The 72,089-nt window shown below is 41.4% G+C and overlaps 1 protein-coding gene across 1 annotated transcript; it reads right to left on the reverse strand.

Annotated features, from left to right (window-relative positions):
• Nucleotides 1-21,929: 21,929 nt before the first annotated feature.
• GRPR (gastrin releasing peptide receptor) lies at nucleotides 21,930-55,505 on the reverse strand. Its single transcript, XM_069464061.1, has 3 exons — nucleotides 54,706-55,505; nucleotides 24,782-25,133; nucleotides 21,930-23,186 (listed from the first exon to the last, which is right to left on the reverse strand). The coding sequence occupies exons 1-3, from the start codon at nucleotides 55,116-55,118 to the stop codon at nucleotides 22,797-22,799; spliced, it is 1,155 nt and encodes a 384-aa protein (XP_069320162.1). The 5' UTR covers nucleotides 55,119-55,505; the 3' UTR covers nucleotides 21,930-22,796.
• Between the last annotated feature and the right edge of the window lie 16,584 nt (nucleotides 55,506-72,089).

The raw sequence follows: 72,089 nt of genomic DNA on the forward strand, positions 1-72,089 counted from the left end.
TTCTATAACAAAGACATCTGCATGCAAATGTTTGTAACAGCACAATTCACAATTGCAAAGATGTGGAAACAACCCAAGTGCCCATCAATACAGGCCTGGATTAATAAAATGTGGTATATGTACACCACGGAGTACTACTCAGCTATAAGAAATAACGGTGATATAACATCTCTTGTATTTTCCTGGATAGAGCTTGAAATTATTCTACCAAGTGAAATATCCCAAGAAAGGAAAAATAAGTACCACATGTATCACCATCAAATTGGTTTCACTGATCATCACCTAAGAGCACATTTAGGAATACCATTAATCTGGTGTCAGGCAGATGTGGGGAGGGACGGGTGGGTGTATAGATACATAATGAGTGTGATGCACACCGTCTAGGAGATGGACACGCTTGAAGCTCTGACTCAGGAGGGAAGGAAGGACAGTATACAAACATAAATTTTGACCCCATAATATGCGCAAATTAAAAAAAAAGGAAAAGCATGAGTCGTCTCAACCCATCCCTGTTCATGGCCTCCCTGGATTGGTGCAGGGTGGAGACATTCTGTGTTGGCACCACGGTTCAGTTATGGGGTGAATGAGGATCCCCTCAGTCCTCAGAATCCTAACTGTGACTCCTGGCAAGAGCTTAAAAACCTCCACCAGCTGACTTAAGGCTGCTTCGTCATCTGCCTGAGATGCCCTGGGACGAAAGGGGTGCCATTCGTCATGTCAAGGTGCCCTGGTCTCCCAGGTGTGACAGTAGGGGTGGGCTCTATGTGGACCACACACTTCTCATTCAGTGTTCTCACCTTGATCCCCATTAGGAACTAAGCCTCTTCCCTCTGACGAATGGGGCTTCACCCATTAGTGCAAGGGATCCAATTCTCTGAGACAACACTGTCCTGTCAGGAAATGAGAGGCCACCTCGGCTCTGCCCACAGCTTCCCAGGGCTAACAGTCTCACCAGGTGAGACTTTATGCAGCCTCCTCTGTTCTGGAGTGGTTGTTTTCCTCATGCAGGATTTTTACTTTGACTCCCAACAGAGCCTGGGACTCCTCTCTCTGCTGACCTGGAGCAAACAGCCCTGAAACCAAAGCCCTTATCTATTGAAACGCTGCAGGCTGAAGTCAGGGTCACCTGAGCCTGTCAGCTCTGACCTGGGCCTCCCTGGAGTGAGGCTTGGTGCAGCCCTCTCCACTGGGGGCTGAGTGGTCTCCATTTCCTAACTCAGGATCTTCACCTTGATACCTGAGCAGTCCTGGGACTCCATCCTCAACTGACCTGAGACTACGTCCTTCACAACACGGTCCTTGCTGAAACGGGACCTGAAGAGCTGGAAGTTGGCCGGAGCGGTGGCTCACGCCTGTAATCCCAGCACTCTGGGAGGCTGAGGCGGGAGGATCGCTTCAGCTGAGGAGCTGGAGACCAGCCTGAGTAGGAGCGAGACCCCGTCTCTACTAAACATAGAAAAATGAGCCGGGCGTGGTGGCCTCCGCCTGTAGTTCCCGCTACTGGGGAGGCTGAGGCAGGAGGATCGCTTCAGCCCAGGAGTTTGCGGTGGCTGTGAGCTAAGCTGATGCCACGGCACTCGACTCAAGCCAACAGAGTGTGACTCTCTCTCAGAAAACAAACAAACAAACAAACAAACAAAAACAAAGAATTGGAAGTTCAGGGTAAGCCACATCCCGTCAAGGCTGTCTAGGGTCCAAAAGGCATGACAGAAGACGTGGGACTCTATGGGACCCCACTGTTCTCCACCAGAGTTCTCAATTCGACTCAGGGTAGGACTTCCGACTCCTCACGCCACTGACCTGAGTCACTCTGGCCCAGACCAGTGCCCTCACTTGTCCAAGCTGCCAGAGGGAGTCAGGGCACGGCACGTGTAGGCAGGCAGGAGCGCCACCACTAACTACGCCTGCCCAGGGCCTCCCAGTCCTAACAGCAGGGGCCCGGCTCTCGGTGGCCCCCTCTTCTGGGGACAGGTCCCCTTGTTAGCATTCAGCATTCCTCACTTCTATTAGGGCCTAGGTCTCGCTCTCTCTCCCTCTGCAGAACTGCAGCCACACTTTGATTGCAAGCCCTCCGGTCCCCAGAACCCGGAACCCTCCGGGCAGAAGTCAGCATCACAACTCCGCCGACTCCTTGGGGGGGGGGGGGGACGGGGGTGTGTGAAGGGAGCGCGGGGTGCCGGACGATCCCCTTGGTTATCTCCATGTCGTCCCTTCAGTCCACATTCAGGGTTCTTACCTTGATACCGGGTCAGTCCTGGAATTCTAGCAGCCTGAGCTCGCACGCTCCTCCGACCCAGCTCCTCCACCAAGCTCCTGGCCTTCCAGAAACCTCCAAGGCGGAAGTCAGGGTATGCCACTTCCGGCCAGTGTGGGGGGGCAGAGGGCGGGGATTGGGGGCAGGGGACGGGGATTGGAGGGCGTAGAGGCCTCCTAGGGCTGACAGTAGAGGTGCAGGGGCGGGGCTCTGGTGCCCTGTCTTTTGGGAAGTGATCCTCTTATTGGTACTCAGGGTCCTGACCTGAACTCCAGGTCCCCCCCCCCCCAGCCTCTGTCCCGAGAACTGTGGCTGTTCCCTTTAAACCGACTCACTCTCCCTCCCCTCTGTAGACCTTCCAGGCAGAAAGAAGGGGATCCTGAGCTGAGAGCTCTGCTTGCCTTCATAGGAACAAGAACAGAGCGCTGGGAGTGTGTGGCCCCTTCTGCTGCTGGCGGTTCCCTCATCTCACTCGGAGCCCTCACCTTGACTCCTGTTGGTTCTTGGGTCTCCAGTTTCTACAGAACTGGGGCCACCCCGCTAGACCAAGGCACTCCCCTCCTTGAGACCCTCCAGGCAGAAATGAGGGGCACCTCAACCTGACAACTCTGCCGGGGCCTCCCAGGTCATAGGACCGGGAGCTTGGGGCTCTGTGGTGCTTCCTCCGTTCTCCTGTGGTTGGTTCTCTCATTCCTCCCTGAAATTGCTCACCTTGATACCTGACTAGTCCTGGGACTCTACCTCAGCGGACCTGAGGCTGTTTCCCTCAAATCAAGGTCCTCGCTTTCTTGGCACCACAGAGTTGGGTTTAGGCTGAGCCAAATGCAGCCATGACTGTTCCACATCTCCAAGGGCTGTCAGCCAGGGCAGGACTCTATGGGACCACACTGTTCTGGCTGCGTCCTTCCCTCATTCTTCCTCCAGGGTCATCACCTTGATACATATCAGAAGCTCACAGTCCTTTCTCTGCTCACCTGAAGTTGCCCTCTTTACATCGAGTCTCTCGTGCTCATGAGAACCCCGAAGGATAATTGTGGGGTTGCTCAGCCTCACATCCCTGCCTCTGGCCGTCTAAGTCTGACAGCAGCCACCGGCTGGTCTCGTGGGACCCCCTACATTCTAGGATATTGGTCCCCTAAGCCCTTCTGCATGGGGCTCCACAGCTTGCTTCCTGCCTCTTTCATTCAAGGCTTCCTGGGAAATGCCACATGCCTGCGATCTCTTGAGCAGGTTCCCTACAGCATACCTCGCAGACAGTAGTTCCTTGCCTCACGAGTGATGGGCGAGGAGGGAGTTACAGCTCAAGGCAGAGTCCCAGGGCGGGCGGTGGGCTGTCAAAGACAAAGCCAGCTGGTCTGTTCCTTCTCTTCACCAGGCAGACTTGGCCTCTGACGGAACTTCGGTTCTAATATTAATTGATTCACTTTCTACAGGGAAGAGCGGAGCCATATGGTTTTGTGCCCCTGATGTTTTCAGGTGATCTGACATGGCATTTGTAGGTGATCCTGTGGTTACCGAGTATTGCCTCTTTCTTTTCCATATTGACATCTCTCATTTCTTTTGATATTCTAATTGCTCTGGCTATGTATTGCAAAGCAGTAGTTTGTGCACAGAGTCCTCTTTTTATTGCCTGAGATACCTCTTGGAGTAATGAAAAGAAATGTGAATTATAACGCATCAGATCTGCCTCAGGCCATCAGAAATGGGGAAGTGTGGGCTTTAGACAGACTCAGACCCCAGGGCTAACACCGGCCCTGCCACAAGCCAGCAGTATAAACACAGGCACGTGGGTAAATTCTGCAAGCCTCAGGGTCTTCATCTGGTGAAGCAGATTTGATAAGCCCTGTCTTCTAGGACTGAAGCGTGTATGGAATATAGGCTGTGAACTCAGTGCAGTGAGGGGCAAGAAGAGACATTTTTTATGTGTCAGTTATTTAGTATGATTATTTTCACCCCACACAATACCATCCACCACACTGGGATTTTTTTTTTTTTCTTTATCCAGGAGATGTTAGAGAATATGCAATGTCCTAGGACAAAGACAGCCAAATCATGAAAAATAGTGCTTAGCAAATCAAACTAAGTAAAAATTCCCCACTAGATGATCATTCATTTGATGTGGGGGTGTGAAGTGGACTTCCCCAGTTGGATGCACCATGAAGTTCCTAGAAGGTGTGCAAAGGACCAACACTTTTCCTCCCCGCCAGCTGCCCTTGCATTTAACCCATCCCTATTTTCATTCATTTTACCACCACCAAAAACCTAGACCTTGTTTAGAGTTTGCCGTATTATGTAGAATACCTAATTTGGGTTCATTTGGATTCCCTTTTAATGGAGTGCTCTAGCTCCGCCAGGCCAGGGAGAAGAGGGCCAGCCCAGTGGCTGCTGAACACTCATCCTCAAGAATACTCCCTCGAGTATTCTTATTCATGTCAGGGAGCTTCTTATTCTCAGAAACTCCCTGACACAAAGTGTACACACCGCTTATTTAGTGCACTGTGTTCACCTGCGGGGGGAGGGGGGAGTAGAGCACAGGGGTCCTTGCAATCCTGCCCCAGGGAGGGATTTCTCCCTGGTCTACCACATCCCTAAGGAACTGTTAGGAGCAGTTTGCCCTTGTAGGTGGAGTCTCTCCACTCTGACAGCCACCATCTGAGGGCCTGGGCGCCCCCCTCACCATTTCAACATCCTCATCTAGCCCCAGATGCAGGCTAATTTAAAATTCCCTGCCACTGAGGGGCTGACTAGCAGCAACCCAAGTTCCCGCCTCCCTTGTCCCAGCACATTTACACTGGGCCGCCTCTATCTGCAATCTCCTCCCTCCTCACCCCTTTCTTTTAGTGTCCTTTACGTCTTACGGTGTATCTCCCCATGTTTTTGGTATGATAGCTGCTCTTGGATTCTAAAATGTTATTGGCAGGGGCTGGATCTTCTTTGTCCACACATTCCCAGAACAACCATGAAGCCTTTCAAAGAGCAGATGCTCAATTCATGTTTGGGGAACAAAGGAACCAGTGGACAAGAGTTGTCGTCGGTGACGATTTCATTTCTCCTACATTCCTGAATAAGCTAAGCAAATACTGGTATACGTTATCTTTTTATTTAAACAAAGGACAAGGCCAAAAGGAATAAGAGAAAACAAGAATTGGCTACCATTTATTCTTTTTTTTGTCACAATCTCATGCCTCCGGCTATTTCACTTGGGTTTCTTTCACATTGTAAAGGAAATCCCTCTACAAATGCAATTTTTTCTTGTCCTAGATTACAATACAAGTACGGATTTTCAATTTGTTTCATGAAACACAAAACTATTACAAAAACTTTATAAACAGCAATAATTGTGTGATCCATGCCATTCATAAACTTAGATTGTGGATCTCAACCTCCTCAAAGGGAACACACTGGAAAAATAGGAAGAATAGATAAATCTACAAGTTGCATATGAATAACAGGAAGGCAAAAAAAGACATACATTGTGCTGTCTCCAGCTCTATCTCACCCCCTACTAGCTATTCTGTTGACAACCCTTTTCAACTTCACGATGAGGGCTGCCACAGACTTCTCTAAGGCTGGGACGAACTCCTAGATGTGGCCCTGTAGTGGGCGCTGGCCTGGGCAGTGGCGCCAGCCCTGGCTGCAACTCCGGTTTGGGATTGCTCTTCCACATCTTTCAAAGCCTCCTCATACTGGGACTGCAAGGTACTGGGTACGGTTTTAGTGACCTTGGCCAGAAACTCTAGGACCTTCCTCGTGTTGGTTTCAGCACGGGCCTTAGAACCCCACAGGAACTCATAGCATGGAGGATCACTGTTGGGCACCCGTCGGTACTCCAGATACTTCTCCTGCACCAAATCTTTGGTGATGAGCTTCCTAGGCTCCCCATAAATGAAGTGATCCCTCCCTTCATACAGCCCCAACACTTTCAGGAACTCCCACATCTCCTCCTCGGAGACACGGTTGCCCCTCATGAAGATCATGCTCAGAAGAGGCATCAGGATCCCGTTCTTGGGTAAGTCGTCTTCGCTCAGGCCACTGTCGCTGGAAAGGTCCAGCTTGCTGACTAGCTCATAGCAGTGACCTCTGGAGTCGACTTCCTTCAGGTCAAGGCCGAACACCCGCTCCATGCGCTCAGTGGTTTTCTGGAGGATCTCGGGGAAGTGCCCCCTGGACCTTTTGCCGACAATCTTCAGCATCTCTGCCTTCATAATGGGCTCTTTCATTCTATACTTTTTCAGCAGAAATGAAAGCAACATGCTCACCCTCATGGCCAGGGGGTCTTGCCTTGAGCTCTCAGAGGAGTGCGGGCTGCCTGAGGAGCTTGGACGATCCCCCTCTTGGCCCTCGGCACCTTTGTCAGCACGGGTGCCTGAAACAGCTGAGGCAGAAGAGCGGGTGGCTCGGGCTCTCCCAGACTTCCGAGGAATGCCTGCAGCAGGGGTGCTCTGGGAAGTGCCCTCAATAACAACAGAGGAGGAGGATGGGGCCTCTTCTCCCCCTGCTGCAATGGCTTCAGCAGCCCCGAGAACTGGGGGTTCACCTCGAGCCTGGCGGCGTTTCTCACGGGCACGGAGCTTACTCTTGTGACCACGAGGCATGATGACAGCAGGCGAGAGGGCACAGGATATGGGCACCTGGAAGAAAAGGACAAGAGTGACAGCCCCTTCAGCAAGGAGATACCACCTTGGCATTAAGAAGGCCCGTGCGGGTGTCCTTGAGAACACTACTCCAGGACGCTGCAGGACTCCCCTTCTCCTGGTCAGCTTGTGCTCTGAGGACTCTGTGCAGGAAGCTGGAGTGTGCCCTAGGCTGCAGCCAGCCGGCCCTGCCTGTCACTACCCTTCTCCCACCAAGATCCTCACTTCTCTGTTTCCTCTACAGGGGGATTGAGGGGGCCTCCGCCTGACATCGAAGGCTGGGGCCTCCCGGGGTTGAAACTGGAAGAGACTCTGAGGTGTTCCTGCTAATTTGGGGTGGGTGGTATCCACACTCTTCTCAGGGTCCTCACTGTGACTCCAGGCCCAACCTGTAAATCACCCTCTGCACAAAAGCGGCCCCTCCCATCAGGTCAGGGTCCTCACCTTCCTGAGACCCGCCCCGAAAGCAAAAGCAAGCATGAGTCACCTCCAGCCATCCCTGTTCATGGCCTCCCTGGATTGGTGCAGGGTGGAGACATTCTGTGTTGGCACCACGGTTCAGTTATGGGGTGAATGAGGATCCCCTCAGTCCTCAGAATCCTAACTGTGACTCCTGGCAAGAGCTTAAAAACCTCCACCAGCTGACTTAAGGCTGCTTCGTCATCTGCCTGAGATGCCCTTGGACGAAAGGGGTGCCACTCGTCATGTCAAGGTGCCCTGGTCTCCCAGGTGTGACAGTAGGGGTGGGCTCTATGTGGACCACACACTTCTCATTCAGTGTTCTCACCTTGATCCCCATTAGGAACTAAGCCTCTTCCCTCTGACGAATGGGGCTTCACCCATTAGTGCAAGGGATCCAATTCTCTGAGACAACACTGTCCTGTCAGGAAATGAGAGGCCACCTCGGCTCTGCCCACGGCTTCCCAGGGCTAACAGCAGAGGTGAGACTTTATGCAGCCTCCTCTGTTCTGGAGTGGTTGTTTTCCTCATGCAGGATTTTTACTTTGACTCCCAACAGAGCCTGGGACTCCTCTCTCTGCTGACCTGGAGCAAACAGCCCTGAAACCAAAGCCCTTATCTATTGAAACGCTGCAGGCTGAAGTCAGGGTCACCTGAGCCTGTCAGCTCTGACCTGGGCCTCCCTGGAGTGAGGCTTGGTGCAGCCCTCTCCACTGGGGGCTGAGTGGTCTCCATTTCCTAACTCAGGATCTTCACCTTGATACCTGAGCAGTCCTGGGACTCCATCCTCAACTGACCTGAGACTACGTCCTTCACAACACGGTCCTTGCTGAAACGGGACCTGAAGAGCTGGAAGTTGGCCGGAGCGGTGGCTCACGCCTGTAATCCCAGCACTCTGGGAGGCTGAGGCGGGAGGATCGCTTCAGCTGAGGAGCTGGAGACCAGCCTGAGTAGGAGCGAGACCCCGTCTCTACTAAACATAGAAAAATGAGCCGGGCGTGGTGGCCTCCGCCTGTAGTTCCCGCTACTGGGGAGGCTGAGGCAGGAGGATCGCTTCAGCCCAGGAGTTTGCGGTGGCTGTGAGCTAAGCTGATGCCACGGCACTCGACTCAAGCCAACAGAGTGTGACTCTCTCTCAGAAAACAAACAAACAAACAAACAAACAAACAAAAACAAAGAATTGGAAGTTCAGGGTAAGCCACATCCCGTCAAGGCTGTCTAGGGTCCAAAAGGCATGACAGAAGACGTGGGACTCTATGGGACCCCACTGTTCTCCACCAGAGTTCTCAATTCGACTCAGGGTAGGACTTCCGACTCCTCACGCCACTGACCTGAGTCACTCTGGCCCAGACCAGTGCCCTCACTTGTCCAAGCTGCCAGAGGGAGTCAGGGCACGGCACGTGTAGGCAGGCAGGAGCGCCACCACTAACTACGCCTGCCCAGGGCCTCCCAGTCCTAACAGCAGGGGCCCGGCTCTCGGTGGCCCCCTCTTCTGGGGACAGGTCCCCTTGTTAGCATTCAGCGTTCCTCACTTCTATTAGGGCCTAGGTCTCGCTCTCTCTCCCTCTGCAGAACTGCAGCCACACTTTGATTGCAAGCCCTCCGGTCCCCAGAACCCGGAACCCTCCGGGCAGAAGTCAGCATCACAACTCCGCCGACTCCTTGGGGGGGGGGGGGACGGGGGTGTGTGAAGGGAGCGCGGGGTGCCGGACGATCCCCTTGGTTATCTCCATGTCGTCCCTTCAGTCCACATTCAGGGTTCTTACCTCGATACCGGATCAGTCCTGGAATTCTAGCAGCCTGAGCTCGCACGCTCCTCCGACCCAGCTCCTCCACCAAGCTCCTGGCCTTCCAGAAACCTCCAAGGCGGAAGTCAGGGTATGCCACTTCCGGCCAGTGTGGGGGGGCAGAGGGCGGGGATTGGGGGCAGGGGACGGGGATTGGAGGGCGTAGAGGCCTCTTAGGGCTGACAGTAGAGGTGCAGGGGCGGGGCTCTGGTGCCCTGTCTTTTGGGAAGTGATCCTCTTATTGGTACTCAGGGTCCTGACCTGAACTCCAGGTCCCCCCCCCCCCAGCCTCTGTCCCGAGAACTGTGGCTGTTCCCTTTAAACCGACTCACTCTCCCTCCCCTCTGTAGACCTTCCAGGCAGAAAGAAGGGGATCCTGAGCTGAGAGCTCTGCTTGCCTTCATAGGAACAAGAACAGAGCGCTGGGAGTGTGTGGCCCCTTCTGCTGCTGGCGGTTCCCTCATCTCACTCGGAGCCCTCACCTTGACTCCTGTTGGTTCTTGGGTCTCCAGTTTCTACAGAACTGGGGCCACCCCGCTAGACCAAGGCACTCCCCTCCTTGAGACCCTCCAGGCAGAAATGAGGGGCACCTCAACCTGACAACTCTGCCGGGGCCTCCCAGGTCATAGGACCGGGAGCTTGGGGCTCTGTGGTGCTTCCTCCGTTCTCCTGTGGTTGGTTCTCTCATTCCTCCCTGAAATTGCTCACCTTGATACCTGACTAGTCCTGGGACTCTACCTCAGCGGACCTGAGGCTGTTTCCCTCAAATCAAGGTCCTCGCTTTCTTGGCACCACAGAGTTGGGTTTAGGCTGAGCCAAATGCAGCCATGACTGTTCCACATCTCCAAGGGCTGTCAGCCAGGGCAGGACTCTATGGGACCACACTGTTCTGGCTGCGTCCTTCCCTCATTCTTCCTCCAGGGTCATCACCTTGATACATATCAGAGGCTCACCGTCCTTTGTCTGCTCACCTGAAGTTGCCCTCTTTACATCGAGTCTCTCGTGCTCATGAGAACCCCGAAGGATAATTGTGGGGTTGCTCAGCCTCACATCCCTGCCTCTGGCCGTCTAAGTCTGACAGCAGCCACCGGCTGGTCTCGTGGGACCCCCTACATTCTAGGATATTGGTCCCCTAAGCCCTTCTGCATAGGGCTCCACAGCTTGCTTCCTGCCTCTTTCATTCAAGGCTTCCTGGGAAATGCCACATGCCTGCGATCTCTTGAGCAGGTTCCCTACAGCATACCTCGCAGACAATGGTTCCTTGCCTCACGAGTGATGGGCGAGGAGGGAGTTACAGCTCAAGGCAGAGTCCCAGGGCAGGCGGTGGGCTGTCAAAGACAAAGCCAGCTGGTCTGTTCCTTCTCTTCACCAGGCAGACTTGGCCTCTGACGGACCTTCGGTTCTAATATTAATTGATTGACTTTCTACAGGGAAGAGCGGAGCCATATGGTTTTGTGCCCCTGATGTTTTCAGGTGATCTGACATGGCATTTGTAGGTGATCGTGTGGTTACCGAGTATTGTCTCTTTCTTTTCCATATTCACATCTCTCATTTCTTTTGATATTCTAATTGCTCTGGCTATGTATTGCAAACCAGTAGTTTGTGCAGTGACTGTCTTCTTATCACCTGAGATATAATTTGGAGTAAGGTGAATTAAAGTCGGTGAAGAGACACAGGTCTGTCTCAGGCTGGGGTGAGTGATAAAGTGTGGGAGTAGTTTTATTTTAAATAAGAAGTACTTGGGGCCTGTTGATGGGAAAGTTTATTTTGTCTTTCCATGGTTTTCCCTAACATATTTCCCAATAAAAATGAGTCCCTATGACAAGTTTGGCTGCTCTCAGTCTCAGAGTCAGGAGCTCTGGGTAGGTTTGCCTGTGTTTCGTTACAAGCTAGAGAGCCATGGTTTCTTTCCCTCTTGTCTGTAATGGGCATAATTTTTTAATAATGGTCAGTTATGTCAGCTAATATTGTTGCTGCTTATTTGTGCACTGGAAATCATGGTTGTTTGTTCGACAGTTCCATTGGGCATGGTAAGCAAGGTAAATATTAATATTTGCCTAAAAGGCAGAATTTATGAACCCTGACTCTTCCTGCATCATTTTGGCTACCCATGCTCTAGGCTGTGGTTGTCAGAAACTGACCACATAGAGTTCCAAAAAGGGAATATTGTGGTGTTCTCCCATTCGTTCAGGAACTGTAAGATACACAAGGAAAGAACGAAAGAAAGAAAGAAAGAAGAAAGGATGGAAAGAAGAAAGAAAGGAAGGAAGGAATGAACGAAGGAATGAAGGTTGGTTTTTAAATAAGAAAAGGTCCCTGGCACTAAGAAGCTTTATTAGTGTCATGCAGGGGACAGCAAATGATGGCTTTCAGGCCAAATCTAGCCTACCACTTTTTTTTTTTTCAAATACAGATTTATTATAACACAGCCACAATAATTCACTTACATATTGTCTATGGCAGCTTTCATGTTACAACAGCAGAGTCAAGTCACGTGACAGAGACCGTATGTCCTGCAATGCCTAAAATATTTACTCTCTGGCCCTTTATAGAAAAAGTTTGCCAATCCCTGATCTAGTGGGAGAGATCAGCATTTACAAATGTAAATATAATTCAAAGCATGATAGGATAAAAGACAGGACACATGTAGAAGGTGCTGTGTGAGCATGGGAGAACGGGAGGGCTTCATGGACAAAGAACATTGGAGCTGGGCTTTGAGGAATGGGTTGGATTCAGGCCAGCTGAGAGAATAGGACATTTCAGGTGAAGTGGCCCTTAACTCTGTCTGCTCATTACAATCATGTGGGGAGCTTTGAAATAGGGATGCCTGGGTTTTGCCTCCTAGAGATTCTGACTCAGCTGTTCAGGGGCAGCACCTGGGCACCAAGATTTTTTAAAAGGTTCACAGATGATTCTCAGGGCAGCCCAGGTTGAGAAATGTTGGGCCAAGGAAGTGTCAGGGAACAATTAGGAACAAGGGGTGAATGGCAGGAATCCCTGGGTGCCAGGCAAAGGGATAGTTCAGGGGGAGATGAGCTTGGGAAGTGGGGAGTCAACAGCCAGGCCAGAGAAATTGGATTTTGTCTCAGGAAATGGGACCAATACTAGAATGTGGACATGACAGCAACATGCTCAGAGGTGTATATAAGAGAGCATAATCTAGAAAAAATGTGCAAAATAAAAATAAAAGCCTGTTAGGGGTTATTTGCAAGAGCTTAAACAAAACAAGGAGCATATCTGCTCTAGGATGGTGACATGTGACTAGGCAGATTCAGGAGGGAGGAGAGGGTTAAAATGATAACAACTTGGGCAAGGCATGGGCAGAAGTCCATCAGAATGGTCTCCACTATCCAGTCCTGGAGGCTCCTGCTCTGGGGGCATGACCCTTCAGTTTCTGAGTCAGGAGAAGTGCGAGGTCCTGGAGGAGAAGTCGAGAATACAGTGAGGCACTTGGGCACTTGGACCAGTGCTGTTTGCTGAATGTAGCCCTTGAGAGGTAGACTCTTAAAGCTGAGACATTCTGGAGGGACTTTTACAGACCTTGGGCACTAGTTGGGTGGGAGTGATCTGAGTGGAAGGAGCCAGAGACGATAGTCAGGTTTTGACTTTAGATGGTTGGGGAACCTTGGACAGCCATTAGAAGGCAAGGGAGACACAAAAAGAGGTGAAAGATCTTGAGAGACATTTGGTCTCCTCCTGATGAATAGGGCCTCACCCATTAGTGCAGGGAATCCAGCTCTCTGAGACACCAGCCTCCCTTCAGGAAATGACTTCAGCTTTGGGAAGAGTAGTGTGCTTTTAAAAATTCATTTTTTTTAAAATATTCAGCATGATTCAGTCCATATTCAAGTGACATAAGTTTCTACTTTGGTGTCATTTTCTTGACAAGATGTTATCCTATCTCTCTTATAATAGAAGCCATTGCTTATCAATGTTGAGCCCAGGAACAGGAAGGGTTTCTGACTGGTGTGCTAGAACATAGTCCTGCATGGATTTCCCTTCTGTCTGGCAGAAGGGACTGATGAATCTCTGCTCACTTTATCCACATCCTCTCTAAGCCACTTAGTTTTCATTTTCCCAAACTCTGATGACTGTGTGGAGCTACAAATCATGACACTTTCCTTTAACTTCCTCATTTGTGAAATGAGGGTGTGTATCTGGGCATTCTCTGGGGTGTCTTCCATCTCTAATAATATATACTTCTAAGAGAATATTAAATTCACTATATGACAGTCTGTGCATTATAAAGCTTTCTTTTCTGACACAGTAGGCAACATGCTTACAAAGAGGGGATCCAGATTTTCTAACAGGAAAAATCATCTGGGCTTTGGGTGGAGCTCTGAGCAATTAGCATGGACCAACCTTAAATGTCAATTTGGCCTTTTATGAGTTGAATAGCTCAAAGATTTGAGTCTGCCTATCTTCCCATGTAATCTAGGAAAACTAGAGATACAAAGTCTACTTCAGGCACAATTGTGAATGATCACATTTAGGTATTTAAAGTGTTGACACTTTTAGAAAGCATGTACAATTTAATCATGGATTGTACATGTCACACATAGAGAGGGTAGAGTGTATGACAGGGGAAGTGGCAAGGTATCTGGAGAATGGAAGGGTTTCTCCCAACATGACTTCATGGTGATGGCTGCACACAGCCCTGCACTCAGGGGCTCCCCTGATGTGGTTGTCACAGGGTCCCTAGTATTACGTGGGGTGCAGGGAGCTTGGACAGCCTCTATTAGTATCCACTGTAGCTGTGTCATTTCTTTGTTGTCAGCCTCCTTTTATTCATACCTTTGTGATTGTGATATTTCTCTTGTTCCTTGTGTTTGCTGTTGAACACTTCAAATATTCCCAAAGACTTGATCACTGGCTAAGTCATTGTGTAGACTTCATATAAGTGGAGTTGGTGACAAAGGGAGAAAGAATTTGCCTCCCAACAATTGACCCTGCAGGAATGGATAAAACAGTTCATGAACTAAATGCCAACTGTCTTCACTGTCTTTGGAAATCCAACCTTAGAATCAATTACTCTTTCTTTGCAATAAGCAATCTGTCAGATGGAATGAAAGAAAAGTAGACTTCAGGTAGGCAGGAGGCTAAACATCTGGAACTTTTAGCTAGATTTTCTCACTTTGATTCATAATTTTTAAGAGTTTTCCTGCTCTCCGATGCCTAGGATTGTGCCAGAAAGCAGGAGCTCTCAAATTTTAGTATTCAAGTCCTAAAGAGGGAAATTTAAAATAACTGTCAAATTTATAAAAGCATATACTCTTTGTTTCTGCAATTCCACATTTAGGACTTTTTCCTACAGCAACACTTGGTCATGCATGAGATTGTATATATTATTCATTGCAACATGGTTGGCAATAGCAAAATATTGGAAACAAACTAAATTTTCATCAGTGGGGGACTGGGTGAATAAGTTAGGGGATGCCATGTAGATATAAAAAAGAATGAAGAAGCACTTCATACAATCAATGGTCCCCCCTTACCTGTGGAGGATACATTCCAAAAACCCCAGTAGATGTCTGAAACCATGGATTGTACCGAACCCAATAGATACGTTTTTTCCTATACCTACACACTGTGATAAAGTTCAATTTATAAATTAGGCACAATAAGAGATTAATGATAAAAATGAATAAAATAGAACAATTATAACAATGTACTGGAATAAAAGTTATGTGAATGTGATCTCTCTTTCTCAAAATATCTTATTGTACTGTAATTTCTTATTTTTTGGATCATGGTTGTCCTTGGGTAACTGACACAGCAGAAACAAAACTTCACATAAGGGGGGCTACTGTATATTGATACGGAAAGATCTCCAAGATATGGTATCCAGTGAAGTAAACAAGGAGCAAACAATGTACATGCTACCCTTTCTGTAACATGGTGCTAGGATGCAGGAAGACACCGATTTGTACTTACTTGCGTATGTGTAAAAAATGTCTAGTAGTATACACTGCTAGACTAATAAATAGTCTAGTAAGAAACTAATAACATCACAATGGTCACCCATTGGAGGAGGCAGTGGGTGCGGAGAACTATGAAGACAGGTGCTATAGTTTGGATGTTTGTCCCCTTCAAATATCATGTTGAAATTTGGTCCCCAATGTTGGAGGTACAGGCCCAGGGAGGTGTTTGGGTCATGGGGGCAGATTCCTCATGAATTTAGATTAATGCCCTCCATAGGGGGAGAGTGAGTGAGTTCTCTGCTCTGTTAGTTCCCTCAAGAGCTGGTTGTTAAAAAGAGCCTGGCATTTCCCCCCTCTCTCTCTTGCCTCCTCTCTAGCCATGTGATCTCTGCACACACCAGCTCCCCTTCATGTTCTGCCATGAGTGGAAGCAGCCTGAGGCCCTCACTAGAAGCAGATGCTGTTGCCATGCTTCTTATACAGCCTGCAGAACCATGAGCCATATAAACCTCTTTTCTTTATAAATTGCCCAGCCTTAGGTATTTTATAGCAACACAGATGGACTAAGAGGACAGGGGACAGCAGTAGCTGAGTAACTTTTTACTGGCTACCATTCTATGCTTTTGATTTGGAACCATGAGAATGGCTTACTTATTCAAAGGATAGATACATATTTTTTAAATTTAATAAATAAAAGCTCTAGTTCTGAAGAATCACCTGGGGTGCTTATTTTAAAATGCAGATTTTTAGGCCACATCCCAGATGTTCCAAGCCAACAGGGGATTGGAGAATCTGCATTTTGCAACAAGCAGCCTGGCTGATTCTGATGTAGATGGTCCAAGGAACCAAGGAAGTGTGGGGCATACAGCCACAGACTGCATTCATGCAACAACTAGTTTTTTATTGAGCATTGGATACATGCATCTGTCCATTTCATAAATTATGCTTTATTATATTAAGGAATAAAACCCATTTCTTATCTTCTACAACTTGAATATTCAGCCTACTGCACTGGATTTGACTTAATGTCATACAGACCATGTACAATGTGATAGAAGCATTGGAAGCATTTCTTAAAAAATAACAATTCAATCAAAGAGCACACTTTATAGATAGAGTTTTACATGGTCACACAGTTAAGTCTGCACATTTAAAAGGATCTGAATCATTCATATTAATATTGTGAATTTCTTATAAATAATTCATTTGTCCAAAGGATCTAGGCAAAGCCAAACCATGACATTATTTACACTAAGTACCACACCTGGAACTTGTTCTGAGTTATTTAACACAGAGTACATTTTTTCAATGCAATAAATATTTACAGTTAATAATAACAAGTACAATTATAACTTCTTACAAAATATTAGTCAATATTTAAAACAAAATACAAAATGACATTAAAGAAGTTTCTGCCATGTATTTTTACAAATCACTGAATTACTGTTTCAACAAATTTTATTACCCCAAACCCTACTGACTTGAATGTAAGAAAAGTCATGTTTGAAACAGGAAAGACCAGATTACAGAAAAAATTTTTTAAAGAAAATCAGTTTTATTTTCTTAATGTTGTACATGTATTATTAATGTCAATAGCTAAAATTGAAGCAAAATGATGAAAAATTTGGATTCACAATGGCCTAAATTATATAATGTACCTTAAACATTGAAGTTTTGACTTATACTAGTATTTTTAAGTTTACCATAAAATTATGTGAGTCGTTTCATGTCATTATATGACTCTGGGAGTAAATTTAAATTTGGGGAAAAAAGGAAAACAATATTATCTTCTAGAAACATGAGCTCAGAGAGGGCAGAAAGACAGTAGTGTCTGGGTTTATAACAGGGTACCTAGGGCTAGGCACTCAGATACCTAAGTCTATACCTGAGTTCCTTACCTGGTCCTTTAGTTCAGGAGATATTTTTCTATTAGAGGTTATTGATGTAGCCTGGGGATCCAGGCTCCAGGAAACCATCCACTGCCATATCTTACTCTATTTGTGGGGAGGAGTGGAGGGTGGGTGGTTCCACCTCTTCCTGACACTTTTTCTCCAACTAATCCTGATTCAAAGAAGGATGCCTGGATTGACTATTCTCACTTGGGTGCTCTCTCTAACATGATCCTTCACCAAGTTTTTCCTCTCCTCAGTTAGTCACAGAACCAGGTGGGAAGTTCTTCTCAGCATTTCCAGTTGTAGCTGAATTGTGTCTCAGTGGGGGCAGGGTGCAAGCAACTGATCTAAGGTACTTTCCTGCTCACTCACTTTGGGCTGCATTTCAGCCTCTGCCCTGAGTGAGTCCTTAACCTATGTGCTTCCATGGTCTTTGTATATATTCTTTGAATCTATTGCTAGTTCAGGCCTTTGGACAAAATCTAAAGTAGAGAATGGAGTATTCTATTAGGTACTGTGAACCTAATTTTTCATGCAGGTTGGATCTGGGAAGCAAGGCTAAGCAGTGGAATGGAGATGGACTTAAGAGAGATCAGGTCCACATTTAAAGTTGAATCGGGTCTGCCATTTAACTGCCCCATGTGACCTTAGAATCATTAAGTAATTTCCCTGAACCATGGCTTCATGTGCCCAGCTCTGCACTTGGCACATCATAAGTGCTTGGCGAAGCTGAGTTCCTTCCTTTCCAGCACTTCCAGAACCACAGGACTCCTTTCAGGTTTGGGACAAATACGATGTGTTTTCTGGCCTGCGTTTTTGCTCCCAAAGATCCCACCCTTCTTTGTCTTAGCCTTCTACTTCATTGTGACATGGAATGTTGTTCCCACTAATATGCCTTTCTTGGGGCAGCCAATAATGACCCTGTTCACTTTCTTGTGGCAAGTTAAACAGAGTCACTTTGGGAGTGACAGAATAGCCTGTAAACTGGAGAAGTGATGATCAGCACTGTTCGTCAATTATCACAGAATAGGCCATGAGAATGAAGCATGGTTAGTTCATGTCAAAACAAAATGAAATCAGATTGAGTTGAACCAGATGAAATCGCCTTTTTGTAGGTCAAAAATGATACAATATCAACAGTTTCATGTTCTGGCCTCATAGTTCCATGGGCTTTTTAATTTAAAGGCAGATGGTCACTGGTAAGTGAATCTAATATTTATAAATTTCCATAGTAAAAGATGTAAAGCAGCTCTTTGGCCAGAAGGAAAGGCCTGGATTAGATGAGGTAATGAGTATTAAAGTGCTTTATAGACCATGAATACTAGGTAAATGCAAAGTATTTTTAAAATTAATCATGGACATGATTCCATGGTAATATTCTAACTCAAAGGCTCTTCTAGCTGGAGTTAATGCTGTCCTCCCCGCCCTCCATCTAACAAAGGGTGTCTTTGACAGTCAAAGTCAAGAGATTGGGGGATATTAAAGTTGTTCTGTGTTTGTGTTTGTGGGGAAGTGTCCAGGAGGGGGCTGGGAGGAGTGACTATCCAGTTACAGAATAAAGTAAAGCTCGTTACTGCTTGGTTTCACATACAAAGCCTGGTCCCATGAGAGTGAAGAATTCCTTTGTTTTCAGATGTCAATCCATTTCATGAATATGTGGCCCAAAATTAGACATATGTGTCAAAATGTGCTCCATCTCTCTCAGAAATCCAGGGCTAATTCTAAGCTACTCTCTAACAACAGCTCCCTCCTGGAGCAGATGTGAAGGGCAACAGTGGCATAAAGTCAGCTTCCTAGGGCAATGGTTTCTAACTGGTTTCTGGGAAAAAGTGACTTAGCTATCTTTTAGTGCACAGAAAAGGATGCCATTCAATGTGTACTTCCCAAACAAAGCTAATCTCTATTACCAGAAACCATTTGATGTGTGAAGAGACAAACCAATAACCAACTGCTACTTTTAGCATAAATGAAGACCTTATGACTCAAGTATGCTTGTGTGCTACAGTCAAGTTCATTTGCTTCTGTTCAATGTGCATTTTCATTACAAGATGAGCTTGGTTCATTTGCAGCAGTCTCGAAACAGTTTATTTACCTAAGCGTTCTCCATCCTCCAAGACGAAGCCGAATTGTTTGTGAGGCAAGGAGGGAAACCTAAGGCTTGTTAATGAGGCAGAAGGCAGGTTCAGTGGGGGAGTGAGAGCAGCCAGAAGAACGGGGTTTAGCCATCCACATTTATGGGGAATCATCAAATGAACAATAGGGAGGGGCCTTGTCTGCACTAAGCAGGGAGGATCATCTCACTTAAGAATATCACTCCCAGTAGGAGCTGCACCTTCTCTGCCAGCAGCGCCTTTGGTGGGAAGACTGTTTTGTTTATTGCTTAATCTATCACTGCTGAGCTGCCTGCCTCAGGGAGGCTCAATTTAAGATAGATTGAAAGGTGGTGTCTGTCAATTGAATAAACACAGATGGTTTTCCAGGGCAAAAATTGATTTTTTTTCTCGCCAAAGACATAAGCACTAAACATGATTCTCTTTGGAAGCCAGGTGTGAAATGTCTCAGCTCTAGTCCCTGCCACACTCTGTCCTGGTATAGAGGAGATACCACGTGGGGGCTTGGGTCTCTCTCATGTGATTTTAGGTTCTTGAGGTGGAATAAAAATTTGACTACCCTAGAGAAGGGCCCAGCTAAGTCCTTTCCAGTAAGAAGGTCTGAGTCAACCCTTTAGTTGATTGACTGAATAGTTTAACCTGTTCTTGGTCACTGGCCAGCAAAGGCTTTCTCCCAACCTTTCATTCAAGAGTTTCAAAGAAGTAATAAGATTTGCTTAACGAGACACAGCTACACCTAGACCTTTGTCTCCTCACTCTTTGTCCAGAAGGTAGGAAGGAGACCACATACAATCTATGCTGTGATGTTAACTGACATAAAGATGAGTCCTGCTCCTAAAATGTCTTTGGAAGCAGGTGGATCAAGGGTGCTTGAACGAGTCATGCAGGTACCCAGAATGCTATACATGTTAGCAACTAACTTGGCATGGAGTCATTTATATTTAAGGGTTTTGAAGAAAGCCAAGGGCAAAATTGTGGAATAGTAGTTCAAGATAACAGGTGCGTGGAGTTTGAAGAAGGATGAATAGGAAGAGTATAATGAGGAGATTGAGCAATATGTTTTCTTATGTCTCTTTCAGCTCTAACTCTAAAACATAGCAAATTCATGGAACATCATTCATGCAAACTATTCCAAGAAACCTCTGGAAGCAATAGAATGGACTGTACCCTTTCATACGGCAAATGTGAACATAAGTATAGAATAGTGGTTGAAGGATTTCCAAGGGGTTGTTGTTGCAAGGGTAGCAGAAGTGGGGTAGGGGTGAGCAAGTGGGCTACAGGAATGCTGTAGAGAGAATGGGAAACAATGAAGAGACTCAGGGAATTCTAGTGATAAACGGGACCTTAGCTCCATCTTCTCAGTCTAGAGATGAAAAAATGAATCTAGAGAAGGGAAATTGATAACCAAAGTCACATAGCTAGAGGCAGAGTTGGGTTGTCGAGCTAGAAATTTTGGTTCTTTCCGCTACACTATCTGTCTTGCTTTTTAACACATTAACTGCCATATGAGTTGTGTTTAACTCACACTAATTTTGAGCCCCAGGGCCTTGTGAAGCATATGTAACTCACATGTCTCTTTATGTTGGGAGCCACGTGAACTATTTTTCAAGTTGCATATAGCTCATGCACAGGAAACAATAAAAAATAAATTTTTCAATAAATTAGAAAGGATCGTTTTGTTTTGAAAGTTTTTTATTCTATTTTTGTAATAAAACATGGCGGCCCCAAGGAAAAAAATTTTTTTTCTAATGTGGCAGTCAATGTGTTAAACTGGGCAATGTTGGCTGGGAGCAGTGGCTCACACCTGCAATCCTAGCACTCTGGGAGGCCCAGGTGGGAAGATCGCTTGAGGTCAGGAGTTTGAGACCAGCCTGAGCCAGAGGATACCCCCGTCTCTACCAAAAATATAAAGAATTAGCCAGGTGTGGTAGTGTATGCCTGTAGTCCCAGCTACTCGGGAGGCTGAGGCAGGAGGATCACTTAAGCCCAGGAGTTTGAGGTTGCAGTGAGTTATGATGATGCCACTGCACTCTAGCCAGGGTGACAGAGCGAGACTCCATCTTAAAAAAATAAAATAGAAAATAAAATAAACTGTGCAATGTAATTACAGACTACCAGGAAAGCAGGTGCATCCAGTACATAAGAGCATGAAGCAAGCAGAAGAGGTTTCCCTCCAGCTAAAACAATTATAAACACAGATCTTTACAATTGTCTTGGTTCTAACTGCTAAAGCTCTGCACAGTGAACATTCCTCATACCAAGAGACAAAAAGCTTTTCATATGTGTCATGCGGATAAAAAGAGCCAACTGTTTCTGTCTCACCTGGCTAGAGAAAACTTGAGCTAAAATTGCCTTAGGATGTAAGCAATGCACATTAGGGCACATTTACAGAATTTGGATTTATCTGAAAGTGGTTTAACATGTTTGCAACTGGCCTATCTTTGAGTCAACAAAAAACTGGATTCAGGGTTTCTAAAGGAAGGTAGTCAAATCTTTTTAGAGCCAATTATACTCTCTTGGAAAAAGAAAAAGATTTCAGTCCAGTCTTTTTCTGCATATGGGCTCTTTCATAAATACTGTTCTCAAGTAGAAATAAATCTGTAGTTGTTTTTCAATCAGTTCTTAAAGTTAAGACCCCTGCAACTTTCTTATATATATTAAGACAGAAATACGTACTACTGAAATTTTGTTCATTTCCTTCCACAAACTTTAGGAGAAACATACATTAAATATAAACATATTTCTATTTCCTCTCAGATATTATCCCTTCTTTTTTATGTTGAAATTACTGCTTCAATGTAGCGAAGACAGTTAAATCTAAGTAAATATACTTGGCTCAAAACCTGCATACCAAGAATAAATAACATACTTTATGCATGTATAAATATCTGATAAATTGACAGCATGATCCTTTTTTCCTCCCAGTGGATTTCTCTTCTATGGTGGAAGAGCAACCTGGGTGGTTTAAATCGAGTAAATAAGACTTCCATTGAGCGAGAATTCAGAGCATAAGATATTCCTCCACAGCCACACATGGATCTTTATATATGTGTCAATGCGTTTGGTTGTAGTTTTGCCTTAAAGTTATGTATTGAGTGTTTCTCCTATGTCCTCAGTAACATCTTTTTTTTTTTTTAAATCAATGTTTAGGGAATTGTTTTATATTAAACTGGCTTCTAGTGTTACCAGTTTGGAGACTGTCCCTCATGCATGGAGCTTTTTCATACGGTTGACTTTTCATTTTAGGAATGTAAATAAAAGCTGTTCCTTGGTTCTTGTATTACAGATATTCCTGAAAAGGGTTTTTTTTTAAGTCATATTTTTAAAGCACTAGCATCTGCTTAAAGAAAGGACAAGGCGAAGCCTTTCACAAAGTCCACATTCAATGTATGATTTCTCTGTTATGTAAATCTGGTTGTTCATATAGTTTTTATGACTTAATTGGCCACAACTGTGTATCAGGGCTTGATGCTTAAAATAATAATTTCCTACTTGTTCCCTTTTCTAAAAGCTGTACATCAGAAAAAGCATTCACAAGTTGAAATGGAAAACATTAGCCTGGTGGCTGACTTTGAAACATAGTAGTGATCCATTTGGGTCTCTCCCCACCCACCTACACCACTCTCACGAATTCTGAAGGGTCTTTGGAGGGCACAGAGAAGACAACAGATGTTAGGGTTCCTGACCAACCATAAAGCAAAACCAAGAGTCTCTAGGGGGACAAAGTCAAGGGTCAGTCTAGACATACCCCTCATTACAGATATTCCCATTGATGAGGCTAAAGGTGGCCACTGACGGGTTGGTACTCTTGAAGGAGGTCATGCAGGTGGTACTTCTTCCAGTGCTGTGAGACCGGGTGATCAGGCCAGGCCGGCAACAGAGGAGCTGGGTATTGAACTGTTTCCTGAAACTCTTGCTCAGCAGGTAGAGGGCAAAGGGATTCACACAGGAGTTGGTGAAGGCCAGGAGGCGGGCACAGATGCTGGTGACAAAGTGGAGCATGGAGGTGTCTACCTCGGAGTAGTGGTAGGAGCGGTACAGGTAGATGACGTGGTTGGGGAGCCAGCAGAAGGCAAAGAGGCCCACAAACACCAGCACTGTCTTGGCAAGTCGCTTCCGGGATTCAATCTAAGGAGAGAGTCACATGGAGAGAGACAGAGAGACCAAGGGACAGTGTCAGAGGAACGCAGAGACACAAAGATTCAGTCAGACAGACAGACAGACAGACAGAGGAAAACAATTAGGGAAACAGATGGGCTCACAAAGCCACAGAAAAAGAGTTCAATGGAAGAGGCCAAGAGAGAATCAGATAAAATGAGAAAAAAGCAATAGAGACAGACAAAGAAAAAACAAGTCAGAAACACAGAGATGGACAAGTCAGGAAGCAGAAACACAAGAGGTAGGATAGAGTTAGAACACACCACTGAGAACAGATCTTTAAACACAGTTGATTACATGTTTGAATGGATTGCACAGTGACATTCTAGTAGGTGCCCTCTTTTTCCTCAGGAGAACATTGGTGCAGTCTATTAGCCATACAACTTCATGTCTTTCTTTGCTCCACAGTTAATACTTTCTTATTCTTATTCCTTCTGATGCTCAAAAAAAGCAGCCAGCTTTATTCTTCCTCATTGATCAAACCAAGATAACCCTTTATGATTATGATTATGATTATGATTTTTAATCTCAACTTATTTCTGGGCTATACTATACAGGAACGGTCTTAAACAAAAAGGTCTGAGCATCTCCTTTTGCTCCCAACTCCCTCTGCTACCTCAAGGGGAAACAGGTTTTTCATTAAAGAGTTTGGAGTGTAATGGATGTTTGCTACTGAGAGGTCTTTCAAGTAGGGAGATGGTTTCAACTGAGAACTGCCACTTTTCCCCATAAAGGGTGAGGCCTCCAAGTGGGTCAGCTATACATTTCAACAGGATAGGGAATCTTTCTGCTTTTCCGTCATAAATGCCACATAATCTACATCTGGGCTAGAAGGCAAGAAGATCTGACAAGAAAGAGCAAGCCAGAGCCCTTGGTTTCCACCATTCACACCTCAAGGATGAAATTATGGGAGGCTATAGAGGATGTGGGAGGAGTCTGACCATATGGGGGGCATCCTACATGCTGGGCACTATGGAGCCTACGTATGCTCTCTCTCTTATAATCCTCCAATGAGTAGCCTTACAATATAAGGATTATTAGTCTATATCACAGATAAGGAAATTGAGACTCAGAGAAAACAAGTAAGTCATGAAGCCTGGATTTGAGCCCAAATCAGTGTAAGCCTATACTAATCAAACTACTTCTTTTTCTTCAGTTGACCTAATTTTCCTGCCTTCTTTGCTTTGTCTCTACATGGTAACCCTAGCCAAACAATGTGACTGGAGTTTAAAGAAGTTACATCCCATGAGCCTCAACATTTAATTATTTTTTAAAAAACCTTTTCAGATATTTCTCAAAAAGAAACACACTTCGAATCTCTCTGGTTCTCAACACCTCCCTAACTTAGGTCTTTAACAAGAGAGCAAGATTATAAAGAACACCCAAATTCCTGGGCTTCTGTGGCTAGGAGTTTCCATTTAGCATCTGGCCACAGATCACTCACCTCCTCTAATTGCAGAATCAAATGACATGGCCACATAAATACTGTACTTGTCAGTGGAGTCCCAAAGAAATGCAAGGGACCAAATCCTCAAGGAGGAAATGAATCAGTCCTGAGCACCCACCTGCTTCTTGACATGTATGTTCCCTTCCACAGGAAGATTGTAAGCACTTTGGATCAGATTTTTGGCAATGAAATAATAGTAGACGGATATGATTGACAGTGGGATGATGTAGAAGACCAGAAAAGAAGCCATGGAGTGGATTTTGGGGTGCAGCTCATTAGAGTGTGGGTATGGAGCACAGCTAACGAAGGTCCGGTTGGTGCTTTCCTCGTGGAAGGGATGGAGGTCAGAAAATACGGCCTCTGGGATGGCCAGCAACATGGAGATGATCCAGATCAAGGCGGCTTTAAGGCAGATCTTCATCAGAGCATGAGAGGCCTGGATATCCATTGGCCGGACAATGGCTTTGTACCTGGGACAGGAAAGAGGGAGCCCCATCAGTTTCCTAATATTATTCTGAATGCCAGGGCCAGGACTAGGGTGAGGCAAGTAAGGCACCTGGGGTGCAATATTTAAGGAGGTACTCACTCTCAGGCTCATGGTGGTGTCAACATTGAGCTCAAACGACCCTGACAGTGAGTGACTCCTTAACTTTGCACCCTAAGCCACCCTGCTTCCCTCACCCTAACTCAGCCCTGAAGAATGCCTTCCCCTGTCTCCAGAAGTATCATTCTGCCCATGTTCTCTTCATTTACTCTTAATTTAGAGCTGATTTTTAAAAAAAAAAGTTGTTATTTTTTAAATTGACAAATAAAAATGGGGTATATTGTGTACAACATGATGTTTTGAAATATGTATACACTGTGGAATGGGTAGATCAAGCTAATTAGCATATGCATTAGCTCACATACTTAACATTTTTTGTGGTAAGAACACTTAAAATCAACTCTTCTATTGATTTTCAAGAATACAATATGCTGTTATTAACTATAGTCACCATGTTGTACAATTCACACTCTCTTGATTTTAAAAATACCTCTCAGAAAAGCTGAAGCTCCTTTCATTTTTCTTCTTAAATCATAGAAATTAATAACAAAGCATGTTGTTTAAACAAGGACACAGGGACAAGGAGGTGGGCATTTTTTTTTTTTTTTTTGGCAAGCCCTTCATTTTGAGTATTCAAATACAGTTCAGGGAACTTTAAGTCATTGAGTGTTTTAAATATTCCTCTTCTCCCTTTCAAAGGATACAAAATGAATGGTCCACTGAGAAAGTTATACCTGGGAGGGTCCCTGCAATTGTCAAATTGATCTTTTCCCTTGCCCTCCCATTCTCTTTCAGCCTTATCTTTTCTTGAAGTATTTAGGTCCTTCCTGGTTTGTGAGCTATTTGTTCCCCTGTCTTGGGTTGAGTGCTCTGGGAGGCAGAACCTGAGACAAAGTAAGGCGTATAAAAGTTTCAGTGCAGAGAGTAATACCTGTGAAAGGAAAAACGGGAGGAAGCCGTATTGGGCAGAGGGAGCTGTCAGATCTTAATGTAGACCTGACAAGGTCTACACCAGCAAGGATAGCTAACCATCCTGCTATGCCTGGAACTTTTCCAGTTTTAGAACTGCAAGTCTTACATCCTGGGAAAACCCTCAGTCCTAGCAAACTGGGACACCTACACCAGCCCAGTGGGAAGCTCATGAGCAAAGACTGCCCAGTGGAGGAATTTTGTTTTGGTTCAAAATGGCCAGGGCTTTGTATAATCACCTTACTTAGTCATTGGCTGGGGCCACCCCAAGAAGAGTGCGATCTCAGTCGTTACCTGGCTCAGTCACTGGGTAGGAACTAGCCAAGAGAGCATGACCACAGCTTGAAAGCTGAAGTGGACCCTAAAGGAGCTGATGGCTGGAGGCTTCAGCTAACCACACTCTCTGCAACTAGGAGAGTCTCTTCTTCAACGGAGGTCTGAGCAGCACATCTCCATGTCTGCCACACTCTCCATACAATGCCTAGCACAGTAGGCCACAAGACAAGGGCAAGATCATCTTGTGTGCACTTGTCTGAGAATCCGCTAGAGAGTGAGCCTCTGGTGGGCAAAGACTATCTTTTTTTACGTCTTGGCATCTGCCAGTACTGTGATTTGCACACATTCCACAAAGGTTTGTTCAATTGAATATGAGCTGCTATAGTGTGGAAGTTGATATGAGTTGGGACCAACTACATGTGATAGTGTTCATTGCTGAAAATTCTGTGTTTTAACTGGCTTATACCTATGATACTCTTTTATATCACGACTTCAGTGAGAGGGAAAGCTTATTTCTACTTGTTTTCATGTTGATTAGACCTCTATTGAGTTACTGCTCTAAGCTGCACCCTGACTCCTCACTCACTTTCCTCCTCCCACCAGGTAAAAGGGAGCAAGTTATTAAGTGGTGAGTTTGGGAAAAAGAACCTGGCTTGTGCGTTGGGCTCTGGAAAGCCTATGGTTGTCCAACTGTCCCTGTCTGGAGGAATGGCATGTCTAATACAGGAGATGAGAGAGTGTCTGCAAGTTCATTATTGCTGTAGACCTAAGTCATATCCCCCAAACAGCTTTATCAGACATAGAAGCAATAATTTTTATCATCGTCTGTCTGATTTCTTTATCTAGCTCTCTGTTCCCAGCTCAGGTAGGGAAGGGAGGGCTATTATTTATTGGACACCCTCACACCCCAACACTCTAGAACAGTCCTGCTCCAGTGGATCTGGGTTTGCTTTCATTTTAAACAATTACAAAAACATACAAAAATTTGAAAGAAAGTTGTATTTTCCTGTGGTATCTTCTTTATTCAGTAGCCACTTCAAACATTTTTATTCCTAGTTTCTAATGTAGGCAAGAAATTCATGTCTTCAATTAAAAGTATGTGAATATCTTTAGCCAAATATATAAATGACTAAAGATATCTCTAATAAACTTTTTAGAGATGAAATGATAACTATGACTTCTATCTCCATTTTCTAACAGATAGCAGTGATAATTACCATTAACTCTCTAAGTAATGGTGATGCGCTCAGTCAGATACCAGGGTGAATGGCTCACCTCCTTCTCTCTTGGAAATCTTGTGTTCCTAGGTACAAAATGCTATGGGAACTATTGAGCTGCTATTTCAAATTCACAACTTTTGAAACAAAATGTTGTATAAAAACATTTCTTTTATAGTTTTGCCAGAAAAATAATGTGAATCTAAATCTAATTAAGCCTCTAAATTTATGTACCAGTTTTCAGGAAAAATGGGGATACAAGAATCTGCTAAATCATACTATAAGAATACAATCAAATTCCAAATTGGAAAATTCTACAAGAATGATGACCCCATTTTTTCAACAAACACATGGCATAGAAAAGCAGGGAGGGGCTGGGTGTGGGGGATCACACCTGTAATTCCAGCACTTTGGGAGGATCACTTGAGGCCAGGAGTTCAAGACCAGTCTGGACAACATAACAAGACCCCACCTCTGCAAAAAATTTTGAAAATAAGCTGGTGTGGTCATGCGTGCCTATAGTCCCAGCTACTCAGGAGGCTGAGAGGCAGGAGTATCACTTGAGCTCAGGAGTTCAAAGCTGCAGTGAGCTATGATTGTGCCATGCCACTGCATTCCAGCTGGGTAATAACAGAGTGATACTCTGTCTCTAAAAACAACAACAAAAAAAGGCAAGGAGACACATTACAGATTTACTGAAATGTGTAAGACATGTCAACCAAATGCAATGTGTGGACTCCTTTTGGATTTTGATTCAAACCAAACAACTGTAAGAAGATATTTTTGAGACTATTGAAGAAAATCAAACATAAATGTAGCACTGGTGATATCAAGGAATTGTTTTCAGTGTATTGAATATGATAATGGTATTGTGGTTATGTGTTTCCTAAAAGACCTTGTTTATTAAAGATACATGCTAAAATATTTACCAGTGAAATCACATAATATCTAGATTTGCTTTAAAATATTGACATTTTCATATATCACTTATACAATTAAATATAAATAAAATGCATTGCAAACAATTTTCTGTTATGGAATATTCATAACATATCAAGGAAATGAAAGAAATCCCATTTACTAAGCTCTTGCCTTGTGCCAAGCAGAGAAGGGCGTCTACACATTCTCATTTATGTTCTAGACAACCCCAAAAAGTAGTTGTTATTATCCCGTTTCTACAGGTGAGAAATTGAAGCTCAGATAGTTTAAGAGGTTGTGCAGTCAACATTCAATTTAGAACCAGTGATTTTCAGAACACCATGGTTCTTTCAGAAGAAAGCTTTGAGTAAATCCTTCCTAGAGGCAGAAAACAGACCAAACATTTCTCAAATGTACATAGAGAATACCAAATATTCCCTGCAAGTCTGATGGTTCTGTATAACATAAAATGTATCAGTCTATTTCCTCTTCTAGCTTAGAGTGTTCTGCCCAGAGCTCTCAGTTCAGGGAGACACCAATGAGTGGTTCCTGTTTAGGAGTGATGGCTGGTTGAACTGGAGTGGATACCTGATCTACACCAGCCAATGACCTGCCTGGCTAGATACTAAACAATCTCTTTTTCTCTTAAACATTTAACCTGAAAAATAGAGAGAATGTAGGTAGTCAATGATAGATGCTGGAAATAAAAATTTTGATGTCAAGGAAAAGATCAGGGCAGCTATGTTTTAACCATGTACAAGATGAATAAGAAAAGTAGATGGGATTGAGAGAAAAAGAATGAATGAGACAGACATAAGAGGAGAAGTTGAGATGATGTGGCCAAGAACTACTTTTGAATGTACAAGAAATCTCCCATTATAATCTTGCAATACTCCCATTCTCTTTTCACTTGAGTTAGAGTGGCTTCTGTTCTTTGCCAACAAAAGAGCCTTATCTAGAACAATTAAGATATGATGGCCATTTAAAGTCATCACCAGATTTATTTCCAGGATCATTTTGCATAGATCCCCCACTTGCATAGATCATGCCCTCTGAAAGAATGAGCTGTCAACTTTAATAGTACTCAAGAGACAGAGTAGTCTACATCCCATTCCTAAACTCTGCATTTCTTTCCTGCTTCCATCCTTTCTTCATGCCCAATCTCAGAGTCTACATTCATCTAAATTCAGTCCTTCCAAATTTCAGTGTAAATATCATCTTGAAGCTTTTGCTGACCAATCCAGGCCTTAATGATTTCCATCCTTTCTCCCTACCTGTCTGACTTTTATGACAGGATTATCAACTCCTCTCATTTTCTGCTTACTATGCACTATTTTGGATTGTTTGCTAGCTTTCTATGGGTAGGAAAGTCTTTTCTACCTGACTTTTCCTTGAATTTCCTGAGGTCAGAAGCTTACATCTTCTCCTCTTCTCTTCTTTCTGTATCACTAAATATGCTCCAGGTCCCTTGCTCTGCAAATCACTTATTTCAAAGTAGGGACTCAGCAAATACTTGCCAATTAATTGATGATTAATATGTGACTTGCAGATATGTCCCTTATTTCCAACTTCCCACAAATGAGAGAGAGAAGATTCACTTTTATACACTAGTCAGTAAGAATCATTTTTCTATAGACTGACAAATTCACTCCTCTGATAATAAGGGGCTCAAGACAATTGTTTCTCACTTCAGAAAACAGCTGTGCTTCATTTTTCTTATGCAAACATTGGAAAGGTCAAGAAACTTTCTCTGTAATAAGATTAATGTGTTAAATAGATTCTTGGCAAGTAGAAGTAGCTGGCTCCCACACTCAGGGTTGGAAACCTTTACCCATGGAAAGGTATGTCTTTTATTTAAATATGGGCAGTTTATTTATTTTTAAGGATCCAGCATTTCAGTCCTTATTTGTCCATAATTACCTACTGAAGTACGTAGTAATTGTTGAACTACAATATTTTTAAAACTCTATTATAATCCAAATGTATACTATGTGGGGAAGACTGAGGTAAAGAAAACTAAATGAAGTGAATGGTCTCTGGGGTAACTGACACATTGCCTGATTTAAATTAGAATCCTGCCTAATAAGATTTGACAAAACTATTGAACATCAGTTTTATTTTCTCCTGAGAATAGCACCAAGAATTTCTCTAAAGAAATGTAAGGCAATTATTAGCTGGCTTGTAAAATGACTATAACCCAGAGCAATGGATCTTTTCTCTCTTCGAGCTACTACTCTGCAAATGGAGAACTTACTGGTCCTTGGTGCCCATCCAACTATTATCTTTAAGTATGTAACTGATTGCAGTCCTACTTTTCTGTTTTCTTTTGGCTAAATAATTCCAATGTTCCTTTTCACCTCCTCTTAATATACTCTAGTTTCCTCTGGGCTCCAACATGGATCTGGGATCAGAAAGATCTGGTTCCTAATGGTGAGTCTATCGATTAGTCTATGGTCTTGGATAAATCATGGACTCCACATTTCAGTATTCTTATCCCTGAACAAGACACAATTCTTTCTTGACAAGGAGCTAGTGAGGATCTGCCAACAAAATTGCTAGAAAGAACCCTATAGGTACTAGGTATTACATTTTCCATGACTTTAAGAACTGAGGCACTAGACTGAGTGAATACACAGAACTCACATCCCACTTCACTATTCCACCCTCCACAGGGGACTTGTAACTCCTAATCTCGAACTCCTGACCTTGAGTGATCCCCCCGCCTCGGCCTCCCAGAGTGCTAGGATTACAGGCGTGAGCCACCGCGCCCGGCCTGTAACTCCTAATCTCAAGCTTTTGGGGACACTATGAAAGAAAGGAGTGGGTGTATGTATGTGTCTGTGCACGCACGTGTGTGTATTTTTCTTTATCCAATCATCCATTGTTGGACACTTAGGTTGATTCCATATCTTTGCTATTGTGAATAGAGCTGCAATAAACTTACAAGTGCAGATATATCTTTTTGATATAGTGATTTCTTTTCCTTTGGGTAGATACCCAGTAGTGGGATTGCTGGATCAAATGGTAGTTTTACTTTTAGTTCTTTGAGAAATCTCCTTACTGTTTTCCATAGAGGTTGTACTAATTTATATTTCCATCAACAGTGTATAAGCATTCTCTTTTGTCCACATCCTCACCAACATCTGTCATTTTTTGGCCTTTTAATGATAGCTATTCTGACTGGTGTAAGATGGTATTTCATTGTGGTTTCATTTTGCATTTCTCTGATGATTAGTGATGTTGAGCATTTTTCATATACTTGGCCATCTGTATGTTTTCTTTTGAAAAATGTCTGTTCATGTCCTTTGCCTAATTTTTAATGGGGTTATTTGGATTTCTGTTGTTGTTGTTGTTGAATTCTTTGCGTTCCTTGTAGATTCTGGATATTAGTCCTTTGTCAGGTGCATAGTTTACAAACATTTCCTCTCATTCTGTATGTTGTCTGTTCACTCTGTTGATTATTTCTTTTGCTGTGCAGAAGATCCTTAGTTTAATTAAGTCTCATTTGTCTATTTTTGCTTTTGGTGCATTTACTTTTAAAGTCTTAGTCATGAATTCTTTGCCTAGGTCAATATCCAGAAGAGTTTTTCCTAGGTTTTCTTCTAGAATGTTTATAGTTTCAGGTTTTACATGTAAGTCTATAATCCATCTTGAGTTAATTTTTGTATATGGTGAGAGATAGTGGTACAGTTTCATTCTTTTGCATATGGCTATCTATTTTCTCCAGTACCATTTTTTGAAGAGGGTGTCCTTTCCCCAGTGTATACTTTTTTTTTTTTTTTGGTCTGCTTTGTAGAAGATCAGTTGGTGGTAGGTATGTGGCTTTATTTCTAGGTTCTCTATTCTGCTTTATTGGTCTGTGTGTCTATTTTTACACCACTACCATGTTGTTGTGGTTACTATAGCCTGGTAGAATAATTTGAAGTCAGGTAATATGATGCCTCCAGCTTTGTTCTTTTTGTGTAGGATTGCTTTGGCTATTTGGGCTCTTCTTTGGTTCCACATGAATTTTAGGATAATATTTGCTAATTCTGTGAAAAATGACATTGATATTTTGATAGGAATTGCACTGAATCTGTGGATCACTTTGGGCAGTATGGTCATTTTAACAATATTGATTCTTCCAATCCATGAGCATGGAGCAGCGCATTGGTGGTTCAGTGGCAGAATTCTTGCCTCCCAATCCATGAGCATGGGATGTTTTCCCATTTGTTTGTGTCATCTACAATTTCTTTCTTCAGTGTTTTATAGTTTTCCTTGTAGAGCTCTTTCACCTCTTTGGTTAAAGGTATTCCTAAGTATCTTTTTTTTGTAGCTATTGTAAATGGGATTGACTTCTTGATTTTGTTCACAGTTTGATAATTATTGGTGTATAGAAATGCTAATAATTTTTGTATGTTGATTTAGTATCCTGAAACTTTACTGAATTCATTTATCAAATCTAGGAGTCTTTTGGCAGAGTCTTTAGAGTTTTCTAGGTATAAGATCATATTATCAGCAAACAGAGATGATTTGACTTCCTCTTTTCCAGTTTGGATACCTTTTATTTCTTTCTTTTACCTGATCACTCTGGCTAGGACTTCTAGTACTATGCTGAATGGGAGTGCTAAAAGTGGGCATCCTTGTCTTGTTCGAGTTCTTAGGAGGAATAATTTCAATTTTTCCTCATTCATTATGATGTTGGCTGTGGGTTTGTCAAATTATTTTGAGGTTTGTTCCTTCTATGCCTAGTTTATTGAGAGTTTTTATCATGAAGTATGCTGAATTTTATCAAAAGCTTTTTATGCATCTATTGAGATGATCATATGGTTTTTGTTTTTAATTCTGTTTATGTGAGGAATCATGTTTATTGATTTGCATATGTTGAACCATCCTTGCATTCCTGGAATAAAACCCACTTGATTGTGGTTTATTATCTTTTTGATGTGCTGCTGGATTCAATTTGCTAGTATTTTTGTTGAGGATTTTTGCATGTGTTCCTAAGGGATATTGGTTTGTAGTTTTCTTCTTTTGTTGTATCCTTTCCTGGCTTTAGTATTAGGATGATCCTGGCTTATAGAATGAATTAGAGAGAAGTGCCTCCTCCTCGGTTTTTTGGAACAGTTCCAGTAAGATTGGTACCAGTTCTTTGCACATCTGGTAGAATTCAGCTGTGAATCCATCTAGTCCTGGGCCTTTTCTTCGTGGGATATTTTTTACTGATTTGAACCACTGATTCAATCCCATTATTCATTATTGGTTTGTTCAAGATTTCTATTTCTTCCTGGTTTCATCTGGGGAGGTTGTATGTTTCCAGGAATTTATCCACTTTCTCTAGGTTTTCCAGTTTGTGAGCATATAGTTGCTCATAGTAGTCTCTGATGATCTTTTGTATTTCTGTGGTATCAGTTATAACATCTCCATTTTCATTTTTGATTGTGTTTATTTGAATCTTCTGTGTCCTTTTCTTGGATACTTTAGCTAGCAGTCTATTGATTTTTCTTTCAAAGAACAAACATTTCATTTTGTTGATCCTGTGTATTTTTTTGGTATCAATTCATTTAGTTCTGCTTTGATTTTTGTTATTTCTTTTCTTCTGCTAGTTTTGGGTTTGGTTTTTTCTTGTTTTTCTAGTTCCTTCAGGTACATAATTAGGAGCTTCCTATGAGCCTCAAATCCAGGGCAAGGACATCCTTCATTGCATGTCTATAGTACACGTTGAATTAAATTGGTGTTCCTCCTTTACTGAGGGCATACCACTCAGTAAAAAGAAATTGAATATACACCTACATTGCGTGTATGTTAATGTATAAATTACATATATATACTACTGTACTAATTAGGGACAATGATATTAAGGAATTATTGTTAATTTCATTTGATGTGATTATGGCATTGGATTATGTAGGAGAACATTCTTGTTCTTACTAACTATATACTGAAATACTTAGGGTGAAAGGTGAGAATGTTTGTGCCTTACTTTCCGAAGCTCAACAAAACGAAACATAACAAACATACATACACACACACACACACACACACACACAGAAAGAGAGAGAGAAAAAAATCCAGCAAATGATAATTGTTGAATGTGGGTGAGTATTATATGGGAGTTTATAAACAAGTTGGGGAGAAAACATACACTAAAATATAGAATTTTAAAACATGAGCTAACAGTGAAATAAAAATTCTAAAATACTATGTTATATATTTTATTCTGCTTTATTAACAGTAAGTTCTTTGCCATCAGAAAAACTTTATAAAAACACATTATAATTATAATATGTTGAATGTATCATATCTGATTAGAGCCTATACCAGGAACCAGGGAAGTACTTCCTTCATTATATTCATATTATACTTTGGGGCTTGCAATTTTAATATCATCTACAATCTGTGGAGTTTTGGTCTGTTTTGTCTCAGCAGGGATATTTGTAAGCCACTTGCCCATTTGAGGAGGTTAGTTGAATTAAAACTCAACCATACACAAGCACACATAAATCTGTAATGCCTTGCCATAAGCTGCAAGTGCAGAGAAGAGTAAAGGTGCTCTTGTTGAGCCTTCTACATGATAAGATGCCCACTCCTGCTGCCTGAGCTACACATGATAAGGAATCCTCTGATGTGGAGTCAGTGAGGGAGTGAGCCTCAATTTGGATACTACTACATATTACTAATGTTTAATTCATCCTTATATTTAAATAAGAATCAATATAAATAGAGGTTTTGGTACTTTTCTCCCTTACTTGTTAGAGCAGGTCGCACCTCTCCAGGAGCATGTGAATTCTACTTCGGAGTTCATTGTCCCAGAGGACACTTTGCAGAAAATTTGACTAAGGCTTCAGGGAGTTTTCTAGTGGTATGCAGCAGAGATCTTCCTGCCTCAGAAGGAAGCAAGCTTTAAACTCAGGCAAAGGAATTAGATCATGATCCATGTCACAAAGTGTAATAACACTTTTCTTTTTATTTTTCTCATTTTCTTCAGAGAGATCAAGAAAGAGATCACGGATACAGGAAGGACCGCCCCTCAGTAAAAATTTGAAGTTATCTCTTTGGGAGTGACAATTTCCTCTCCATCATGTCCTCTGCATATAGGCACCCACTGTCCTCCTGAGAGCAAACCCTGCTTTGTGGAGGGGAGCAGATATCAGTCATTGCTCTGTAGTGTGGATTGAAGTCAGTGTGATCACCTTCATGTATATAAAGTGCTACCTTTGATCATGGAAGGAAGGCTCTGTTTCCTGACAAAGGAATTTTTTTTTATTCCTCCCCCAAGTGGAGAACACATTTGTGGGACAAGGGCTGCAAGCAGCCACACTTCTACATATTCACATTTTTCCAAAGTCTCACTTTGCAGATATCATGTGGGAATTTCTTTCTTACATAGATTACAGGGGAATATGACCATTCTGTACCTGGGTTTCAACTAGATAGATCCTATTAACAATAACAGCCACCACCACCATAATAGTTAAAACTTATTGGATACTTACTATGGATCATGTAACTATGCTATGAGCTTTGTTTAAATTATCACTTTTTATCCTTGCAACAATCCTATGTAGCAGGTACTAATATTATTGCATCAGAGACAGAAATTGAGCCCATGCAGGCTGTCCCATAAGCCTATCACCAGGCCATACAGCTTTCTATCATGATGGTCCTGTGGTTGACCAGGCAACCTGGGCTTTCTGATATTTGGAATTAAGGGAGAAAACCAATAAAATCATCAGGTTTTTAGTTTTGTTTTCTATCTACTCTAGCTATGGTGAAAGCAGTGTTCCTAGACATAAAATTCCTGTTCTTCCCTGAGTCTGCTATACTGAATCTGCTACATTTTTCACCCCCATATACACACCCTGCAGTTCCCTGGTGGCCTGAGGCCTAGAGTAGGCTCTGGGATCTTTTATATATTTAGAAGGCTCAGGGGGCCAAAAAGGGCCATCTGAGTGAGACTTGGGAGCCAAGGTGAAAAATGGCATCATTGAAGGACTAGAAACCACAGGCTGAAATGAGACTAGAGCCACTGACATTGGGAAGGTTTCAAAAGTAAAGGTCTTGATCCTGGGACATGAGGGATGTAGAAGCTTAGGGATAAAATGGAAAGAGAGATGCAGTCAGTTGCTGGACATCTTATGGTACTTTCACATAAGGAATTGGGCAACTACTGATCCTTGGGCCAAAAATGAGTTTCAGCAGGGTGATCCAATTTCCAAGCTCAATGCTAATTCCGTAAGGGAGCCTGTCAAAAGGGTATACACAAGATGAAATATTACAGTTGCCAGTGGATATGTTTAAAATGACAAAGGAAAGTAGTAACCCAGTTAAATTTCAGTAGGTGCACAAACATCCTGGCACAAGTTGTTCATAGGCCGTTCCCAAAAAATGTTATGGAGGGAAGAACATATATTTAAAACTCGTTAGACTTTTTCAGCAATTTATGAGCCAAAAAGTTTGAAGAATATTTATAAATCCCATTTGCAAACTAGTTAGACACGACCTGCAATTATTCTACTGCATAGCATAGAAGATACACAGAGAAGTGGGGAAAATCACAAAGACAAATGGAAGGTATAATAGACTCTGGGTTGTAAATTGTCTTCATAAATTGTCATTCACACCCAAACAGACTCTGAGGCAAGGATTTAGGTGCAAGTAGTTCATCTGAGAGGTGATTCCAAGAAGCACAGGAAGGGAGTGGAGAAGTGAGACAGGAAAGGAATGGAAGCCAATAAAGGACACCACTGTGGGCAACTGGAGCACATTATTGCTGGGGACCCCTGGGAGACCACAATGAGTCCATTCCAGAGCTGTGCCACCAAAGGATGAGAAGGTTGTGGTGTTTACCTACCAACTCTCCTCCCTCTTTGGCTGAGAATTGTTCTGTGGTGTTAATTCTGGGGCATTGTATCCTACCTTAAACCTTCCCTTGGCCAGAGATCACCCTTGGACAGAGAAACACAGGAAGCCCAGGTCCATAAGTGACCTCCAGGATGCACCAGGGGATATGGATGCCACCACTGTGTACATTCTTCTGATCCAGTCAGTTTATCAAATATATGTATGTATATGTAATGAAATATCAGAGACAATTTCCAGTTTTTAAAGATATTTCAAATTGACGATAAAAATAGAATTTCCAAATTATCTCAATAAAATGCATTTTTTTTCCCAGAATAAGAGCGATTAAAGCTCAAAAGTACTGTCATGGCATATGAGTCATTGTGTCTAATTATAGAAATTTAACAGCACGTTTATATAAATGTTTATTTATATTTAAATAAACATTTGTGAGAGGTTTCATAAATGGTGAAATGATGACTCAACTTTGTAGCTTCTTGGGTCCCCTGGCGCAGGAGGTTGACCCCAGTAGTGTTGGGGAGGCATCGCCATGTGGAGAAGGGGCCCAAGACAGGGAGAGAGGGCCTGGATGAAGACTGGGAGCCCTGTGTTCTACTCCCACTTCCATAATTAGCTATTTTTGTGAAAGCATGTTGTCTCAGTTTCTTTTTATTTTTTGTTATTTAACAAAAACTTACCTACCACTTAACTGTGTGCCTGGCATAGTTCTCAACACTTTTCAAGAATTAGAGGAAACTTTCCCTCCAGTCCTCCCTAATAGTACTAGAAGGTAGGTGTTACTACTGCCATCCTTCTTTTTTCCCCATAGATGAAGAAACTAAGTAAGGCACAGAGAGGTTAGATAACTTGTGCAAGGTCACACACCTAGCAAGTGGCCGAGCTGGGATTTGAACAGGGGTCATTTGGCTCCTGAGTCCAGGCTTTAAACCATGAGATTTTTTTTTTTTAAATTTTATTTGAGACAGAGTCTCACTCTGTTGCCCGGGCTAGAGTGCTGTGGCATCAGCCTAACTCACAGCAACCTCAAACTCCTGGGCTCAAGTGATACTCCTGCTGCAGCCTCTCGAGTAGCTGGGACTACAGACATGCGCCACCATACCCGGCTCATTTTTCTATATATATATTTTTAGCTGTCCATATGATTTCTTTCTATTTTTGGTAGAGACGGGGTCTCGCTCTTGCTCAGGTTGGTCTCAAACTCCTGAGCTGAAACAGTCCAACCTCCTTGGCCTCCCAGAGTGCTAGGATTACAGGCGTGAGCCACCGCGCCCGGCCAAAACCATGAGATTTTAATGCCTCCATTTTCTTCATCTGTGAAACAGAACTAATGATACCAACCTTACTTACTATGATGAGGAGCTAAATGAGATGTTTCAAAAGCACTTTGAAAAATAGAAAGCACTATTTAAATAAAAAGTTATTGTTACGTTTCCTGAAAAGGAAAGACAGTCCTCTAGAATCTCAACTTGTCAAGATTTCCACAACAACCTCTCTGCTCCATTATGAACATAAGTAGCAGTCATGCTAATGGTACACTCACTCTTTTGACTAGGAATTCTAACACTTTATAAAGCAGTCAACATTTCATCATACAAAAATTACAACAGTCCTCTGATATATTAAAAGTAGATACTCTATCCCTGTTTTAAATATTAGGAAACTGAAGCTTATAGAGTAATTTGCTAAAAGTCACATAGCTGGCAATTGGAAGGACCAGGGCTCAAACTCAGATGTCTCTTCAAATTCAATGCTTTTGAATTTATCCCCACTATGAATAGTGCTCAATTAAATGTGACCCCCCAAAATTAAAAACAAAACAAAAGAAATCAAACAAAGAAAAATGAAATAAAAAAAGAAAGAAGGGAGTTGGTGTTTAATGGGCATAGAGCTTCAGTTTGGGAAGATGAAAAAAGTTCTGGAGATGGACGGTGGTGATGGTTGCACAACACTGTGAATATACTTAATGCCACTGAACTGTACACTTAAAAATGGTTAAAATGGTAAATTTTGTTATGTATATTTTACCACAATAAAATTTTAAAAAGAAAGAAAAAAGAGCAAGGAAGGAAGGGAAGAAAGAAGAAATAGCTTGTAAGCAAGCTTGTCATCATACAACTTTAGGGGTATCTAAAGAACCAACTGAAATAGTTGCTTTGAGTCAGCAAAAATATCAACAAGGAAGATGGATGAGAGGCAGTTAGCTAATTTGAAGGACTTTTTCAGTTAAAAAAAGTTATTATAAAAGGACAAAGAGCTCATTGTAAAAATTTAGACAGTAAAGAATTCTAAAAACAAGAAAAAAATCATCTGTAAGTCTTGCGTGTGATATTTTGACATATTTCTTTCAAATTTTTCCTTTGTCTTTTTTGTACAGAATTGAGAGCATACAATTCTATATCTGTTTATGATCTATAGCATAAGCATCTCCCAGTCTCACACAGATGCCCATGACCTCTCGGGCCAGCAGGCAGTGCTCTGCAGATGGCAGCAAGCCCCTCTGGGCACCATGACCTTTCAGGGAATCCTGGTAGTCACTAGAGGGCAATGTGCCTGCTTTCACAGGTTCTTCCTACAGTCAGCTCCAGTGCAACAAACACGTCATGCTTAAATGAAACAAAGCACACCCCACTCTCCCCAAAGTAACACATCTGGCAATACAAAGCATACCTTAAGCACCTACTTTTGCATGGTCCCATACTATGTACAAAAGAGTTTAAAGAAATATAAGCCCTGAACACTCAGTGACATTTTCACTCATTCCAGCCTGGAAATTAAGAGGGTCAATAGAGCCTGGGTCACAGGACTGTCAATCTCTTAAGAGTAGGGTCTATGGTTTGTAAATTTCCTGCCTACTTTATCGATTGAATACATAAATGACTAAAACTAAAAATCTACAACTATCCATCCAATTTGTCTGGCCCGTAATGGCTTACTTTCAGATAAGGAAATGGGTTCTAGATGCTCCAGATGACCCATCCCTCTCCTGCCATGCTCCTGACCGAACATTCCTCTTAAGCCCTCTTACCTCAAATCACTCTGGACACCATCTTACCAGCCTTTTCCCAAGAGACCTCCTATAGCCAAAACGCTTTCTATTTCTCTAACCATTTCAAGTCTAGAAGGATCGCTGGGGGTAATTGAGGAAGTGATTCTCCCAGAGCCCAATTCCCTTTTTTAACAATTTTAAAGCAACTGGCTCACATGAGCCTGTGACCTTAGAGGCAGCAGCACCGTACATGAGGGTGAAGCATTTAAAGGAAGTGGTGAGAAGCACAGCGCCTGTTTACATCTTCCCCAGTAAACAATAGAACGGGTCCTGCCCTCATGTCCACTATCTAGGGAAGTTGGAATCCAGCTAAACCTTGATTTAAAACCCACTCATTTTCTTTATTTAAACAACTGTTAGCATCACAGAGGACTCAGGACATGCTGGAAAAAACACTAGGCTTAAAGAGTTTGGCTTGACTCTCAATTTTACTGTTTTGTAATCATGTGATATAGAACCCTCTATTCTAAAAACAGGGATAATGATAGGGATTCCTGGTAATCCAGAAAGCCAATGTTCATGATATGACAGTGCCTCATAACCCTAAAGCATCACATAGACGTATGATTCTTATTCATAGTATCTCCTGGGAAGTCTGTCCTGGCTAACCGGATAGGGGTCTTGGATTCCCTGAGGTCTCACTCCATTGAAATAGGAAACTCTCACTGCTAAATAACCACCCTAGAAAACATGCACACTCTATATCATGGACAGTAAACTAAGACCCACTGAGCAAATCTGGTCCTTTGCCTGTTTCTGGATGACCCATGAACTAAGAATAGCCATTTAAAAAAATGGTGATCTAGTATCATTTGTAACAACCTGGATGGAAGTGGAGACCATTCTTCTAAGTGAAGTATCACAAGAATGGAAAAACAAGCACCACATGAACTCAATACTAAATTGGAACTAATCAATCAACACCTATGTGCACATATGGAAATCAAGTAGGTGGGGGGAGGAGGGGATGTGTAAATTCACACCTAATGGGTACAATGCACACTATCCGGGTGAAGGGCACACTTATAACTTTGACTCAAAGTGTATGAAACCAAATTATGTAACCAAAATGTGTGTACCCCCATAATATCCTGAAATAAAAAATAAAAAAGAATAGTTTTTACATTTTAAATGGTTGAGAAATAAATGAAAAGAAGAAGAATATTTTGTGACGTGAAAATTTCATGAAATTCAAATTTCAATGTCCATAAATAAAGCTTTATTGGACCAGAGCCACACCCATTTGTTTATGCATTGTCTGTGGCAGATTTCACCCTACAAAGGCAGAATTGAGTAGTTGCAACAGAGACTGTATGGCTCACAAAACATAAAATGTTTACTATCTGGCCCTTTACAGAAAAAATTTGCCAACTCCTGGCCTATGTGCACCGAATGTGTAAACGTGGCTAATGTTTCTGTTGTTCTCTGCCTGTCCGTACCAAAGCTGCTGGTTCCTTCTTTAAGCATAGGTAAGCCCACCTTCCATCAGGAACAGCACCGCCTGCTAGACTTACTAATTTGTGATAATGAAGATAATAGGTCACTGACCCCTGTCGTTGGTCTTCCAGTACTAAGCACTCATTGCTCAGGATGCTAAGTCAATTTATGAACACATGTAAGTACTAATTTGGCATCTCAGGCTCTGCTTGGCACTATGGATATAAAAGTCTTTGGACACTGGGGATTTAAAATATGGTTGGGGAAGCAAAATATACCCAGGAAAAGCCCTTAACGAACTATACAAGGATAGTTACATGTGCCTTTGTGAAGAATTCTTAGAATAGATGATGCTAGGTTAGCATAGAAAGTGCTGTTATCCTAGTACAGACAAATGCATACATGTCTAATTACAAATCTCTTTTTTACGTAACTATGGAATATAAAACTTAGAGGTCATCAGTGTCATTTACTTTACTTAAAGAAGAGGAAACTGGATCCCAGAGAGGTCCCACAGCCAGTTACCTGAGAACCAAGACTAGACCTGGGTTTCTTGATCCCCAAGTCAGAGGAGATTTTTATATTTGACTGTAGCACTTTAGATTCTTGGGTCTTTTTAAAGCACAAGTAAATAATACATAAAACTAAACATTGACTGCTCTAGTCTTCATCCAGCTGCACATGTATTCCTTAAATCATCATCATTCTAGCCTTCAATTTTACCTCTATTGACAATCTAAGAAATAAATGATGCCAAGTTCTGATTTTTCTGCTCTTCTGTGATGTTTCCAGTTATTTAAAGTGGAAGGGGAGAAGAAAGATAACAGAATTCTTAAAAATGTGTTCTGATCACCATTTGGTTAAAAGGAAACAAGCATTTTTCATATGTCCTCATAGGGTAACTACTGTGATTTTGTTGTTACATAATTTTCTATTGTTTTAAAATTATATTTAAGGTATTTCTCATAAAAGGGGCCAGCTGCTGGTATGAAACTGCCTAACTCAATTAAAAAACAACCACCACCAAAGAAAAAAAAGAAACTTTGAAAAGCTTCAAGTTGACCTGTAATTATTCTATTTATATGTAGACAGCATAAAGAAAGAAGTGAGTCACGTAGACACATTACTGTTACAGTAAGTTCTTCTCATATTGGAAAATAAATTTCTTTATGTGCCACATTTTGTGTTTTTCTCCTGTTTCTTTCCCATGTAACGTTTAGCTATCACCACTGGCCAATTGATCTGAGTACAATACAAAAAAATGAAAAAAGAGAGAGAGAGAGAGAGAGAGAGAGAAGAAAAAGTAATAAAGAAGTGGAGTTTAAAGAAATGTACCTTAGGAACATTCTGGCTTTTTCCTTCCCATGAAATTTCAGCTGTTATCATCACTGCATAACGAAATGTCATCTCTAGCTCCAGCTTATTGGGGGTAAGAGTCCTGGCTTAGTTTAAAGATCCCAGAGGCTTTGATGTACCTAAATGCTTGGCAGTGTCCACTGCTACAGGCATCAGCTGAGATTCCTGACTTACTCACTTTGAGGTTAGCCAGAACTCACTTCTCTGACTCAAAATTGCAGAGATAATTTGAGGCTCCAAATGCTGATCCCACAGGCCAGAATAGGTAGTTCTGAACTCTTCTTTTAAGAAACTGAGATGTGTGTAGTTTTTAGGGCAGCAGATCAGGTCTTTAAGAGAAGTAGCATAGGATGTTCCCCTTTTGATGGCAAACTAGCTTGTTAACTGACCAACAATCCTGAAATGAAGAGTCAGAAAAATCTCTTTGAAAACATCAGAGAAATAACAAGATAATAAGGATTTGAGGAGCCAAAATCCTGGAGAGAAAGGGTGTGCAAAGAGATGAAGCTGTGATTCAGCTCATTTTCCCCTTAAACGCATTTACCAAATTTCAAGTAGCAGCAGAGAAACTGAGAGCTGAGCAGAGCTTCTAGCAGTTTGAAGATGAAGGAGGATAGTAAGTGGAGTCCAGGGACCACTACGGAGACAAGTCTAGCTTAACACCCTAGGCTTTTAGTTGAGATGCCCAAAAGGGTAACCCTAGTGTAAAAGAGAACTAGAAAGAGACCCGCTTTCCCAAAGACCAAAGTCCAGCCTCCAATCTGCTCAATCCTTGATTGGGTCAGATATAATGCCACTTCCTAACTGCCTGTAAGAAGCAAAAGCTAATCTTTTCTGGAAAATAATGCTATCCAGAGCCTCAAATTATCTACAATCCTTCTTATACAAAATCAGACATTCAAACAAAAATTATCTGGCATACCAAGAGACAAAACAAAATGGCCAGAAAACAAACAAGAGAAATAAAAATATATAACAGAAAGAGATTTGTAGAGGTTCCACATGGTGGAATTACCAGAAAGGTATTTTAAAATATATTGGGACTAAATTGAGAAATTAGATTATAAGATGGAACCAAATGGAAATTCTAGAATTGCAATATACAGTAACTGAAATTAAGAATTAAATGGAAACTTCAAAGCAGACTAGACACAACTGAAGAGAGGATTAGTGAACTGAAAACAGCCAGACTGAAGAACAGTGAGAAAAAAGGCTGGAAAATACAGAAAAGAGACTAGGAAATGTATGGAACACGGCGAAATGGTGAAATGGAATTGTGTTTAAAATACTTCTCTGTAATAGATGTCTGATCCCGATATGAAATTGCTTGCCTTGATAAAAGCAAAAACAACCAAATGGGAAAAACACTTAAAAAGCTTAAAGTTAACCTGTAGTCATTCTATTTATATGTAGTCAGCATAAAGAAGAGGAAAGAGAGAATGGGGCAGAAGCGATATTTGAAGCTGTCATGGTTGAGAATTTTCCAAAACTGACTAAAATCTTCAGGCTACAGATTTAAGAAACCCTATGAACCTCAAGCAGGGAAAATACCAAGAAAACCACACCTAAGTGCATCATAGTAATACTGCTGAAAATCAAAGATAAAGAGAAAAATCTTCAAATCAGTCCAAGAGAAAAAAATCAATAGTGTTAAAGGAGCAACAATAAAACTGACATCTGACTTAACAGCAGAAGTCAGAGGACAATGAATGGCAACTTCAAAGTGTTGAAAGATAAGAATTTTCAGCCTAGAATTCTATGCCCAGTAAAAATGTCCTCCCAAAAGTACGTGAAATAAAGACATTTTCAGACAAACAAAAACTGAGAAAATATATCCCCATTAAACTTATACCAAATGAAATATTGAAGAGGGTTCTTTGAGCAGAAGTAAAGTGATCTCAGATGAAGCCACAGAGATGCAGGAAGGAATGGAGAACAACAGAAAAGGTAAATAAGTGGGTAAATCTAAATCCAAAGGTAAATATATAAGTGAATGTAAAGTAGGTATGGACAATAAAAATAATGGCTTGTCGGTTTTAAAATATAGAGAGAATTATTTATTAATAAAAAATATAGAATCACAATTACCTGAAAAAAAGATAAGAGGGAATTTTAAATGAAATTAAACTATCCTATTATCCTTGCATTGTCCAGGAAATGGGAAAGTTCTAATTTGTAGTAGCTTCTAATAAGTCAAGGACACATGTGAACTCTAGGGTAGCTCTTAAAAAAATATTAAAAAGAGCTTGTATAATTAACAAATTCATAGAGGGGGGAAAACAGAATAATGAAAATATTTAATTAATTTAAAAGAGGACAAGAAGGGAGGGAAAAAAGATTACGTAACAGGTAAGACCAATAAAAATCACATAATAAGAAGGTAGATTGAAATCCAAATATATGAGTAGAATTGAGTTTATCAGTGGCTGTGTTTATACAGCAGAAACCTGTAGCCAAATTACAAATAGCAAATATATTTGTGTAAAGTCATTCATGTTATACATACCCACAAAATACTAACATTGATGAAGATAACACAAAACTCATAATGTGAAGACATTGATGGTGAATAGGTTAATAGATGCCATCAATTGAGGGAGTATTTAAGATTACTCAGGGCACAAGAAAACTTGAAATGCCATGGATTTCTTATAGGCCAGATATGAAAGAAACTTGATCGTGGTTTTCTCAAATTTTATAATAATTCTAAACATATATCTAACATTCCCAATAGTAAGTTATGAAGCTGAAAGAAACTTTTCTAATCCCTCATTAATAAAAAGGCAATTTTAATCAACCATGCTAGAAGACTGACTTATCCTTGAATGTTCTCTATAGAAATGGATATTACCAAATCATGGTCATTTTAAAAGGAGACAAATGGGGATGAAGCCAAAATATTTAAGAAAACATGCATGATAGAAGTATCTCAAGTAGTTATGTAATAAATTATGTTTCTTTTTCTGGATTTTATGATGTTTGTGGATTTTATCAGCTTATTTAAATTTGTAACTTATGGTGATTTCTAAGTCTAATGTATGATTTTTAAAGGTTTTAAAACATTCACTTCTCTACTGAATTTTATATTCATAATTTTATGTGGTTTTTCTTTAAAAGCACCCCTTGAATGGTCCCCATAAAACCTGGATAAACTCTTGTCATCTAGGGTTGGAACCATTGTTCTATCCACTACAGTTACTCTGTTAACCATGGAAGGAAATGAGCAACATGATCCACAGATCATAATCCAGTATTCCAGGTTCACCCAGTGGGACCTACTAGAATTCGTTCCTTCCTTTATTCTTTCCTTCATGCATCTATTCATTCATCAATTCAACAAACAGTTATCAAGCACCTACTACAGGTTAGGGACTGTTCTAGTGTCAGGGAATATACCAATGAACAAGATAGCTTCCCACTTTTTTGGAGCTTAGATTCTAGTGGTAGCAGACAGACAGTAAAGAAACAAATGAATAAAATAATTCTCAAGAACAATAATACTGGATGATATTTATTCAAGAGAAATGAAGACATATGTCCATATAAAAACTGTACATGAATATTTATCGCAGCTTTATTCATACTCACTCAAAACCAAAAACAATCCTAATGCCCACTAACTAGAGAATGGATAAACTCAAATGGTATATCCAATGCAATGGAATACTACTCAGCAATAAAAAGGAATTGCTGATATGTACAACATAAGTTGAAAGAAGCCAGACTCAAACAGCTACATACTGTATTATATCATTCGTATGACATTCTGGAAAAGATGAGTGGTTGCCGGGAGCTGGGGGTGGAGGAAAGAGATAGACTACAAAGGGGTGTGAGAGAATTTTGGGGGCTGATGGAAATGTTCTCTGCTTTGATTGCCGTGGTAGTGGTGATGTGACTATATAAATTTGCCAAAATTGATATAAATGTACATCTAAAAATTTATTGTACCTAAGTTATGCTGCAATAAACTTGAAAAGAGAACCTAGATGATGGGATAGTGTTGGCCATTTCTTTATATTGAGTGGCCAAGAAAGACACAGGAAATGATGCTCAATATGTAAATTGAACCTCTTCAAAATACCCTGTTCTATTACTAAGAGGTTAAAAAAAAAAGGAATGGAGAAAAACCTTTTTTCTTTTACTCTGAAAAAAACATGCATTTTAATTAAGATAGAATTTAGGCAAACCCCACACACTAGGAAGATATACAAGTGCAAAAAGGCAAATTTAACCTATTTTCAAAGGATTTTATTGACAGGAACTGTTCAAAAAACCTCACCAGGGAAACTTTTCAAGCTCTGCTCTATGTTTCATGATCAAGTTTGTGCTTTTTTTTTTTTTTTTGGCTCTATGCATATTAAGTTGCCAAAAGTGATAATTAATCATATAAAAGCCTAACACTTTAAGAGATAACGTGTGAGACACAAGGTCAAAATTCTTTGCTGCCCTTTCCCTCTTCCACAGCTCTCCAGTTGAAAGAGCCTTGCTGGGAAAACTCGCTTCCACAGCACCTGCCCTCTCCCCACCCCAGAGTCTGCTGGCAGCTGTGGTAGGCCCACTGCTGCAGAGAGACACGAGCTGAGTTTCCTTCTAGAGACGCAGCATATGCTTCAGAAAAATCAAGCTTTAGAGAAGTCATGAACTGGCAGCTCATGTAAACTGTTCCGACAGAGAGACTTTCTTGTAAAGCATTTCTGGAACATACTTTACAAAAAATTAATTATGTTTTCTCTTGTGAAAAAGGGGCCAATCTCCTCAGAATCAATGAAGCTGGGCCTCTAGAACAGTAGAGGAGCTTTTGGAATCACTGTGGTGATCCCCCTTAGAAGGGGACCACCCTGGAGTCACTCAGGATATCTTCCTTCAGAAAGGCAGAGTTTGGAGTGAGTAGTTCCTGCTGTCCAGAGCAGGGAAGTACAATCAGACTCTGTTTTTTTTTTTCTTTTTGTAAATTGAAAAACTTTATATTAACTCCACTTTGTAAAGAAATATAATGTTGCACTTATACACATTATGGATTATCCTTTAAAATTCATTTTTTATTTTTATCAAAGCAATGTATGTACATTATTTAAATGAAACAGCATTAAAAAGCAAATGTTGAAAAACTGCAACATCTACCCCCTCCCCTGTTTTTTTTTTTCTTTGCTTTTTACTTGTACAAGTTTATGGAATACATGTGCAATTTTGTTACATGTATAGATTGCGTAGTGATCAAGTCAGGGCTTTTAGGGTATCCATCACCTGAATAATATACATTGTACCCATTAACCAGTTTCTCATCATCCTCCAGACTCTAAGTTTTGGTGGTTTCTGAAGAAATGTTTCCAGTTCCCCTGAAGAAACTAAGACTTAGAATGATGAGAGCTGGGTTCTTTCTAGTCTGACTCCGCTCTGAATTTGTTGTGACAAACTTAAATCCCATCACCTCTTTTGGTCTCTGTGTCAAACAAGTATTTGAACTTTAAGATGACTTTTACTTCTAGCTGCTAGACTTTATCATTTTGTCACTGCTCAAACATCAACCAAGCCATAGTTATTGTCCTCTTACTAGATGTAAGGTGGACCTGAGTGTTGTGGAAGTCACAGACCCTGTGGAGCTTCCCATATGATTAAGGAGGTAGAAAACACATCTGTAAAAAGGACCTAGTAGTGCAAGGCAGGATAGAATCAGTGTGTAATGAACAATATAGGCAAACACATCTTGGGAAAGGGAAAAATCAATGAAAGCAAAAGATCATGGAATGCTTAATAGAAGAGAAAGGACTTGAACTGTACCTTGGAGGATTGATAGGATCTGGGTAGATGGAGAGAGTAGGGCCCAGCTATTAGAGAAGGGGAAATAAAGTTAGAGAGGGGAGAAGTCTGGCGGCACATGTGGGATGCAATGAGAAGGGTTTGTTCTAGCAAGTCTTGAGATAGGAGGATATAAAGATAGACTGGCAGACAGAAGAGAGCCCACAAAAAAGAGTGGAAGGGGCTGGGTGTGTTGGCTCATGCCTGCAATCCTAGCATTCTGGGAGGCTTGCTGCCTCTGGGATTGCTTGAGCTCAGGAGTTCAAGACCAGCCTGAGCAAGAGCAAGATCCCGTCTCTACTAAAAATAGAAAAATTAGCTGAGTGTTGTGGCGCACACCTATAGTCCCAGCTACTGGGGAGGCTGCGGCAGGAGGATCACTTGAACCCAAGAGTTGGAAGTTGCAGTGAGCTATGATGAAACCACTGCACTTTACCCAGGGCAACGGAGTGAGACTCTGTTAAAAAAAAAAAAAAAAAAAAAAAAAAAGGAAGGAAGGAAGGATCAGACAGAAGTTCATAATGCAGACCTTGAAAGTTGGCCCCTCATATATTCTTCAGGATATCTCAAAACCTCATCAATGGGATGCCTAAATTCCCCAAACCTGTGACTGGAGATTGTATTGGGCTGCCTGATTTCTTCCTTCTTCATTTGTGAGTGTCTTCCGGTAGAAGATACTTCAGACAAGAAGATACTGTGCAGCTGGGAATTCCTGGGGGATTCCTAATACCTTCTATGAGAGAGAGAAGCAAGCACATACCCTGGGAAAGGGATTTGGAACCCCAGGCACAGAGCAAACTCTTTTCTGCCCTGTCCAACAGAACCCTGCAATGATGGGAATACTCTGTATCTGTGCTGTCCAATAAAGTAGCCACTAGCCACATATGGCTACTGAGCACTTAACATGTGGCTGGTCTGACCAAGGAATTGAATTTTCAGTTTTATTTAAGTTAAATTTAAATGTAAATAACCATATGTGGTTAGTGGCTACCATGTTGGACCACGTAGCTCCAGATGTCTGGAAAGGCTGAAAACCACATTATCTCAGAAATTCCTTGCAACAAATTCCAAGAATCTGTACTTCAAAAAGTTTGCACACATACAATACTTTCCTATTTCTTTCCACATTCCAAATCACAAGGAAACTTATAACCAGCCTTTCCACAGAATTGAAGAAGAATCATGTTACAGTGGAACTGCCATATCCATCTGTCCTTAGGGATCCATTCTGCCAGCTTCATTCTAGCAGAAATAACACTGAATGACAACACTGAAGTGGGCATAATATAACTTGGCCATCATATGCTGGCAACATTAAATTCAGCCCTAAACTTTATACTTACTGAAAAAGAAAACACAACTATCCTCACCCTTTTCCTATTGAGAGTTCAATTTAGGTATTAAATTCAATTTATGTAAACTGAGGCACCTACCACAGAGGTAGACATCTAGTAGGAAGGACCAGTATGTAAAAAATATATACATCTATCCAACCATTCACCCATCTACTCACCCATCTGTTCACCCATCCACCCATCTACCTATCCATCCACCCAATCCACCACCCACCAAGCCAACTATCTACCGATCCACCCACCTATCTTTCCATCTACCCATCCATCCACTAATCTATTTATCCCTGAAGTCTATTTACTGACTCACAAAAAATAGCTTTTCTCTCATTTACCCAGGTAATGAGAGCTTAATAGAGAGGAACAGATAAGAAGCAGGTGACTTACATGATACAAATTTAAGAGTACATTTTCAGATGAATCCCCAAAAGGCAGAATAGTAATAATAATCATGAGCATAGTATGCATTAACTAAACATAATTAGTCAATATTCTTTGATCATCCATTTAGCACAAGGGACCTGTGGGGCACTGTAGAAGACACAAAAATATATAAGAAATTCTGCCCTCAACATTCTTAATAATCTACCTAAAAATTAAAATCAATGATATAGGAGAGGCTAAAAAAATGACAAGTGAAACACTTCCAAATAACAAGATGAAAGATGTCACAGGATAATTCATACATCAGATAAATAAGTCTTGTGTTTACAAGAGGGTCAGGAAATTTGGGCAAGAATGGACTAACCTAGGGCTTTCAGGAGGAGACTTGAGCCAGATTTTAAATGACAAGCAAGACGACAGATAAAAATCACAAGATTTTAGAACTTAGAGGGACCATAGAAATCATCTAACTCAGCTCCATCATTCTACAAATGATTAAACAAAGATCAGAGAGTTAAATAACTTGGTCCAACTTCATTACATGGGTAATAATGGCAGGAAAATATCTAAAATGCAGGTTTGTTGGTGCCCATTCCAAGCCTATACACCACACGGGATGAGGAGTACAGTCTTATATGTGGGAAGGGAGAAAGCATTCAGGAGAGTGGGTAGAACATGGCATGAGCAAGGAAGCAGAGTCACATGTCAGCGCAACCACCGTGTATGAGTACATCAGTGCGTGTAAGGACAGAAAGCATGGAAGAGAGGGAAAATAAGGACCAATATTCAAGGTGCTTGAATGCAAACCTGCAATTGGTCAGCCATGCAAATCCCCAGAGTTCTGATTTCTGACACTGCCTTGAAGTCTCTCTTTCAAATGATGATACCAGTATAAACTTTTCTAGAAAATTGTTATTCTTTTCATATTGACAAAGACTCAACTTCACCTGGGGAAGAGGAGGACTATACAGAAGGGAGGTTGGGACGAGGACTGGTATTGCTGCTCAGGCTGTAGGGGACAGGGATGGATTATCATTACTACGTGTCCCATTCATACCTCAGAAACCATGACGCAATAGATTCAGGATGGGGCCTAGGAATCTGTATGTTTTTAAAGCTCCCCTATGATTCTGATGATCATCCATTTCTTTTCTGGTTCATCCTTTTACCAACTTTTCTAATACAGACTGCCACCTTGGCAAACTGACAATATTTACTAAATATATGCCCCTATGACCCAGCAATTCACTCCCAGACATATACTCGAGAGAAATAAATACTCAGACATGAGGATAAAAGAAAAAAATAAAAAATAAAGAGAAATACACACTTATGTTCCCCCAAAGACGTGAATAACCTGTCCAGAGCAGGCTGTTCTCAACCCCAAACTGGAAACAACCTAATGTGCATCAGTATTAGAATGGATAAATAAACTGAGGTATATTCATATAACAGAACACGACATACAATTAAAAAGAACAAACCACCGTTCTGTGCACCAGCATAGATGAATACCACAGAAATAATGACAAGCATAAGAAGACAGACACAAAGGAGTACTTCCTATATGATGCCATTTATATGAGATTCAAGAACTGGCAAAAATAATCTATGGTGAATGAAATCAGAATAGTGATTGCCTGTGTATGGGGGATACTAACTAGGAGGGGGAATAAGAGAAACTATGGGGGTTGCTGGAACTGTTCTATATTTCCATCTAGGTAGTGCTTATGCAGTTACATAGACATATGCAAAAATATATTGAGCCATTACTTGTTGAGGTTACTGTGTATATAGATTACACCTGATAGAGAGGAAAAAATACAGAATATATATTTGCTCTGCCAACCTCATAGAATTGTTATAAGAATCCCATAGCTTTTAAAAATGAGATAAATAGAAAAGTGCAGTCTTATATTGTTTAACTAGCTCAATGCCCATCCTTCCTGTTGAAATTAGTTAGATGCACTACCTGTGAGACAGGTGATCCATCAGCTTTTTTAAGTCTTAGTAAAACACAAAAGCTTAGTTATATGGGATCTTCTAGTAAGTTCTGAACTTGAGAAGGACAAGCAGTAACTATAAACTTACTGAGAACACACTGGAGCTGCAAAAGGGTGCTATTCGGCTTTTGAAAGAGCTTTCCCTTTCTGCTGCTGGTGAACTTGGTCTGCTTTTAAAACTCCAGAGAAGAGTTCCCTGCAGCTGGATCTTTATATTCCATGCCCTCACTTTCCTTTCTGTTTTCCTCACCAACAAGACAGTAAACACCATCTGTACCACTGCATTCACCAACCCAGAAACCAAAATCTCTCCTTCCTATCAAGAAAATTACCCTCATCCTGAAGTGCCCTGGGCCATTGGTAATGAGCCATAGACCTTCTGCCAGCTCCAAAGTTTGCCAGCCCCAAATCAACACATGCAACTGTCTGTGGCCATTTAGTATCCGGTGGGCAAATGTGCAGGGTAGGAGCAAGCTGAAGGTTCATGGAGGGAATGGAGAAACCCTGTTTGGCTGGTGCAATGTGTAAGCCTTGTTTCTGGGACATTACTTGTCAATCTTTGAAAATGTCATATGTGCTGAGCTGTGTACTTCAGGCAGCTAAGTATAAGCACACATCTACAAATACTGATAACACTATCTTTATTTGTCCATTATTAGACAAAGCCAGATCACCTGAGGACTGTGTGCTCCTCTACAAAATGAGAATCCAGCACTACATGTGTTAAAATGTGGGACATTTTCTTTGGAGTATAAACTTTCAAGAGCTGCTTCTCTGTCTTTTCCGGCACCCTCTCAAATCCTTAGATATCTTTAACACATAACATACAGTTAATTTTAGGATAAAAATTTATAGTCTCTGGTCCATTGCACCAATTTTTCTTAATTTGGCCATAAAGTCTATGCTGTCTCTGAAAGTCTATTCATTACTGTGTCCAGTTTCCAGAGCACAGAAGAACATAAGATATGTTCAATGATTTGTGTGAACAACCTGCAGATATTTCCTGACTTGTTCATTCAAGCAAGTGTTTTTTACATGACAGATGCTTGATAAATGTTCAAAGAATGAGCATGAAATTTTAAAAATGAGTAAATGTAAACTTTTATGCAATGTGCTCATGTAAGAAATGCAGTTCACAAATATGTGTATTTCCCAACATAAAACACTGTACTGAACTCCCTCTCCCTCCCCACAAAAATGCCTCCAAAGGCATGGTATACAGAAGTACATGAATAAAGATATTAAAATTAGAGGTCAACTTTGAATGGAGCTTTCTGCAGGAAAAAAAATCCAAATAATGCTTGGTTTCCTTTAAGAAAGACTTAGAAAAACCAGTATACAACTTGTTCAGTCACAGAGTGTCAAATACAAAATCAGCTGTGAGAAAAGTTAAACTGTCTGAGGAAAATAAATTTCAGAGAAATGGGGCTTATTTTCTCCTCTTGGTTATTTCTGAAAGAATATTTTGAAGAAGAAATTCAGTAGGACTTTCCTGTTCTCTGACGGTTTTGAATTGCCCCTAAAAAAACATTTACCTGAGGTTTAAATTCTTTTGGGTGTGATTGTCTTCCTCACCAGTCAATTAATTTTGCAGGGAGGTTAGGAAAAGGCAATGTTAAATCAATTGTCTCCAGAAAACACACCTCGGTCTTATGCTTAGAGGTATTTTTGTTCTCATTTGTTTCATTCCGTCCCCACCATTCACTCACTTTTCTTTCTTAAACCAATATGTCAAACTCAAGAAATAATCCCCAGAACAAAAACATGCCTAGAAGGGAATCTGAGTTTGAGTAAAACTTCCCTTTGTGCAAACAGCTTCATCTGTCCCTGTCCTGACATGGCAGGTCATTTACCGAGGCATCTACCACCCTCAGAGAGCATGTAACTTTTAGCCAGCACTTACCTGTCCGCCGAGAGCGCCGTGAGTGTGAAGACAGACACCCCTACAGAGGTAAGCTGTATAAAGGGGATCAGTTTGCAGCCAATCCTGCCAAACAGCCATCTGTCGGCCAGGTACCTGCTGGCATCCACGGGAACACACGTTACCAGGAGGAGCAGGTCTCCCAAAGCCAGACTGGAAATGAACAGGTTCGGAACATTTCGCATGGACTTGACCGTACAGAAGATCTTGATCAAAGTGATGTTGCCAACGAGGCCTATCAGAATGATAACCCCATAAATTGCAGGGATGACATAGAAGATTCCCGGGTGGAACGAGTCGTCGTTCATGGGGAAATCCACACTGTGATTGGAGATGTTGCAGTGCACGAAATGGTCCACTTCCAAGTTCAGAAGGAAACAATCATTTAGAGCCATCTCTAGAGGTTTTCTTTTCCCCACCTAAAAGTGTCTTTAGATGCTGTTCCTTAACTTTTGATTTTGTAATTGGACGAAGATGAAGACGAGATCTATGCTGGGCTCTTTATCTTCTTTAATAAAAATATTCTGAGTACACATATGCTATAGTATTCAAAACTGTCTGTCCCTATTTTAACGCTGGTCCTTCACATGACCAGTGCAATAGAACTCTAAATTCAATAAGTTAACAACAACAAAAACTCAGCCACAAAAAAGCTTAGAATTAAACCCAGTCTGTATCAGCTCTTTCTACTTCCATCACAGTCTGAGTCTCCCTGGCTGCAGTTTACTAAGAACTTTTGGTCTGCTATTTTCACACAGCATTTCCTGTCTTTCCTGATATTTTGAACCTGAAGGTTTAAAGTGGGTAGAAAAAAACTGCACTGAGAAATCCTCAAATCCTATAGGCAGGATGCTTTGCACGTCACCAGCTTCACCGGCAAACGGCAGCTCTGCTGAGCTGAGGCTCTAAAGAGGAACTAAGTTACTTATAGACAGAGAATGCCAGCCCCCTGCTGGATGCTTCAGTCACTGTCCAGGCGCCTGCTTTCTCCAAACGAGAATCAACCAGCAGACACACCACAGTTCCTATGTGTCTGAATAGACACCTTTGGCTTCTCGTGTAAGCACGCAGCACCTGGGGTGGGTATTTAATAAATGTTGCCAGCACTCTGCAAAGGCACTGGAAATCTTTCTGATACTATCCCCATGAATCCAGATGGGACTCATATCCCATTTTCTCATCTTTTCTAATACATCAGAATGACGTGTTAAGGTTGTCATAAAATGAGTTCTGTCTTTGAATTAAACGCATGCAAATACACAGCATGTCTGCGTGTGAGCTGTCCCGCTCAGTCTTCCCACTGCCTCTTTAAACAGGGACTGTTCCTGAGAAACACATGCACAGGACTCACACCTTAAACCTTCAGCAACTGACATCTGGAAAAACCAGAAGCACAAAGCACACATGCTCTTTCCTGTAGATTTGCCAAGCTATTCCTGTTCCCTTTACCAGGGAGAAATTAAATCGGGAGCTGGCTGTATTCTGAACTCTCAAAGATCAATAGTCTTCCAGAAAAATGAGTCTTTTCTTTTTTTCTTTTATGATGTTCTTTTCTCATCTGATCCAAAAATTACATGAATTGGCATTTTGATGCAGCTATTTGCAATTTTTTATTGAATGCTTGCCACATTTTATGGCAAATTTCCTCTTAAGCCCTGAATGAGAAATAAAGAACTATAAAAGAGTTATAGATACAATACTGAGGAATTGAGCAGTGGAAAGAAATAAGTTATAGTTGAAGGAAAGGCTTAATTGAGGAAGCACTATTATTTATTATTTATTTTTTTTTTGAGACAGAGTCTTACTCTGTTGCCTGGGCTAGAGTGCTGTGGCGTCAGCCTAGCTCACAGCAACCTCAAACTCCTGGGCTCAAGCAATCCTACTGCCTCAGCCTCCCGAGTAGCTGGGACTACAGGTATGTGCCACCATGCCCAGCTAATTTTTTCTATATATATTTTTAGTTGGCCAGATAATTTCTTTCAATTTTTCGTAGAGACGGAGTCTCGCTCTTGCTCAGGCTGGTCTCGAACTCCTGAGCTCAAATGATCCGCCCGCCTCGGCCTCTCAGAGTGCTAAGATTACAGGCGTGAGCCACCGCACCCAGCCAAGGAAGCACTATTAGAATTAGGCTTAGACCTTTAGCCAACAACTAATAAATACATTATAAGGATGTATGTTCAAGATTTATAAGGGAGTCAGCTCTTTCAGTCCATGACAGGAAGCCAGTAAGTAACAGGCATTGCTATTGAAGGTCTCGTTTCTCAGGACCCATAAGGAATAAAGAAACTTGCACTTATCACCATTCCAGAGCCCACCAAGAAAGCCTCCAAGTGTGTTGTCATGGACATTTGCAGTGGCAGCTTACAACGAGGCTGCTGCCATGCTCCTTCCGTAAATATAAAAGGCTCAGTGCTCCTCTCAGCCAGCAGTAGGGAAACTAATGCAGCATGGCTAGAGGTGGAAGAGCTTCTCAGTGAAGATCTGTATCACCAGTAGCAAGTAAACAGCCATGAGCCTACTGGTGTTTCGTAGTTGCTAGCAGTGTAGCTTAATTACACAACACATGGACTCTGTGCTTCAATCCTGGATCCATCATTTATTACCTTGGCGAGTTACTTAGCATCTTAAGCTTCAAGTTCCTCATCTGTAAAGTGGGGATAATTTGTGAAGTTAAATGAAATGATTCATGTTAAGACTCTATAGTATTTAGCACATAGTAAGTGCTCAATTAATATTCGATATTATTATTATTGGGATTGAGAAGGAAAAACTTACTTTGGAAAGCCTAATAAGCTCAGAAGAGTGATTGACCTCAGATGGATAGGCAAGGGGTTCCACTCATTTGAGTGAGTCAGCAACTCCTCTATCCAATTGGAAGAAATTTATCGAATATCTACTGGTAGCCAGGCACCGTGCAAGAAGCTGAGAAGAGTAACATGAAGATATGCACTCTCACAGCTCTTTAGATCCCCTTGCCCTCTCTAAAATGAAGCAACTACCTTTTCTCCAGAAAAAGTGATATCTGATCTTCAAGGTCGAGTGTTTGGCAGGGACTTTTGAATGGAGAAAATAGTATGTGCCTAGAATAGAGGCATAAAGGAAAAAGCATGGCATTGAGCAGGGGACAGCTATGAGTTCAGAAAGGTTATCAGATTGGAAGACAGGGGGCGGGGAAAGAACAGTGTGAAATGCAGCTAGAAAGAGGCGGGTTTGGGTGTGATTGAGATGTATCTTATATTCTTGCTAAGAAGTTTGGTCTAGAGGGCATATTTTTGGTTCACGAAGAGGACTTCTGGATGTCGCTTCCTTTTATTTCTTTAGACACCCCCGTGTGCTGAGTCAGCCTCACTTTCTTAAATCCAATTGGGCGACCGGTGTTCCTTTCCATGTAAGTTAAGCGGATGCTGATAGATATTGATTTCTCACAGCTGGTGTTAGCATTATTTGTTCCACAGCACTATAGAATGTTCTGATGGTATTTTAGAAGCAAAGATATATTGAGGCTTGACATCTAATATTTTCTGGGATCAAGGATTCTTTAAAAAGCTAATTAGAGAATTCTTATGTCATTTCAACTAATTAGCTATAACGACTCTTTCCATCCCTACCATTATGTTTCACCTTCCGGCAGAGCACCAAACATACTCAGACATTTGCTTAGCTTTTTATTTAGTGGTGAGCATGAGACACCTTTGACTTATGAAAATGACATGGAACAAATATAATACAAAGTGCTTGTCCTGAGGGACTCCAGTTTCTGAATAGAAGTGGAGTGTGACTCAGCAAGCATCCTTTCTTATGTGTTGGGGCAGGGGCGTCACTTCTACTTCTATCTCAGTCAATACAGTCACATTTTCCATTCTTTGAGAAAAGTGGATTTTCTGTGGGGCTTTAATATGAGGGGAGCAGTGACTTGGTACAATTTGGGAGGATGAGTGAATTCAATGGGACCAAAGAGAGTGGAGACAAAGCCTCTTCCCTCTGGCTGTGCGTGTGGCTCTGTGTCTTCTGGTAGCTGGCATTCTTGGTAGCACAGCAATGCGTATATACAAGAAGATAACTTAATTATAGAGTGAGTAGAATTTGTAGGTGGAACCAGAGTAAAGAGAAAGGGATTATCTGGGTCTGTTTGAGAGATAGTCTACCTGAAACAAAAGTTTGGAGTGGAATGAAAAATGAGAAATAAAGGATATTGGATCTGCTGGGGAAGGCATTTAAAGTTTCAGGTTGGACTTTAGCCTATAAGACACTGGTTCTTAAGAAATCATCAAGATTGCCTGGGATGCTTCATAAAAATACAGATTCTGAGGCCCTACCCAGACCTACTGAACTGAAATCTCCAGGGGTAGAACCCAAGAATCAGTATTTTTTCATGAGGTCCCCAGGGGATCTCAGCACTCTGGTATGCGGGGGACTGGTGATGCAGGCAGTGTGTAATCCGGAGATCACAACAGGACAGTACTTGTTCTTTCCCTTCTGCTGAGGGAGAGAGTAAGGAAGGAAGCACATTTGGGAGAGTATTGCTCTGGGCCCTTGCTACCCAAAATGTACCCTTCCTTTAGCCAGCAGCATGAACATGGCCTGCGAGCAGGTTAGAAATGCACAATCTCAGGTACTACCCCAGACCTCCTGATAATCTGCATTTTAACAAGATCCCCAGGGCATTCGTGTGCACATTAACATATGAGACGTGCTGATCTAGGCATTAGGCAAAGGTCAAGACATCAGGACATGAACCGAGAACAGATGGGAGACTGGAATCAAAAGTTCAGAATGAAGTCAGCAACTGGACTGACACAAAGCTGAACTAAGAAGCACTGAATTGGTACTTTTTAATATTCCTGATAATGGCTGAGACTTGTCCCAGACTCCATGCTAGGTAAGCTGCTTTTGCCACAATATAGGGCAAGAAATGTAGGGAATATGGGCCACGGAGATGTCCAAGATGGTGATTCATTTTTATTTTTATTATTTTTCAGGTTCATGACTCAGAATAAAGAGCAAAGGCAAGAGAGAAGCCACTCTGGAAGGAGAGACTGAATTTGGTGTTAGGTATATTGAGTTTGCTATATGAACAAGGCAATGTAAGAAAGTCAACGGAAATGAGAGGTGACATCTGGAGGCAGAGAGGTAAATAATTAAGAGGACTGGCTGAGAACTAGGGCGCTGAATGCCAAATAGTTTAAATGTATAGTGAAAGAGTCACAGAGAATCAAGTGAAGCTAGGCTTTGAGGAGAAGGTCATGTGGTGAAAGTCAGTGGGGACTGAGCATCAGTTCAACATTGGATTTGTGACAGTACCGTGGAGAAGCTGCTCCAAAGATTGCCACAACTCTTGCTTGAGAAGAATCAGAGATGTCAAATTTTAGTGCTGCAGCAGGAACAAAAGAGGCAGATGACTATATCCAGATCCTGTAATGCTGGCACCATTTCAAGTTCCTTTTTGTTTTTTCAACATTCTGTGACTTTTCATGGGGCTTGGAAACTTCACAGAAAGATGGGGAGAGTCTTCTGGAAGAAAGAGACAAGTTTCATTTTGAGCCACAGGAAACTGCAAAAGTAAATGTAGATGCCCAGAGAAAGCCTATAGAGGAAGATCAAATTCTCAGTCAGATCTGAGGCTCAGAGAGCACCTGGTATGGTGGTTTTAGAATCTCTTCCTTCAAGAGATGAAGATCAATTCCTACCCATCCCCCCTGCATGTGAGCTATATTTAGTGACTGGCTCCTGACAAATAGAATGAGGCGGCTGGGACAGTGTGTATCTTCCAAGACTAGAAGATGATGGGTGTTGAGGCTTTCTCCTTGCACTCTCTCCTTGTATCACCTGCTCTGAACGAAGTCAGCTGCCACCCCATGGACAGGTCCATATGTGAGGAACTGACACCTCCTGGCCACAGCTATGTAAGTGAGTCATTTTGGATGTAGATCCTCCAGCCCCAGTCAAGCCTTCAGATGACTGTGGCCCCAGCTGACATCCCAACTGCAGCCTCATGAGAGACCCTGAACCAGAACCACCCAGGGAAGCTGCTCCTGAATTCCTGACACCCAGAGACAGTGAGTTAATAAATGCTTGTTATTTTAATCCACTGTTTCATGCTCATTTGTTATGCAACAATAGATAACACCTGGTCAGTAAAAAGGATGGAAAAGAGGAAGAAAGAAAACCATAAAAAAGACAAAAGAAAACAGAAAAGAATGACCAGAAAAGGAAAGTGCTAGAAACCCGAGTTGAACCTTGAGTGGTCAGACAGGGTAAGAGGGCAGGAAAGTATGGTTAAATCTAGAAAAGTTGTGCAGACTGAAATTCACTTGTCATCCAGTAATGCCAAAGTTTCTTATCTGGATAAAATATATATATTTTAAAACATATTATAAATGAGCTGAACTTTCTTGCTCAGCCACCATGTACCTGGAAATTAGACGATTTATATTCCATTTCCACCTCTGCTCAGTGAGCTTGGACAAGTCAAATCAATTCGATGAACATTATTTGTCACTGAACTGTTCTATGCTGTAGATTCTCCATTCATAAAGTACAGGGATATTTTCCCCATGCCCACACCCAGGACTACTTGATGAATTAGCATCACCCAGTAGCACTGAAGGCAAATGAGAGTGGCACCATCCCTCTACCATCAGCCATTTCTTCCCAGCTTCCTCTTCTTTCCTGGGAAGGTCCGATCAGTGCAGCCCCAGACTCCCTGAAATACTTATTTCTACCTCCAATAACAGCTATCTGACAAGACAACATGTTGTTGGGATGGATTTCTTTTTAAACATTGTATTTTTAAAAAATGTAGGCTTATAGAAAAGTTGCAAAGATACTACGAAGAGTTCCTGTGCACCCTTCACCCAGCTTCCTCTGTTGTTAACATCTTCCAAAATGAAAACATTAGCATTGATACAATACTATTATCTAAACTACAGACTTTATTCCGACTTCCCCAGTCTTTCCACTACTGTCATTTTCTGTTCCAGGGTTCAATGCAAGGTGCTACATTGCATGTAATCAACATGATTCCTTAGGCTCCTTCAATCTGTGACCATTTCTCAGACTTTCCTGTTTTTTCTGACCTTGACACTTTTGAAGAGTACTGGTCAGGTATTTTGTTGAGTGTCCCTCCATTTAGGTTTGCCTGATATGTTTCCATGATTTGACTGGAGATATAAATTTGGGGGAGAAAAACCATAGGAGTAAGGCACTTTTCTCATCACTTCCTCTCAGGGAGTATATATTAGCTGCTATTGTAACAATGACTACAAATTTTGTGGCTTAAGAGAACAGGAATGTATCCTTTTACAATTCTGGAGGCCAGAAATTGGAAAAGAGCCCTACAGGGCTAAATTCAAGGTGTTGGCAGAGCAGGTTTCTTCTGGAGGCTCTAGGGAGAATTGTTCCTTGCTTCTTCCAGCTTCTGGTGGTTCCCAGCCTTCCTTGGCTTGTGGCCACATCACTCCAATCTCTGCTTCCATCATCACTGTCTTCTCCTCATCTGTAGTCAAATCTCTGTCTGCCTCTCACTTGTAAGGACCCTTGTGACACACTGGGCCCACCTGGAGAATCCAGGATAACCTCTCCATCTCAAGATCCTTAATTTAATTGTGTCTGCAAAGTCCCTTCTGTCATGGAAGGGAACATATTTACAAGTTCAGGGATTGGGACCTGGATATCTTTGGGAGCCATTATTCAGCCTACCACAGGGTACATGATTATCCACATGATTTATCAGTGGGGATATTAACCTTGGTCACTTGGTTAAGGTGGTATCTGCTAGGATTCTCCACTGTAAAGTTATATTTGGGGTGATAGATTCCTTTTAATTACTAGAAATATGATTTTACTCACACCTAAATAAGTAATGATGTTGACATTTTATAGCCATTCAACACCACTTATATTAAGTTCTTCTCCCTGCCAGACCCAGTTCTAGGTCCTGTAAATACAAAAATTAGTGAGCAATGGTCCCTGCGCTTAAGGAGCTAATTGCCTAACTAAGACAACATTTTCAATTTCTTTAAAGAAAGCTATTTTGTAAACATACAAACAAGCACTCCTTTTAAATAATCTGGAAGATGCTTCAGCAATGCCTTTGATTGGATAGTGGGTTTCAGGTTATATAAGAATGGAAACTCATGTTCTTATAGTTTCTGAAGTGTGATTGGACTTTCTGTGACTATTTTCCACTTTTATATGCTCTCTTGGATTCTTTTCTCAGAGGTGTATTATCATCTCTTGGGCAAACCAATAAAAATGCCATCAGGTTTCTCAGCCAGCTTTATGGGACAAAATAGCCGGGATGCACCCTCAGACTCTGGGTGCTCATGTAACTAAAGTGAATCCAAACCTCACATTTCACCTTTTGTCTTTGGCCTGTAAAATAACACACCATGTTCTTCTCTCAGGAAGATGCTAGAAAATGGGCTTATCCATAGATTTTTCTCCAAATGCCACTATAGCACTTCAAACTCAGAGTGGTTCCATGGGAACTCTTACTCAATATAAAAACCCTGCCATTTTTACTACTTAAAGGAGGCTCACCTTAAATTAACTTCAAGTCATGTCTGAAATATATATCCCATACCAAGTTCTTCAAGTCAAATACTCTCAAAATGCAACAGCTGAGAAATACAGAGAATTTATCATTCACATACTGTAGAATTCAAGCTTTCCCTTGCCCCACTACAAGATATCAGAGGCACAATTCTATTCAGATTGCTTATTAGCTGTCTGCCTTTAACAAAGTCACTTTTAAACTCTGTATGCTTCCATTTTTTTTCATAAAAAAGGGATTTAAGTGACACTAAAGTTTTCCTTCTCTATCTCACAGAGATTGTTGGAAAATTCAAATGAGATAACAAATATGAAGGCATTTGAAAAGATGTAAAGTCCTAAACAATTTTAAGTGACTGTAGTAAATTATTACAATTTTTTTGGTGTGATAACAGTATTGTAGTGATGTTTATAAAATTCCTTGTCTTTTAAAGCAGAGGTGAGCACATTTTTTCTTTAGGGGCCAAATAGTCAATATTTTAGGCTTTGCAGACCATAAGGTCCCTGGCTGGGAAAGCAGCCAATAGATAGTAGGTAAATGAATGGGTGTTGCTTTGTTCCAATAAACTTTATTTATAAAACAGGGGTTGCCCCACAGGCCAGAGTTTGCTGATTCTGTTTCAGAGAAACTTGCTGAAATGTTTACAGATGAAATGGTCTGATAGACAGGATTTGCTTCAAAATTATATGGAAAGTGGAGAAGTGGGTGGGGGCAAAAATGAAACAGAATTGGCCCTGAGTTGATAATTGTTGAAGATAGGTGAAGAGTATGTGGGGGTCCATGTTATGCATCTATTTTTCTATATGCTTTAAATTTCCCACTGTATAAAGTTTTTACAATGTGAAAAAATGTGATTTATTATTAACATGGTTAAATGCCAACCCAGTAACTACTGAACATGTCTTGGAGGTCTTGGCTGTGTGGTTTAAGTGAAGCTCCCCAAAGGTATGGTGGTATCATTCTGGCCATTCAGATATGTATTTCCTTTGTCCCACATCAATCAATCCGGAGGTCCAAGACTGAAGCTCCATGGAGTGCCCCATGATTTGGGATGGAACTGGTTTCAGAGTAGCCAGTGGGTTGTCAGCCTAGGGAAAATGCCTCTTAGATGCAGTGGGAAAATGGACCAATTTGCTCTTTTCACTGTCCCCCCATCCTTCCTTATTCCTCCCCATGGACATGTTAGTGTATTTTAAATTCTGCTTGTATCCCACAGAAGGAAAATAGATAGCCAAATAGATAATGAGTAGTACAGGATCTGTGGAAAGGGGTGAAGACAGCAGATATAATCGAGCCAACGTTGATTCCAGATGCTTTACGTGTGTTGCTTCCAGATGCTTTACGTGTGTTGCTTCATGGAGTCCTTACAACCCTCGTATGATACAGGACTGTTTCTATCCCTTTTATAGATGAGGAAATGAGGCGCAGGGAGGGTAAGCAGCTTGCCTGCAGTTACAGGCTAATAAGTGTGTTCCCGTACTTGGGTGCTTAACCACTAGGCAACACTGCCTCTCAAGCGATGGGGGTAAACTAGAGAGACGGCTGCACCTCAGAGTTCTTCTGGGAGGTAAAATTGGACATATAAGAAAAAGGAAAAAAAGTAAGAGTAAGTAGAAAGTAGGGACAAAGAATTAGAGAGCCAAAAGGCTTGTGGAAAAAAACCCAACATGAAGAGTTCAGCCGCTGTGGCTTCTATTTCTACCTCGGCAATGGTATCTTGTGTTTTTTGTTTTTGGGGTTTTTTTTTGCCTCTAGGGAAATAAACAGGATGCTCACTTCCTGTCTCATGTCTCCAGTCGCATTTCTTTAATGTCAAAGTAATTTAAGATGTGGAATAGAGAGAAGCAGAGACTCACAGGTTCTTAACGACAACAGTGCACCTCAACTGTGCTTCCTTTTTCAATAAACAACATGAAACATCCTTGTGGAAACATGAAGCAAATTATGCGACATTTTGCTGAAAACACTGCTAGGCTTCAGGGTGACTCTTAGCAACAATGAACATGTCTCCATTTCTTGATTTCATGGCAAAGAGGCTTCTCCTAGGATTAGAGCAAGGCTTGAAACATTGTTTCTCATCTCCCTCTAGCACACCCCACTCCCTGTCCTAACCCCACTTCTGCATCCCTTTGTCAACAGTGAGATTCCGCCTTTCAAAATGAACAGTTAACCTGCTCTGTTGGGATGAGAGAAACCTCACTATAGTCATCGGAAAACATCTACTACTCTTCCTTCATTTGTAAAAATTCTCCTTCAGACAATTATGATTGGCAATAGTCTTCCTTTTGGGGTTTTATACCATTAGAATCAATTACCAAAGTATATTTTCTTTCTTTAATCAAAGGCCTGAAAATGCAGGAACTCTGCCTTTGAGAAAAGATTGGCCAGACCCCCCAGTCTGTGAGGCTGACTTAAGGGTGAGACCTCCTTATGTCTCCAGCAAAGAAAGCCTGGTTGCCGAGCGTACAAAAATTTTTTTTTTAAAGTAGAAAGTTAATAACTCTGAGCAGGTTATAGTAGATGATGATGTGTATAGGCTTCTGAGGCATTTTGTTTGAGACTCAGTGACTTCAAATGGTCAGGGAAGCAGAACTCAATAAGTTTTTTAAAACTTTCAATTAAAAACAATCAGATCAGAAAAAGAATGAGGAGAGGCTTTTGTTACTAAGCGATACAAATTGTATTCTGGATGAAAAATGCTTTTTACCTTTTCCCAGAAACTAGGATTCATGAAAAGTAGTACTAAAGTTTTTCCTTAGATATACCTACTGCCAAGCCTAACCTGGGCACATTCACCCATTAAATTCTCACACTTATTTCCAGGTCTATTCAAGAATATTTGTATGCAGGAACATGTATATGTGGTAGGGTAGGAGGTAGAATTAGCATTTGCTGAGTATTTTCTATGTGCCAGGCACTATTTTAAATGCTTTATATCTCTTTGGATTTTGAACCTTATTAGGAAGTTACTATTATTAGTCCCATTTTAAAGATGAGGAAACTGAGGTCCAGAGAGGTTTTTATAATTAACCCAAGATGACACAATTAGTCAATGCTAAAGCCTGGTTTCAAAGTCAAGCAATCTGGCCAAGATTTCATGCTCTTAATACCATTCTAGTTTCATCAGATTTCTGGATAAGAATTCTTTCTATCTAGAATCAGATATTTTTTAGCTCTCAAATAGATCCCCTTCATAGCTGAGAAAACTGAGACCCAGAGAGGTTAAGAGACTGTCACAGTACAATATTTACTTTTATCTACATTTTTACTGTGTTTTTGTCACCCAGTTCCGACAACATGAACCATTTTCTAATCATATTATGGAGCTTCTGGAATACAAAGACCATGTCTTATTTGCCATCACATAAACCTAATTTTAATACTTCTCTTATAGAGTGTGACAAATTGCAAAAATGTCCACATACTATTCCAGCTCTGAAATGAGACTTTGAAACTCTTCCCATTAAAATGTAGAGGCCATCTCTCTCTATTTATTTTGCCCTTCCTTTGTGATATTTTCCCCCAGCAAAATGCGGTAGAAGTGGCCTTGTGCCTGCTATAACCTAGGTCTCAAGAATCCTAACATGCTTAAATTTTGCCACTGCCTTCTGGATAAACACAGGCTAGACAGCTGGAGGATAAAAGACCACATGAAGTAAGGGCAAGCTATCACATGTGAGGCTATAAACATCGTACATCTCTCAGCTATGCCAATCACCAACTATAGATGTGTGAATGGGTCCAGCTGAGACTCCCTGAGAAGAACCATCACCTAAGTCCAACCCAAATTGTTGACTCACAGAATTAGAAACTAAATAAATGATTGCTGTTTCAAGCCACTAAAAGATAGATAGATAGATAGATGATAGGTAGAGGAGGAAGAGGAGGAGGAGGAGAAGGAGAAATCAGGTTTCCTGTGAGCTTATGTTTATCTCTTCTTCCACACTCCCATCCATGATGCTCTCTCAGTAGACATTTCATCAGAGGAATGATGGTGTCCACAGAAATGCACCACTCAGACCTTCCATCAAGACAAAACATGCTGTTCAGCTGCAAAGAGCACAATTAGCTTAGAATCTCCAGTTGTCCAGTGCCTTCAAGATCCACCTTAACTTTCTAGCTGAGGCCACTTAACTTTCTGGCTGAGGCAGCCATTATAGCCAAAGACTCACCACAGCAGGAGCACTAGGACTTGGTCATTTCTGCCCAATGGGAGACTCTTCTAATGGGCAGTCTTTGCCCCAGAGCTTCCCATTGGGTTGGTGGAGACTTTGTCAGAGCTGTTTCGTAGTCCAAGTCTCTCCCTAGCCAATGCTGTTTCGTCTCCCTTTCATTTTTCATAGGCATTACCTGTGCAACATATCTCTTTCTCACCTAATTCTGTTTCAATTTCTGCTTTCCAGGGAGGACTCACCTGCCTCAGGAACCAAATATACTTTGTTGATACTTCTAACATTGAAAGTGGAGAAGGATAATCAAATTTAGAGGCTAATCATTTGAGCAACGTCTTTGCTTCTCTCTCTTGTCTTTCTTACATGTGAGGTCTCTCAGTATAGGTGGTCCCCAACTTATGACGGTTCGACTTAACAATTTTTTGATGTTACCATTGTGCAAAAGTGATATGCATTCAGTAGAAACCATGCTTCAAGTACTCATCCATACAACCATTCTGTTTTTCACTTTCAATACAGTATTCAATACATTACATGAGATATTCAACACTTGATTATAAAATAGGCTTTGTGTTAGATGATTTTGCCCAACTGTAGGCTAATGTTAATATTCTGAGCACGTTTCAGGTAGGCTAGACTAAGCAATGATGTTTGATAGGTTAGGTGTATTAAATGCATTTTCCATTTGCAATATTTTCAGCCTACAATGGGTTTATTGTAGGCTGAAACCCATCATAAGTCGAGGAGCTTCTGTATTAAGATATAACTTTGTGTTTTCAAAAGCCTCCTCCATGAAGGTGATTCTCAAGTTACTATCCACCCTTAAGAAATTCCTAAAACAATTAAAATGTAGTGAATTTAGCTGCACAGAAGTGCTTGCTCTTTATAGGTAGGCTCTTTTACTGACCTATAATTTTTTCTCACATGCTGCTTGAGCTGCCTAAATATTCTTTACCCTCTCCTTCAGCTGGCAAACTTCATTGCTTAATGCCAAGCTCAAATGTCACTCATCTACAAAACCTCCCTGGAATCCCCCAGGCAGAACTGTCCCACCTATCACCACCACCACCATCATCACTATTAACATCTATTGAACATTACTCAATGCCAGGTCTTGGCTTAACGCTACACATGAATTATTTATTTGATCCCTACAGCCACACAATGAGGTAGGTAGTATTAGCGCATTCATTTCACAGGTGAGGAGTCAGGTACAGAGAGGTTAAAAGTCACATACCTACAAAGGAATAAGGTTAGGGCTCAAACTCCAGAGCCCATCTCTTAAGGACTATGCTATAAAATATGCTACACCTGAAAACAGCAGGCCCTGTTATTTTCTTTTCCTAAATATCTCTTCTTAAGAAGTAAATGGCTTACAATTAAGTCTGGTTAATAGTCAACAGGCCTGGCAGGAGAAGGAGTGAGAGGGTAAAACTCTGGTTTTACCATTGATAAAGTTAATCTTGCAGATTTCTCAGAGCCCTCTTGTATTCCGCTCCCTTTATTTTCCTCTCTCTTCAGTCTCCTCTCCTTTCTACTCCTTGATTCCCTGAAATGTAAAGTGGAAAGCTGGAATAGTTATGGCTCGTGGGTTCAAGTTATTGATGTTATTAGGGTCTGTGGATTGGAGAGGGTGGCAAACCTATTCCAGTTTTTCTTTATTTAAATCTTTGGTATAGAAACAGTGTAATTACTTCCTAGTTCTTATTGCTGAGTGGTGTCCATATGTGCATCCCCACATAGTGAGGAGGAAAGAGCATGGGTCTGAACTATGTTAAATTGGCAATAGTGTAACTGTCAATCCTGGTTCCCCCATATATATGAGATGTGTGACCTTGGGCAATGACAACCTCTATGTATTTCTATTTTATCATTTATAAAAGAGGAATAACAATCTCTAACTCAGAAGATACTTGTGAGAATTAAATTACACATAATGATATTCCATAAACAGTAGCCCCTTTTCCCAAGATCATTGTCAAAAATTTTGTGCTTGACATTGGCAGTCAGCTCCATTATAGTCTCTTGAACCATATTTGTATAAAATTAGTTAATTCCCATGTTTTATGGGAAGGTTTGATTTTTCTTTATAAGCACACTGCATTTATGTGACTAATAAAATAAAATATATATAATAAAAATTACATGTCATATATACTTTTTTGTCAATATACTTTTTTGGATACATAAATCAAATTATTTGATAAGGAGGTTGATGTGTAAATTTAACTAGGAGAAATAAATCCTATTGGTGAGGAGAAGAAATTCTATTCTAATTCATATGATGAGAAGGGAGGTTAGAGTTCTAATAAGGCGTGGAATGGTAAAATGACTGTTAATTGAATGTGACCCTTGGGTAATTTATGCCTATGAGGGACTAAAATATTAGGGAAAATGACTTTTTGAACAGCTATTACATTTATTCACACATCCACTCACTCACCCATGTACTTCTTCATCTACCCACCCATTTATTATTCACTCATCCTCCATCCACACATCCATCTTTCTACCCATTCATCAATTTATCACTCAGCTATTCATCTGTCCATGCACCCATCCTTCCATTCATCCATCCATACCACTCACCCATTCAGGGTAGTAACACTGCAGTGCATGTAAACATGTATAAGAAATGGTCCTTACCATATGGGAACTTTCTATTTAATAGGGGAGAAAAGAAAAGAAAGAAATATGAGATAAATGCCCCTGAGAGTTGTATAATAAGTCTACAGAGTTCTCTGGGCATGAGAAATTATATCTGACAGAAGAGAAAGACAAAATTCTTGAATGGAAGATACAGAATTTTCTTTAGATATTGAAGATTCTTGAAGAATTGGTATCATACCTGTGTTAGCCCATTTAAGCTCCTATAAAAAAATACCTTAAACTGGGTAGCTCTGTTAACAGAAAAAAAAAATTCAAGCTTTGTAAAATAATGTAAAGAGGTTTATTCTGAGCCAATGTGTGTGACCACAGTCTAAGGAACATAGTCTCAAGAGGTCCTAAGAAAATGTGCCTAAATCAGCCAGGTTATAGTTTGGTTTTATACATTCATGAAGATAAGAATTACAGGGAAAATCATAAATTAACACACGAAAGGTATACATTAGTTTGGCTCAAAAAGGTAGATCATCTCAAAGCGGGAACTCACAGGTTATAGGTAGGCTCAAAGATTCTTTGATTTGTAATTGGTTAAAGAAATAAAGCTTTGTCTAAATGCTTAGGATGTTTTAAGTTAAGGTAAGGAAGTCTGTTAATAAGAGATAAGCCACAATATACAGAGTCAAGTGATCTGGTAAGCAAATTGATGGCCTGCAGGTGATTTAACCTTTGCCCTGCATGGCTTTAGGTCCTGTTAATAATTTAATATCTTATTGTCACAAAGAGTCTCTTTTGCCAATCTTATGATCTCTGTTTTAACATTAATGCTGGTCAATTGTCATATCTAAACTCCAAAAGGGAGGGAGTACAACAGGGTATGTCTAACCTCCCTTCCCTTCATGGTCAGGAACTCAGGTTTAAGGTTTTTCTGGGGTCTCCTTGGCCAAGAGGGCATCCATTCAGTCTTAGCCCATTTTAGGATTTTATTTTTAGTTTACAGCTTATAAGCAACAGAAATTTATTTCTCACGGTTCTGGAGGCTGGAAAGTTCACGATCAAGTTACCTACAGATTAAGAGTCTGATGAGGGCCTATTTCCTAGTTCAGAGATGTCCATCTTCTCACTGTAACCTTACATGGTAGAAGGGGTAAGCAAGGTCTCTGGAGTCTCTTTTATAAAACCACTAATCCCATTCATAAGGGTTCTGCCCTCATAACCTAATCACCTCCTCAAAGGCCCCACTTCCTAATGCCATCAGGTTGGGAGTTAAGATTTCAACATGAATTTGGAGAAGGACAAATATTCAGATCATAGCATTCTGCTCCTGGCCCCCCAAAATTCACATCCTTCTCACATGCAAAAATTCTATTCCAATAGTCCCCAAAGTCTTAATTCATTCCAGTATCAACTCAAAAGTCTAAACCCAAAGTCTCATCTTACCTACCATCTAAATCAGATATGGGTAATATTTAAGGTAAACTCCTCTTCAGCAGTGAGCCTGTGAAATTGAACAAGTTATATGCTTCCAAAATACCATGGTGGGACAGGCACCGGACAGACATTCCCATTCCGAAAGGGAGAAATAGAAAAGAAGAAAGGAATAACAGGTCCTGAGCAAGTTCAAAACATTAAGGCTTGAGAATAATATTCTTTGCCTCAACGCTCTGCCTTCCAGACTCACTGAGATGAAGATCCCACCTTCTGGACACACTGGAACAGACAGCCTGTCTTCCAGACACACTAGGATGAAAGTCCTGCTTCTGCAGCTTTGCTGGGCAGCAGTTGGACCCCTAAGCCTCTGGGCAGCTCTTTCCCCATGGCTTTGTTGGTCACAATGTTCTCTGCACAAGGGCCCACTCGAGCCACACCTAGGGCAGCCCAGGAGGGCAGCAATGAAGTGCAGGGAGCAGAGCCCAGGATGGGAGGTGGCAATGGGCAGTGGCAACTCCACCTTTGAAATCATTCTGTCCCCCAGGTGCTTGCACTCTGGGCCTGTGATGGGAGGACCAGCCCCAATGATCTCCAAAATGCCTTCA

This window comes from Eulemur rufifrons, chromosome 30, assembly GCF_041146395.1.
Source record: "Eulemur rufifrons isolate Redbay chromosome 30, OSU_ERuf_1, whole genome shotgun sequence".
NCBI classification, from domain to species: Eukaryota; Metazoa; Chordata; class Mammalia; order Primates; family Lemuridae; genus Eulemur; species Eulemur rufifrons.

Bases quoted from the DNA above. Each gene is read 5' to 3' on its own strand.
- GRPR (XM_069464061.1), bottom strand. From the start codon at position 55,118: ATGGCTCTAAATGATTGTTTCCTTCTGAACTTGGAAGTGGACCATTTC. The intron at 25,134-54,705 runs GTAAGTGCTGGC...TTCCTGTCCCAG, and splicing joins ACGGCGCTCTCGGCGGACAG to GTACAAAGCCATTGTCCGGC. The intron at 23,187-24,781 runs GTGGGTGCTCAG...CTCTCTCCTTAG, and splicing joins ACATACATGTCAAGAAGCAG to ATTGAATCCCGGAAGCGACT.